At 37.1% G+C, this 72,089-nt stretch overlaps 2 protein-coding genes across 3 annotated transcripts; one reads left to right on the top strand and one right to left on the bottom strand.

Moving 5' to 3' along the window:
- Positions 1-31,335: 31,335 nt before the first annotated feature.
- RCHY1 (ring finger and CHY zinc finger domain containing 1) lies at positions 31,336-52,577 on the bottom strand. Its single transcript, XM_045789641.2, has 9 exons — positions 52,356-52,577; positions 47,441-47,560; positions 47,090-47,205; positions 38,078-38,156; positions 36,050-36,094; positions 35,197-35,255; positions 35,074-35,100; positions 33,691-33,811; positions 31,336-32,012 (listed from the first exon to the last, which is right to left on the bottom strand). The coding sequence occupies exons 1-9, from the start codon at positions 52,443-52,445 to the stop codon at positions 31,884-31,886; spliced, it is 786 nt and encodes a 261-aa protein (XP_045645597.1). The 5' UTR covers positions 52,446-52,577; the 3' UTR covers positions 31,336-31,883.
- Positions 52,547-71,060, top strand: THAP6 (THAP domain containing 6). 2 transcript variants are annotated; one of them, XM_045789661.2, is made up of 5 exons: positions 52,571-52,678; positions 53,570-53,672; positions 54,861-55,068; positions 62,122-62,247; positions 68,308-71,060. In XM_045789661.2, exons 2-5 carry the CDS (start codon positions 53,593-53,595, stop codon positions 68,560-68,562), a joined length of 669 nt encoding a protein of 222 aa, XP_045645617.1. In that variant the 5' UTR covers positions 52,571-52,678; positions 53,570-53,592; the 3' UTR covers positions 68,563-71,060. The 2 variants fall into 2 exon arrangements, with proteins under 2 accessions (XP_087720206.1, XP_045645617.1); XM_087864080.1 differs by lacking the exon at positions 53,570-53,672 and having other exon boundaries at positions 52,547-52,678.
- The last annotated feature ends 1,029 nt before the right edge of the window (positions 71,061-72,089 follow it).

Genomic DNA, 72,089 nt, shown 5'->3' with positions numbered 1-72,089 from the left:
CAAATACACAACCTACCTTACACCTAAAGAAGCTAGAAAAGGAACAGCAAATAAAGCCTAAAGCCAGCAGAAAAGGGGAAATAATAAAGATTAGAGCAGAAATAAATGATATAAAAACAAAAAACAGCAGAACAGATCAACAAAACTAAGAGCTGGTTCTTCAAAAGAATTAATAAAATTGATAAATCCCTAGCCAGACTTACCAAAAAGAAGAGAGAGGCACCTGCGTGGCTCAGTTGGTTGGGCATTCGACTCTTGACTTCAGGTCGGGTCATGATCTCAGCGTTGTGGATGGGGCCCTGCATGGGCCTTGGCACTCAGTGTGGAGTCTGCTTGTCTGTCTTGCTCTCCCTCTGTCCCTCCCCCTGCTCACGTGTGTGCATGTGTGCTTCCTTTCTCTCTCTCTCTCTCTCTCTCTCTCAAATAAATAAATTAAAATTTAAAAAAGGAAAGAGAAAGAACCCAAATAGGTAAAATCACAAATGAAAGAGGAGACATAACAACCAGCACCGCAGAAATACAATTATAAGAGAATGCTATGAAAAATTGTATGCCAATAAACTGGGCAATCTGGAAGAAAAAGACAAATTCTTAGAAACTTACAAACCACCAAAACTGAAAACCGAAACAGGAAGAAATAGAAATATGAACAGACCCATAATCAGCAAAGAAATTGAATCAGTACTCAAAAAACTGAAAAAAACAAAAGTCCTAGGCCAGATGGCTTCCCAGGGGAATTCTACCAGACATTTAAAGGAGAGTTAATAACCTACTCTCCTCAAATGGTTCCACAAAATAGAGATGGAAGGAAAACTTCCAAGCTCATTTTACAAAGCTGACAGTACTTTGATTCTAAAACCGATGAAGACCCCAGTAAAAAGGAGAATTACAGGCCCATACCCCTGATGAACATGGATGCAAAAACCTCAATAAAATGCTAGAAAATCAAATTCAACAGTACATAAAAAGAATTATTCACCATTATCAAGTGGAATTTATTCCTGGCCTGTAGGGGTGTTTCGATATTCACAAATCAATCGACATGATACACCACATTAGTAAAAGAAAAGATAAGAAATATATGATCCTCTTGATAGATGCAGAAAATCATCTGACAAAATACAGCATCCATTTTTTATAAAAACCCTCAACAAAGTAGGGATAGATGGAATATATGTCAACATCATAATGGCTATATATGAAAGATCCACAGCTAATATCATCCTCGATATGGAAAAATTGAGAGCCTTTCCCCTACAGTCAGGAACAAAACAAAGATGTCCACTCTCACCGTTACTATTTAACATAGTACTAGAAGTCCTAGCCTCAGCAATCAGACAACAAAAAGAAAGAAAAGGCATCCGAATCAGCAAGGAAGAAATCAAACTTTCACTATTCACAGACGACATGATACTCTATGTAGAAAACCTGAAAGACTCCGCCAAAAACTTGCTAGAACTCCTACATGAATTCAGCAAAGTTGCAGGATATAAAATCAATGTACAGAAATCTGTTGCATGTCTATACACCAATAATGAAGCAGCAGAAAAAGAAATCAAGGATTTAATCTCATTTGCAACTGCACCAAAAACCATAAAATACCTAGGAATAAGCCTAACGAAAGAGATAAAAGATCTGTATTCTAAAACTACAGAACACTTATGAAAGAAATTGAAAAGGAAACAAAGAAATGGAAAAGCATCCCATGCTCATAGACTGGAAGAGCAAATATTGTTAAGTGTTTATACTAGCCAAAGCAATCTACACATTTAATGCAATCCCTATCAAAATACCACCAGCAGGGCACCTTAACTCAATCCATTAAACATCTGCCTTCAGCTCAGGTCAGATCTCGGGGTCCTGGGATCGAACACCATGTTGGGCTTCCTGATCAGCGGGAAGTCTGTTTCTCCGTCTGCCTCTGTCCCTCCCCCCCAGCTCGTGCTCTTGCTCTCTCTCCCAAATAAATAAAATCTAAAACAACAACAACATTTTTCAAGAGCTAGAACAAACAATCCTAAAATTTTTATGGAACTACAAAAGACTCCAAATAGCCAAAGCAATCTTAAAAAAGAAAAAACTGGAGGCACCACAATTCTAGATTACAAGCTATATTACAAAAATGTAATCATCAGGACAGTATGGTACTGGCATAAAAACAGACACATAGATCAATGGAAGAGAATAGAGAACCCAGAAATGGACCCACAACTACATGGTCAACTAATCTTTGACAAAGCAGGGAAGAGTAACCACTGGAAAAAAAAGACGGACTCTTCAACAAATGGTGTTGGGAAAACTGGACAGCAACATACAGAACAATGAAACTGGACTGATTTCTTACACCATACACAAAAATTAATTCAAAATGGAAGAAAGACCTACTGTGAGACAGGAAATCACTAAAATCCTAGAGGAGAACGCAGGCAGCAACCACTTTGATCTTGGCCATGGCAACCTCTTACTAGACATGTTGCCAGAGGTAAGGGAAACAAAAGCAAAAATGAACTATTGGGACTTCTTCAAGATAAAAAACAGCTGCACAGTGAAGGAAATAATCAACGAAACTAAAAGGCAGCCTATGGAATGGAAGAAAACATTTTCAAATGAAATACCTGATAAAGAGTTAGTGTCCAAAATCTTTAAAGAACTTATCAAACTCAACACCCAAAAAACAAATAATGTAGTTAGACAAATGAGCAGAAGACATGAATAGACATTTTCCAAAGAAGACATCTAGGTGGCCAACAGACACATGAAAAGATGCTCAACATCACTCACCAGGATGAGATATCCCCTCACACCTGTCAGAATGGCTAAAATTAACAACACAAGAAACAACAGGTGTTAGCGAGGATGCGGAGAAAGGGGAACCCTCTTGCACTGTTGGTGGGAAAGCAAACTGGTGTATTCCCCACCATACTGCTGGAGAACAGTAAGGAGATTCCTCAGAAAGTTAAAAACAGAACTACCCTGCAATCCAGCAATCACACTAGTAGGTATTTACCCAAAGGATTAAAAAATACAGATTCAAAGGGGTATATGCACCCCAATGTTTTTTAACAGCATTATTAACAATAGCCAAATACAGAGAGAGCCCAAATGTCCATTGACTGATGAATGGATAAAGATGTGGTGTATATATAAATACAATGGAATATATTACTCAGCCATCAAAAAGAATGAAATCTTGCCATTTGCAATGATGTGGATAGAGCTAGAGTGTATTATGCTAAGCGATATAAGTCAGAGAAAGACAAATACCATATATTACTCATATGTGGAATTTAAGAAAGAAAACAGATGAACATAAGGGAAGGGGGCAGAAAAAGGAGAGAGGGAAACAAACCATAAGAGACTCTTTACTATAGAGAACAAACTAAGGGTTGATGGAGGGAGGTGGATAGGGGATGGGCTACATGGGTGATGGATGTTAAGGAGGGCACTTGTGATGATCACTGGGCGTTGTACGTAAGTGATGAATCACTGAATTCTACTCCAGAAACCAATATTGCACTGCATGTTAACTAATTAAAATTTAAATAAAAAATATATCATTAGACATTAAGAAAATACAAACTGAAACCACAATGAGATATCCTTATGTACTTATCAAAAAGAGTAAAAATAAAAATAGTGAAAACATGAAATAAAATAGCAAGAATAAATTCTAAATAACAGTAATTATAACAGGTAAATTAAACTCTTGGTTTGGATGATCAAAACAAAACAAAACAAAAATCCAATAATTGTTGCTTAGAAGAGCTATCCTTAAAATGATGTGGAATGATTGAAAATAAAGTGATTATATACAACCTTTTTTATGCACACAGATGATTGACAGATAGATATAGATAGACAGATAGATAGACAGATAGATAATAAAGAATAAAATAAAATTCTCTTGTCAAGTTGAGCATTTGCATAGCCTATGCTTTAGCAATTCCCCTCGGAAGCATGTGCCCAGAAGAAACTCTTGCCCATGAGCACTAGGAGATACTCAGGAATGTTCACGGCAGCACTGTGTGTAATAGTAAAAAAGTTAAAATCCTTTGATAGAATGACATATTCGAATCATGAACTACTTTATAGAGGTAAACATGAATGAACTGCAATAACACAGAACGTGGATGAATACAAGAAGCATAATGTTAAGCAATAAAATAAGTCCATAAAGGCTTACACACAGCACAGACACTCTTTAAAAGTTTAAAACCAGCTAATGAAAAACAATATGTTTTTTACATATCATTGATACCTATATGTTTGTATGTGTATATATATGATAAAACAATTTTTTAAAGCAAGGCAATGATAAACACAAAATTTAGGATAGCTCTTACCTTTGAGAAAAACAAGCAAATGGTTCGGGAGGGGTGCTGAACAGAAGCACGTAGATAGATGAATTATTACTGTTTGAGTTCTTGAGTCAGGTGGTGAGTTAAAAAATACTTTTTTTAATCTATCTTTTTAAAGGGATGAAAAAAGACAAACTAATCAGATATTAACCAGAAGAAGTCAGTAACAATCCTAAAACTAGACTAAGAAAGGATATGTAAGATAAAAAAACATCATATGGGATAAAGACGGGTATGATGTTGACATTAGGAACAAGAGATGGAGATATAATGATCATGAACATATATATTTTTTTAATGTAGGCTTTAAAATATATGAATAACTAACAGAACAATGAAATAAATTAATCTTCTACTTGGAAATTTTTAAGTTACCATTTTCAGAAACTGATAACCAAAGTAGAAAAAGAAAGAGCAAAAGGGTAGCACATTTAATTCCCAAACTCAAACTGAAAAACATGTTACTAAAAATACATGCAAAATGTATATAACCCATTCCAAACCGAATTTGGGGCTTTTCAGAGCTGCTCTTTTTCTTTTCATACATTTTAACGTTTAGCCTTGAAAACCTAGAGACTCTTCTAACTCTGGTGAAAAGTCTTTGCAAGATAAGAAGCAAATATCTCCACTTCCCCCTGAAGCTGCCGGAAAAGCACAGAATATTCTGCATCATGAAACTGACCTGACAACTTTAAATCTAACAAAGATTTGTAAGACATCCAGATTTCAGAAACTGTTGTGATATCCTGGGGAAATAGTTCCTCATCACTAAGAGGCTTACAATGCTGACTGGCTGTTTTACAATGTGTTGCCCTGGTGATAATATTTAATATGGCATCTTAAAGATATACTTGTTGACTTTCTTTGTTAAGCCAGAAAGAGATCATTGGCACTTAAAATGCCTAGAGAAAACAAGTAAAATGGCTTTTACATTTCCATTTTAGAGTTTGATTGAAAGTCTTGTCTTATTTAAATAAATGAATAGCACTTGGGTTAAACAGAAAATCATGAGGGAAATTATAAGCTACTTAGAACTGAATGACAAAGAAAGTACTATATATTAAAATCACCTAAATAATAGAGGGAAATTTGCATCTTTGAATATATTGAAAGAAGATTAAAAACAAATTAACTATTTCTCTTTTTCCTCTTCCTTTACCTTCCATTCTTTTTCCTTCTTTCCTTTCCTGAACAATTCAATCCTAAATGTATCAGATGAACCCACTTCTAAGATACGTGGGCATCTACGCCATAGGAACGGGGAGACGGTAAGCCAGAGCAGCCAAGAGCTCAGAGTTGGCATCTGAGAAAGGTAAGAAGGGTGTCCACACATGGTAGTGGCCCCAACTTGGCCAAGCAGGGTAAGAGTTCACCTCCACCCAGATGTCATGGGGAGTCAGAGCCCTAGCAGGGTGAGCAAGTCAGCCCAATGGAAGGGAGAGCTGGCATGGGAGTTTGAAAGAATGGGTACAGTGAGGGCCACACAGGGGAGGGCATGGTGGCAGGGATGAGAAATTGAGTATATGCAGGGAATTAATCAAATAAGTAAATAAAGGGTGTCCCAAAAGTCTTCATACAATTTGAAGCTTTAATAACTTCAGAACCATAAATTCTACAAACATAACAAATTAGTTTGAATATTGAGTATTAAATTTTCTTCTATACTTACTTATATTTGTATACTTTGAGTGATACTTAATTTAAAATTTTGTTTCAATCTCTCCAATTGAATCTGGCAAATGTTGACTGAAACAGGATAAAATTTTAAATGTATTCTTCAAAATTCACAAAGATACACAAGTGTAAAATAAATTTAAATAATTATACTTTCAAATGAAGATAGAAGGGGGAAAAAACTAGGCTATACCTGCTAGGGTATATTGGAAATGAAGATATTGGTGCAAAATCATGGTTTTCAACTTATAAGTTCTGAAATTAATAGATGTGTGTGTATCCGTGAGAGAGAGAGTGTGTGAGAAAGTGAGCAAGAGCAGAAAATACAAATACCCCCTAAAGTGTCCACTAACTGGACAAGAAGCAGTGTTACCCCAAAATCAATAGGCACTCCTGGCACTCAGATAATACCATTCTCCAGTAGAAGGAACCAGATCTTTTTGGAGAAAAGGCCAATTCAGGCTAGGACAGGGTAAATACAAAGTTGACCCTAGATCATATTGTTGAGCCAGAGAGTAAGTAAGGATTCAAAGACTGATGGGAACATGTTGAAAGAGCACATAAGCTATCTCGAGAGAGCTTCCACTGACCAATTGCCACATTTGAGCACTGAAATAACTAATGATCGAGAAAATTATATCTCAATTAATAAATAGGCAGCATGACCCCATACTGATGTAAACAAATAAAATTGAAAGTTTGAGGGGAAATGGACTGTTTGCATAGCTTCAAAATATTTCCCCCAAAATATTTATCAAATAACATGGGAGAAAGAATAACTTCACAGTGAACAAGGGGGGCAGACACCACATAAATTGCACAAAGTTTACAAAATTAGTAACAGGACAGATATCAGGCATGTGCCACCCGGCAGGACCCAAAAGAGAACACAACACCAATTCAGTGGTGTTCCTGCCAAAGGTGCATAACCTGAATGTAATCATGAAGAAACATGAGACAAATTCAAACTGGAGGACGGTCTACAAAAACAAACAAAAAACAAAACACAACACCTGGCCTGTAATCTTCAAAAGTACCAAGAATATGAGCGTCAAGGAAAAACTAAAGAACCATTCAAGACTATAGTTGACCCTTGAACAACACAGATTTAAACTGTGTTGGTCCATTTAGACATGGATTTTTTTTCAATAAATACAGTATAGTACCTTAAATGTATTTTCCTTATGATTTTCTCAGTAACATTTTCTTTTCTCTCGTTTATTGTAAGAATACAGTATATAATACGTATGACATAGAAAATACATGCTAATCAGCTGTTTATGTTATCAGTAAGGCTTCCAGTCAACAGTTCACAACTAGGAGTTAAGTTTGGGGGAGGGGGTCCAAAGCTGTACATGGATTTTCGACTGCACAGGCGTCAGCATACCTAATCCCTGCGTTGTTCAACGGTCAACTCTAAAGAGACACGACCATTGAATGCAGCACACACGGGACCTTTTTATTATAACAGAACATTATTAGGGGGCATCTGGGGGGGCATAGCTGGTTAAGCGGCCGACTCTTGGTTTTAGCTCAGGTCAAGATCTCAGGGTCATGAGAGCAAGCAAGCCCGCTGTCCGGCTCCACATGCAGCGCGGAGTCTGCTTAAGATTCTCCCTCTCCGGGGCGCCTGGGTGGCACAGCGGTTAAGCATCTGCCTTCGGCTCAGGGCGTGATCCCGGCGTTCTGGAATCGAGCCCCGCATCAGGCTCCTCCACTGGGAGCCTGCTTCTTCCTCTCCCACTCCCCCTGCTTGTGTTCCCTCTCTTGCTGGCTGTCTCTATCTCTGTCGAATAAATAAATAAAATCTTTAAAAAAAAAAAAGATTCTCCCTCTCCCTCTGACCCTCCCCATCTCTCTCTCTCTCTCTCAAATAAATAAATAAATCTTTATAAATAAATAAATAAATAAATAAATAAATAAATAAATAAATAAAACATTGGGATCATTTGTGAAACTTGAAAGGAGTCTGAATTGAATGGTAGTAGTATCGCAATGTTGTTTTCATGAATTGGATAGCTGTGTTGTGTGTATGTTGGAGAATTTCCTTATTTCTTGGAAATAAATAGTTTGTAAGACTACTTATTTCCCTGGATCTCTGTCACCAAATAGGTGTTATTGACTTGATTTTTCTTTTTCTTTTTTTTTTTTTTGCAGTATGATAGATACTAAGTGATATTTCACTGTTACTTTAATTTGCATTTCCTGACTGCTTGTGAGTTCAATCGGCTTTTGTAAGATCATTGCCATTTGAGAAAAAAATATACACACACACATATACAATATAATTTTTGGATTTCCAGTCCTACTTGAGATAGATTCCATCCTTAGATTGTAGATTATTTTCCTGCAATTCTCTTGCAGATTTTTCATTGTGGTTTCTTTTCTTCATTTACATTATTAAATAATCTTAAAATTATATTTGTATGTGGTATAATATAGGTACCAAATATTACTTCTAGATTTTTTATAGATTTTGTTTTTGTTAAATAATTCTAACTTCTCCCAACATAGTAAAATACCAGTTTATTGCATTTTAAATGCTTTTATATGCTAAGATCTACTTCTGTACTCCCTTTTGACCCATGTGTCTATTTCTCTATTCCTATGCCAGTGCCATATTGTTTTGACTTGAAGACCTTTGTAGTATGTTCTAATAACTGATAAGAAAGTCCTTCCTTTGCTAGTTTATGTTTTCAAACTTTTTTTGACTATTATTAGGCACCTAGTCTTATCCTTAACCTTTAAAATAATTTTACACAGTCCCAAAGAGATTTTTTTAAAATGCCCTGTTGGTGTTCTAATCTAAATTTCATCAAATTTATATTAATTTAGGGGAAACTAACATTTTTATTATATTGTCTTCTCATTTAAAAACATTTTCTTACCATTTGTTCAAATCCTGTTTTATGTCATACAGTAAGATTTGGTAGTTTTCTTCATATAGTTCTGTGCTTTTATTTTAAAACTTATTTCTGGGACACCTGGATGGCTCACTCAGTTAAGCATCTGCCTTCAGCTCAGGTCATGATCCCAGGGTCCTGGGATTAAGTCCCACATCGCATCAGGCTCCCTGCTCATCGGGGAGTCTGCTTCTCCCTCTCTCTGCCCCACCTCTCATGTTCTCTCACCCCCCCCAAATAAATAAAAATCTTTAAAACAGAAAAGATATAAACCTTTTTTCTAAGTACTATACTTTATAATGCTTGTCACTTATGTAAATGCTATTTTTACTCAGTGCTTATTATTAAAATAGAAGAAATGACTGATTCTTGCACAAGAATCTTGTAGCAGTTGTCTAACCAAATTTTCCTATTAATTCTTATGCATTTTTATTTATTGGTATCTTGGGTTTTCTAACTATGAAATCATATCATCAGCAAAAAGTAATAGTTCTCACTTTTTTTCCAGTATTTATATCAATTACTGTGTTTTATTGCCTCACTATATTACTAATACCACCCAGTCAGTGTTAAATAATAATGGTGATAGTAGACATTCCTGATTAGTTTCCAATTTGAGGATTTTAGGATATTCACTGTCCAGTTTTAGTACCTAGTCTTTATTTTAATTAATTCTGTAGTAGAACTGGAAATAACCAGCCACACTAGTGATTCGTGTATAAACAAAGACAGGCCTCCAGGGGAGAGTCCATCATCAGGTTAAGCTGCATTCATCCCCTTGACCTTGCAGTTTTCTACTGTCAGGTAAGCAACTGAGCTCTCGAAACATCTATCACAGAAATTAGAAAAATGTCATGAGCATTTTGTAACATAAAGGAGTTTGGTGATTAACTTAAGAAAAACTTGTCTGGCTAGCTAGTTCTGGAAATTTATGGGTTAATTGGCCAGTTGTTTGCAGTCGGCTGGTTAGCAAGTTCGGAATATTTCTATATTACCATACAGGTAAGAAAGCTTAATTTTTAAAATAATGGGACAAATAATGGTTGTCACCTAAAATGTACCACCCCAAATAATTCCCTTCTGCTCCTATTTTACTTATAGTGTAATTGGGAATGGATGTGAACTTTTATCAAATATTCTTCCATATCTATTGAAATGATCATATGATTTGCTGATAGAATAAAGTACATTGCTACATTTCTTATTGATTATCCTTAAATTTCTAAAATAAAAAGACTTGATCAAATTTATTACTATTTTGATTCTTTTCCAGATTATTTTTGCTAATACTTTATAATTTTTGCATCTATATTCATAAATGAGATTTGTCTATATTTTCCCCCCTATCCTTCTCAGGTTTCAGTATTAAAGTTATGATAATCTCATAAAATCATTTGGAGACATATCTGTCTTTTTACATGCCTGGACTCATTTGAAAAACAACAGAATTATTCCTTTTTTAAAGATTAGATGATTGTTCTGAACCCATTTGTTCCCAAGTGTTTCGAATAGATCTGCCATCACTTTTCCATTCTCGTCAATAGTAGTTTTCCATGTGTTCTCTGTTCAATCTTGATTATTTATATTTTCCTGGAAAATAAACATTCCCTAGAGCTTTTCAAAATTTTTATAATGAAATCGCATCATCAAGAGTTAAAATGAGAGTAAGCCTCAGAAATGAGAGTCAAATAAAATGAAATGGGAAACTAAATAAAATAAGAGTTAGCCTCAGAAAACCAGCAGCGCCTCTCAGCTGTAAAAGCTGCTTCTCTCCATCATCCATCCGAGTTCCCACGGGCCTCAGTTTGCTGCCCTGGACTGGGAGGAAATGCAGCGGCCGTAAGCGAATTTCCACCAACCAGGTACTGGCCACAGGATCCTCTCAGGATTCCCATTCAAGCCACTCTAATCTCGTCCCTGGACTGTAACAGCCTCTCACTGGTCCCCCTGTGTCTTGCCCTACTGTGGTTTATCCTCCACACAACTATGAGAATATTCTTCAAAAGTATAAATTAGATGAACTCTCTTACTTGGAACTTTCCAAAGTCCCCCACCAAACCAGAAAAAATATCTGCACTTCTGACCACAGCATTCACAGCCCTATGTGAACTGGCCACCCTTGAAACTCTCCGACACATGTCATTCTGTTTGTACCCCCGCCACCATGCTCTGAGCACTCCGCCCTTTCTTTCTCTCTCAGAAGATGCCAGACTTGCTTCTGTCTCTTGCCCTTTCCATCTGCCATTCCTCCTGCTTGCAATGTGCTTCCTCCTTCCTGTTTTTCAGTTCTCACCTCAAATGTTCCCACCTCAGAAAGACCTGATCTGGCCACACAGCTAGAACCCCAGGCACTGTCCTTCCTAACACTGTTTTAGCTTTGTAACACTTATCTCTACCTACTTCTGTGTTTATTATCTATCTTCCCCCATACAATCTAAGCCTCTTAAAAGTAGGGATCGCCTCTGACTGCTATGTTCTTAGTGCCCAGAATAATGCCTGCCCATAGTAAATACCCGATAAATATGTGTGACCAATTACCTGTTACTTTCTAGACAAAATTCTAACCTATGCCAATCGAGTGCTCCATCATCTCACCTGGCTTCGCATCCTCAGGCTCACGCTTCCCTACCTCCTGCCAGGATGCAACTGGGAGCCAGTGTGGAGTAGTGCAGGTCTGATAAACCTTAAATAGTAACCTTAAGGACGTGAATGGTTGGTATCAAATCTTTACCAGAATCCAAATACATGCAGGGAGGGAGGGAGGGAGGGAGGGAGGGAGGGAGGGAGGGAGGGAGGGAAGGGAGGAAGGAAGGGAGGGAAGGGAGGGAAGGGAGGGAGGGAGGGAGGAAAGACAGCAGGCAAGCAGGCATGTGTCAGCGTGGGTGAAGGATAAAAGATCATCAAAGAGTTTGCTTTTTTAGGGGAGGATTCAAGTAAAGAGGATTAGAATAAAGGACAGGAAAGTTTCTATTGCACATGGAAAATTACAACACAAGACAGAAGATATTATAAGTATTAAAGGTACAGGCAAGAAAAGTGTTCTAAGACACTGCTAATTTGCTATGGAAATTTTACATATACATTTTAGTTTTCCAATTAGATAATTGGTTTTCCCCAAAGACAAGAACCACCTGTAATCCTTTCTTCCTTCCTTCCTTATTTTTCTAGAGTCCCCAAAGCCTTGAGTACAGCATTCTGCATGCAGTAGAAAATCAATCAATGCTTACTAAACAACTAAAGGGATAGATGAGTGTCCAGGTTTCATGGGGTTGGAAGTGGGTGAGATGTGCGTAGTGGATGGCAAAGAAACACTGATGCCTCCTTCTGCAAAGTCAAAATATCTCCATGGAACTAGTCCAAGGACCCACCCAAGGCCAGAGTCAGAATCAAGAATCATGCTTTGGCCACAGAGGAAAAGGCAATAGAAAATCTTTCCTGATGAGATCTGTGTGACACCACAAGTGTACCCGTCATTGTAGAGAAAATACCTGGCCCCTCACCGGAGCTACTGCGTGCTTTCAGCGCAGGAAGATAATTTGCAAGCACCAGAGCAGAAACACTTAACATAATGATGAGCTGAGACTCGCAATCATCTCCCTTTCCTGCCACTCCACTGCGAGCAGGAAAATGGCTGACAGGGTCAGCTGTAAGCACAAGGTGGCACTGAACAGCAGCCGGAGGGAACCTGCCTGTTTCAACAGATTCCACGGGAGTGCACTCCCGGAGCATCTGACAGGCGAGGCTAAGTGTCTGGGAACAGCGGGCTGAGGAGGTCGGACCGCCCATCCGTTCCTGATTTGCTTGAGCGTCTGAGCAGCACTTTCCTTGGGGCATGTCAACAGCACTTGTTTCTCCGTACATGAAAGGCAAGCGTGGATGTTTAAAAAGCAAAAGCATATTCTCAATTTAAAAGTGAGAGGAGGAGAGGGAAGATAAAATTCGTGCTTTAAAAACAGGGAGGAAATCATTCTGTGATCAACTATGTGTGTTCAACCAAAAGGGTTTCACCTGAGTGAAATGGTCCTGTCCCCAAACACCTAACACCCTTCACTTTCCTGAGGTCACCCGCCCTCGGGGAAGCGGGAGGATGGAGGTGCAGGTGCTAACTGGTACGGGAAATATGAAGTGAGGTAGATTAAGAGATGGAATCATCTAAGCTCCAAGACAGCAGTGATGTTACCAAGATTGAATTCCTTGTCAAATAATCAACTCAATGGGCAGCAACTAGCAGTTTTTCAAGGCAATAATGAAAAGACTAGAAGACATCTGAGTACAGCTATCATAGTAAGGGTATTGTGTCTTGACAATATTTTTTCAGTCATATATACACACTGGATTGTGATGTCAATTATATTTCTCGCTGAGTGGTTGCAAGTCACAAAACTCGAAATGTTATGGTCAGAAGGACAAAGACGGTGACATCACCACTTGTAGGACAAGTGACTGCAAACTCCTGTTCCAAAAAACACTGGGGTTTCCTCTGAAAGCCTAGAAACTTCCTTTCCACAAAAGTAATTGTCCTTTACACAACAAATAAACATTCACCATGGGGCCTGTCCATAGGGAATAGTTCAGGCCAAAAACATTTAAAGGACTTTTTAAAAACATTAAAAACAAAACACACATTTGAAAGTTTCCCAGTCCATTCCTGGGGCTCCTATCTTTGTCCTGGAGGAAATCAAAGCACGTGCACACTCCCCAGAAGAGCCTCTTTGCTTTGCTGTTGGGATCCGTGGGCTACACGCATATCTCGGTTCGGAAGTATTTATGCAAAAAGCAGAACTTGAGGAAGTGTGAGAAACCGCGTCAACTGCAGTGAGGCCTGAAAAGTGCACTGATCTGCCCTAGCAGTAATGCCAAGGTAATAAAGACCGTGGATTAAAAATATTAAGTGCAAAAACACTGCCTTTATAGCTGAAGATTCGCCTCTCAGCTCACTAATGCAGCAACAGGTTCACTGCTGAAAAAAGACGGCCTTGTCATCTGTGACGACTGAGTCCCCTTCTTGCGTCACCAAAACGAACGGGATGGGAATTACCTCCAAATTGCGCGAGCTCAAAATTGCTTAGACTCAGAAGTCTCCCTCTTGCTAACAGGTACTCTTATTTTTTCGGGTTTCTTGCTCTTTCCTTCCCACCCCGCCTCCTTTTTTAAATGAAAAGGTGAACATACATAATTTACTAAGAATCAGACAGCATTCCAACCACTTTGTGAATATTAATTCATTTAATCCTTACCACATCCCTATGAAGTAGGTGCTCTTTTTATAGATGAGAAAACTGTGGTATGAAGAAGTTAACGTGGCTTGCCCAGTATCACACAGAAAATATGCAGACTGCTTCCAGAGGCCAGGCTATTAACCACACCAGTCTGACGCTCATGGTTATGACTTGCTAATAATTGTGCCAGAACCAAAGGTCTTTCAATAAAAAATGCATTGTTAATGTTTATTATGGAAAATATCAAATACATAGAAAGGAAAATAGTATAATGAACCCCCTTGTACCCATATCTCAGATTACCAAACCATTTCCAATCTTGTTTTGTCTAGAACCTTAGCTCCCAATAATGGATTATTTTGAAGCAAATTCCAGGCATATCATTCCATCTAAGTGGAAAGATTTCTTGAATGAGTGCTAGCAGATCTTTTTTAATACAGTTAATGAGATAGAACTCACATACCATAAAATTTACTCAGTTTAAGTATACAATTCAATGGCTTTTAGTATATTCACAGCATTGCACGGTTATTACCACAACCAGTTCTAGAGCATTTTCATCACTCCAAAAAGAAGCCCCATAGCCATTAACAGTCACTGCTCATCCTCCCTCTCCCCTCCCCCAGCCCCTGGCAGCCATCAAGCTCTATGGATTTGCCTGTTCTGGAAATTTCATATAAATGGAATCACACAACATGTGGTTCTCTGCGACTGGCTTCTTTCACCGAGTATAATGTTTTTAAGGTTCATCCATGTTGTAGCATATATTAGTACTCCATTCCTTTTTATGGTTGTATAATATTCCATTCTAGAGCTATACCATATTTTGTTTATCCATTCATCAGTTGATAGACATTTAAGATGTTTTCACTTTTTGGCTAATGTAAAAGTGATGCTGTGAACATTCATGTTCAAGTTTTTACGTGGATATCGGTTCCCATTTCTCTTGGGTATATCCCTAAGAGTGGAATTGCTGCTTAGTATAGTAACCCTATGCTCAACATTTTCAGGAATTGCCCCATGGTTTTCCAAAGTGACACCATACGTATTCCCACCATCGATGTATGAGTGTTGTAATATCTTCACACGCTTACCAACACTTGTTATTATCTGTCTTTTGATCACAGCCATTCTAGTGGGTGTGAAGTGGTATCACATTGTGGTTTTGATTCCCATGTCCCTGATAGCTGACGTTGTGAGTCTTGTTCATGTGGCTAGCAGATTTAAACCCTCAGATTCTCTCACTTGAGGATTCTCTCTGGAACACCTCTTTTAATTCTAAAATGTTTGTTCTCTCTTCTTTTACCAATGAAATGTTCATCAGTTTTGGTGTTCTACTTTCTGCTTTTTCACCCCTGTTCCCCATACTTCCAACTATTTCAAATATAGTATCTAGCCAGAGATCCCCACAAAGAACTACTTTTTCTAAGTAGCTGCTGCATGTTTTATATTCTTCGTAGTATCTATCACTGCCTGAATAATCTTGCTTACCTGTTTATTGTCTGTCTTCCCATACACACACTAAAATATAAGCCCCATGAGGGAAGAGACCCTGTCTTTTTATCACTGTATCCCCGATGCCTAGAAAAAAGTCATAGCTGAAATTCAATAAATACTTGGTAATTGAATGAATAGTTCTAGGTTGTAGAGTTCTTACTCGATTTTGTTATGCTACATTATGTGTACATTTGTGCACTAACCTTTCATAGCTTTTTAAAATAAGGTGCATTTCCTAAGGCTGATCTCTGAAATACAAAAGAGTAAAATATGTCACTCTTCATCACAGCACATTTACAAATGAAAAGCTATCAGTAACACTCTAAATACTTAACACCTATAATTGACATATTATGCAAGACAGTTAAATGGTGTTTACATAGAGACTGGAGTATTACAGGGATGTGTCTGCCTACCATATGAAAAAGAGCAAGACAAAGATATGTCTGTGTTACACTATGATCACACATGGGGCTTTTTAAATGCTTAAAGAAGAGAGTGTGAGGAAAGAAACTAAAATGTTTACAGGGTTGTCTTTGGGTGGTACAATGAAGAGTCACTGTTTTTCTCCCTTCTTTCTACTTTTCCACACTTTCTGTCATGGACATGTGTTACTCTAATGATAAGAATCAAAACTAATTTATTAAGACAAACTAGCTATAATTTGCATAGTACTCTCATCATAACTTAGAAATAAGTATTTTTGCTGATTTTTATACATTTCTAAAGCAATCATTTACAAAGTAAAAGCATCAGGCCACAATTATTATCCACATTACCAAGTTGATTAGGGGAGTTTTCTCTTTATAGTAATGTTACTGTAATAAACAAAAGATGAATAGAATTAATCTTCAACCCCTAATAAAGTAGTGGCTCTAAGACAATGATCATCAATGGCTACCAGTCATTATGTGTCTCCTAATGGAAGAACACAACATAAGCTACAAGTACTCTCGACAAGAATTTATCTTAAAACTGATCAATCTTATAGATCAAGTTATCTGTTTATAGGAAATACAAGGACTAGAAGAACATGACAAATGATGTTAAAGGGATGCAAGCAGCAAAATCCAGAATGAAAAACTCCACAGGACAAACAACACATTTCTTTAACAAATAAGTTACAAATGAATAAAATGAGGCAACTCTTTCTGCCCACAGGTCCTGTCCCCATGCTTAAAAAAAATCACCTTTTCCCACAAACACACACACACACAGAGGAATAAAATGAATAGGGAGGTAGGGGGAAGGCTCTTGGAGATTAAAAATAACATAAGAGACAAATCAACCAATTGCAGTAAGTAGATCTTCAATTTGATAGTAACTAGCCATTTGTGACTAGTCCAAACTGAGGTGTGTAACTCCCTGATTTCAAACTACATTACAAAGCTATAGTAATCAAAGCAGTATGGTACTGGCAAAAAACAGACACACAGATCAATGGAATAGAAAGCTCAGAAATAACCCCATGCATACAGGAGTAGTTCAATATTCACGAATCAATCAACATGACATAACACATTAAAAAAGAAAGGATAAGAGCCTTATGATCTTGTCAATAGATGTAGAAAAAGCGTTTAACAAAATACAGCACCTATTCTTTTTTTTTAAGATTTATTTATTTATTTTAGAGAGTGAGAAAGGGGGGGGAGGCAGAGAGAAAGGGAGAGAGAGAATCTCAAGCAGACTCCACTGAGCACAGAATAGAGCACCCATTCTTGATTTAAAAAAAAACAAAAACACTCAACAAGGTAGGGGTAGAAGGAATATACCTCAACATCATAAAGGCCATATAAAAAAGTCTCACAGCTAATATCATCCTCAATGGGGAAAAACTGAGAGGCGTTCCCCTATAGTCAGGAACAAGACAGGGATGTCCACCCTCACCGTTACTATTTAACATAGTACTAGAAGTCTTAGCCCTAGCAATCAGACAACAAAAAGAAATAAAAGGCATCCAAGTCGGCATCCAAGTCAGCATCCAAGTCAGGAAGAAGTCAAACTTTCACTATTTGCAGACAACATGATACTCTATGTAGAAAACCAGAAAGACTACCAAAAAATCACTAGAACTCACACATGATTCAGCAAAGTTGCAGGATATAAAATCAATGTGCAGAAATCTGTTGCATTTTTCTAAAGATTTATTTATTTTAGAAAGAGAGCGCACTAGGGAAAGGGGAAAAGGGAGAGTGAAAGAGAGAAAGAGAGTCTCAAACAAACTCCATGCCGAGTGTGAAGCCCAACACAGGGCTTGATCTCACAACCCTGAGGTCATGACCTGAGCTGAACCAAGAGTTGGACACTTAACTGTACCACCCAGGCACCCCAATCTGTTGCATTTCTATACACCAATAACAAAGCAGCAGAAAAATAAACCAAGGAATCAATCCCATTTGCATTTGTATCAAAAACAGTAAGATACCTAGCAATAAATCTAACCAAGTAGTTAAAAGATCTGTACTCTGAAAACTACAGAACACTTATGAAAGAAATTGAAAAGGACATGAAGAAATGGAAAAGCATTCCATGCTCATGGATTGGAAGAACAAACATCGTTAAAATGTCTATACTACACAAAGCAATCTACACATTTAATGCACTCCTTATCAACATTTTTCACAGAGCTAGAACAAACAATCCTAAAATTTGTATGCAACTACAAAAGACCCTGATAGCCAAAGCAATCCTGAAAAAGAAAAACAAAACTGGAGACATCACGATTCTGGATTTCAGGCTATATTACAAAGCTGTAATCATCAAAACAGTATGGTACTGGCACAAAAACAGACACACAGATCAATGGAACAGAACAGAGAACTCATGAATGGATCCACAACTACATGGTCAACTAATCTTCGACAAAGTAGGAAAGAGTAACCAATGGAAAAAAAGACAGTCTCTTCAACAAATGGTGTTGGGAAAACTGGACAGAAACATGCAGAAAAATGAAACTGGACCACTTTCTTACATCATACACAAAAATAAATTCAAAATGTGAGACAGGAAATCACTAAAATCCTAGAGGAGAACATAGGCAGCACCTCTTTGACCTTGGCCATAGCCACTTCTTACTAAACACATCGCTAGAGGCAAGGGAAACAAAAGCAGAAATCAGCTATTAGGACTTCATCAAGGTAAAAAGCATCTGCACAGTGAAGGAAACAATCAACAAAACTAAAAGGTAAACTACGGAATGGGAGAAGATATTTGCAAATGACATATCAGATAAAGGATTAGTACCCAAAGTCTTTAAAGAACTTATCAAACTCAACACCCAAAAAACAAATAATGTAGTTAGACAAATGGGCAGAAGACATGAACAGACATTTTTCCAAAGAAGACATCCAGATGGCTAACAGACACATGAAAAATGCTTGACACCACTCACCAGGATGAAATATCCCCTCACACCTGTCAGAATGGCTAAAATTAACAACACAAGAAACAACAGGTGTTGGTGAGGACGCGGAGAAAAGGGAACACTCTCGCACTGTTGGTGGGAATGCAAACTGGTGCCTTGCCCACCATACTGCTGGGGAACAGTATGGAGGTTCCTCAAAAAGTTAAATATAGAACTATCTACCCTATGGCCCAGCAATTGCACTACTAGGTATTTACCCAAAGGATACAAAAATACAGATTCAAAGGGGTACATGCACCCTGATGTTTATAGCAGCATTACCAACAATAGCCAAACTATGGAGAGAACCCAAATGTCCACCGACTGATGAATGGATAAAGAAGATGTGGTGTATACTTACACACACACACACACACACACACACACACACACTGGAATATTAGCCATCAAAAAGAATGGAATCTTGGGGCACTTTAGTGGTTCAGTCAGTTAAGTGTCTGCCTTCAGCTCAGGTCATGATCCCCGGGTCCTGAGATCAAGTCCCACATCGGGCTCCCTCCTCAGCAGGAAGTCTGCTTCTCCCTCTTCCTCTGCCCTTCCCCCTTACTCGTGCACTCTCTCTCTCAAAATAAATAAATAAAATCTTCAAAAAAAAGAATGAAATCTTGGCACTTGCAGTGACATGGATGGAGCTAGAGTATACGATGTTAAGTGAAATAAGTCAGTCAGAGAAAGACAAATAACATATGCTTTCACTCATATGTGGAATTTAAGAAAGAAAACAGATGAACATATGGGAAGCGGGAGGGGGAAAGAGAGAGGAAAACAAACCATAAGAGACTCCTAATGATAGAGAACAAACTGAGGATTGATGAAGGGAGGTGGGTGGGGGATGGGCTAGATGGGTGATGGGTTTTAAAGAGGGAGGGCGCTTGTGATGAGCACTGGGTGTTGTATGTAAGTGATGAATCACTGAATTCTACTCTAGAAACCGATATTGCACTGTATGTTAACTAAGTAAAATTTAAATTAAAAACTAAAATAAAATAAGAAAAAAAAAATAAAAAGAAATAAGCCCGTGCATATATGGTCAATTAAGTCTATGACAACGGAGGCAAATATACGCAATGGAGAAAAGACAGTCTCTTCAATAAATGATGTTGGGGTAACTAACTAGATTGCTACATGTAAAAGAATGAAACTGGACCACTATTCTACATCATATACAAAAATATATTCATAATGGATTAAAGACATGAATGTAAGACCTGAAACCATAAAACATCTAGAAGAAAACATGAGCAGTAAGCTCTTTGACATCAGTCTTGGCAATATTTTTTTGGACAAGTCTCCTCAAGTAAAAGCAACAAAAACTAAAATAAATAAATGAGATTACATCAAACTAAAAAGGGCTTGCACAGCCATCAACAAGAACAAAGGAAGCCATCAACAAAACAAAAAGGCAACCTACTGAATGGAAGAAGATATTTGGAAACCATATATCCAATAAGAGATGAACGTCCGAAATATTAACTTACATAATTAATATTTTTTAAACCCAATTAAAAAATGGGTGGAAAACTTGAATAGACATTTTTCCAAAGAAAACATACAGATTGGCAATAGACACATGAAAAGATGTTCAACATCAGGAAATGCAAATCAAAACCACAAGGCAATACCACCTCACACTGGTCAGATTGGCTATTATCAAAAAGACCAAAAATAACAAGCGTTGGCAAAGATGTGGAGAAAAGGGAACACTTGTGCACTGTTAGTGAGAATATAAACTGGTGTAGCCACAGTGGAAAACAGTCTGGAGGTTTCTCAAAAACTTTAAAAATAGAACTACCATATAATCCAGCAATTCTACTTCTGGGTGTAAGAAAACGAAAACAGCAATTTGAAGAGATACATGCACCCCTATGTTTATTGCAGCATTAGTCACAATAGCCAAGATACAGAAGCAACCTAAGTGTCCGTCAATAGATGAATGGATAAAGAAAATGTGGTATATATGTATATATGAAATATTGCTCAGTCACAAAAAAGAATGAAATTCTGCCATTTGGGACAACATGGATAGACCCAGAGGGTATTGTGCTAAGTGAAATAAGTCAGAAAGAGAAAGACAAATCCCATATGATTTCATTTATATGTGGAATCTAAAAAACAAAATAAAGAAACAAACAAAACAAAACACACACCAGCTGTTGGTTACCAGAGGGGGGAGGGCTTCAGGAAATGGGCAAAAGAGGTAAAAGGGGATTATGAAATACAAACTTCCAGTTATAAAATAAATAAGTCATGAGGATATAATTTATAGCATATGTAATATAGTCAATAGTATTGTAATTACTCTATGGTGACACATGCTAACTAGATTTATCATGGGGATCATCATATAGCATAGTAATATAAAAATATTAAATCATTATGATGTACACCTGAAGCTAATAGGATATTGTATGTCAATTATACTTCAACAACAAAAACTTGATGTAAATATATACCAGATTTCAAATACTTAATATGAAAAGATTGTATAATATCTGATTAAAATATTTTATACTGATAAATACTGAACTTATAATGGTAATATTTTTGATAGATTAAATAAAACATTAAATTTTACTTTTTAAATTAGCATTAAAATTTATATAATAGATTGCATTATATTTCTATGATAGTCTGGCATTATTGATATTCTTCAGATTCTGATTTAACATAAAAGTTGTTATATGAACATATAATTGTCCATTTGGTCATTGCTTTAGGTGTGATAATAGTATTGTGGTTATAGTTGGTTTTTTTTAATCGTCCTTACCTGTTAGAGCTCTGAAATATGTAGGGACAGTAAGATATTATAACTGGGATTTGCCTCAAAGTAATGTGAAGGAGGACAGTGAGGAAGGGTATAGACATATAAGGCTGGCCATGAATTGATCATGTTGCTACTAGGCAGTGAATATGGAGTTCTGTGCATTAGTCTCACCACTTTTGCATATGTTTGACATTTTCCATGATACAAAAAGTTAGAAGGGGCCAACGTCAGGGTAAAGCTACAACTGTGAGCTTACTTTTAAGAAGAGCAAGATAAGGTGGTGGGGGGATGGGGTAACTTGGTGAAGGGCATTAAGGAGGGCACATGCTGTGATGAGCACTGGCTGTTACACACAACTGATGAATCACTGAACACTACATCTAAAAGTAATGATGTACTATATGTTGGCTAATTGAATTTAAATTAAAAAAATTAATAATTAAACAGAAGCATTAAAAAAAAAAAGAGCAAGATAGTAAGTAGTGTGATATGTCACAGAACCCCAACCACTCATGCTTCGTTAGAGACTCCCTTAGTGGCTACCCCATACTTGATCTCGAGTCCTCCTTCTGTACTCAAACTCCTTTCTGCTATTTAGCTCTTACTTTGGAAACACATCCTTGACTTGATTCTCTTATCCCAGATCCTCTTGCTGATGGACTTTAATTTTGTATTTCAGTTGCTATTGCTGGGTACAAGTCACCCCAAAACTTGGTGGGTTAAAACAACAACAATCATTTTCTCATTCTCTCTCATGGATTAAGCAGGTTGAGCTGGGAACTTCTCAGTCTATCATGTGGTTACAGTCAGGAGGTGATGGAGGCTAGAGCTATCTGAACACTTCTTCACTCTTGAATCTGGCAATCAATGTTGGCTGTTGGTTGGGATGTCAGCTGAGGCTATCAGCCAGCACACCCACGTGCAGGCTCTCCATGTGACCTGGGTTTCCTCATAGCATAGTGGCAAGGTTCCAAGAGCAAGCACCCCAGTAGTATCCCAGGTAGGAAGTCTATACACTTTACAATCAAGTTTAGGAATTGACTTCGACCATAGTCACCAGACACCCACATCCAAGGGGAGAAAAAATAGGTCCCACCTATTGCTGGAAGAAGTGTCAATGTCACATTAGAAGATGCACATGTAAAATGGACATCTTGTTGCAGCCATCTTTGAAAATTCAGTCAGCCATACTTCAGATTCCCCTTGGTATGTACATTTTTTTTCCTCTGGCACTGACCAGTTTCCAATTATCAGGAAGCCAAAGAGCACTTTTCCGCTTAGAACTATCATCCATCTGGTCCTGCTCAGCTTGCAGATTCCCCATGGCAAATCATTCCAGCACAGGTACAGCCTGATCCCAGACTTTCGGCTCTACCCTTTACCCCTCACCATGCCTCCCTCATCTCTAGCCCATTTCAAAATGTATAAGGACATAACATTAGCATATAACACTGCTCACTTGGAACACTGCTCATATACTCTAGAAAATACTCCATCTTTACAAACCTGATCCAAGAAATACAAACAGGCAGATATGAAATATGGTAGTGATAGGCATGCTTAATCAAATTTTAAAATTATTCAATGACATGTTTGTGTCATTATTATATAATGGACAATAAAAGTCCTCACTGTCAGTAATCCTAAAAAGCTTACTTGTAAGTACCAGGTCAAAAAAAAATCATTCTGCACAGAAGATTCCTATTACCAGAAACATTGTGGCACCCTCTGCTGTCAGGAAACAAAGTTTAAAGGTACCCAAGGTTCATTTTCCTTGAAGGACTCTCCAGCATCCTTTAACTATAGGCTGTCAATCATCTTATCCAGATGTAAAAGCATAAATCAGAGGCAGTGGGGAATTACAGGGCTTAATTCAGGCAAGATAGTAAAGAATGAAAACCCAATCAGTGTGTGTAGCTTAATGGTAATATGTAGGAAAGAAGCTAGGTAGAGAATCTCAAGAGATAGCAGATATCAGAGACCACAATATAGCTATCTTTCTCTAAACCTTTTACATAAGTTAATCTTGACAAATTACCCATGAAACACAGAAAGGTTAAACAAGTTGCCCACGGTCACACAGCAAGTGAATGGCAGAGCCAAGATACAAACCCCAGCAATCTGTCTCCAGAGCCTGAGACCTTAACCACTCTTCTCTACTGCCTAATAAACAACGATGATTATTAATGGGGAGGGACTTCTTTGAATGTAACAAGAATTATTATTAGGTATTACTGCTCTTACCTAAAAGAAAATTGATTACCAGGAAAATTACTTGCCCCATACTAAGCAGAGAAATTAGGAAGTAAAATCTCCCATTCACAATTAAGCCATTCTGAAGTTCGGAAGGTTCTTTTCCCTTCTTAAGTGCAGGAACAAATTTGTTCTTTTGAGAAACCAAAATGTATTACCATGACCCCCAAGGTAATATCCCTCATCACGATCTCACGCAAGTTTGTCAGCTGCTTTTACAAAGAGAATGGATTCCTCCTACAACAAGCTCAAGGCTTACACAACTGGACTCATTCATCCACCACCCAACAAGTCAGCTGAGCAGATAGTCACTCAGATCCAAAGACTGGTTCACTTGCCAAGTGAAACCTATACAGAGGCAGGAGAGGGAAAAAAAGGCTTTCTTCATAAAGGACAGAACAATGGGTTCCTATCCTATCCTCCTTCAGGAAAAAGTGAGTCAAAAACAGATCTGGGGGGCGCCTGGGTGGCGCAGTCATTAAGCGTCTACCTTCGGCTCAGGGCGTGATCCCGGCGTTCTGGGATGGAGCCCCACATCAGGCTCCTCCACTGGGAGCCTGCTTGTACCTCTCCCACTCCCCCTGCCTGCTTGTGTTCCCTCTCTTGCTGGCTGTCTCTCTCTGTCAAATAAATAAACAAAAACAGATCTGGGCCAGGACGAAAATTATGTCCAGGGATTTGGGGAGCTCTGGGCTTCACGCTGAATAAAACCAGACCAAATTCCTGGTTTGGTGCTGGAAGAACCTCATGGTCCAAGGCCCTCTAGGCAGAGCAAGGAGCAAGACCTAATCTGCTTGAGGCCATTTGTCCCTGGGCCGACTCCCAGGCCCCCTTCAGTCAGCACCCAGACAATAATGGTAGAGCCCAGACCCTGTTCCAGTCTTGGAGACTTGAGGACACTGGTACCATTCGCTGGGAGCACATGCTGCAGATCACCTAAACGCTGCAAACAGGAAGATTATGAGCCTAATGTCTACTGAGCACTCAGTGTGCACCAGGCACTATTTAGTGCTTTACCTTATTCAAACTTCACAACACAAACCCTATGTGATTGTTACTACTATCCTTATTTTACAGAGTAAAATGTCTGGGTAGTTAAGAACTGACCCAAAGTCATATGCCAGCATGTGTTAGACTGAAAGAATCTGAACTTCTGTCTCTCTGCTTCCAAAGTCCCAAGCTATTTCTATTACCTCAAGCAGTTCATGCAACAACAATTCATATATAACATTGCGTAACTCTGAGCAGCCTTCCCCTGACATTTTAGACTAGACTAGAAGCCCAAATGTTTGGGTCTACAAATACATCCAGATTGCAATGCCCAGCTATGACACTGGGAAGTACAGTTTGGAGGAGGTACCTCTTCTATTTATTCCTCCAGGTTTTTCCTTTTTCCCCGATAGTCCTCAGGTCTCCCTTCCTCCATCCCAGGTCATCTCTCTGGATCTTTAAATCTTGGGTATTTGTCAAAAGGGACAACCCTATTTATTTCAGCCTCCAACATACATTTACTGAGCCTCAGGGGAGATAATGGTGCAGAAAATCAAGAGAAATTCTTCCTTTGCAGGACTGCATAGAAAACCCGGGCAAGGAAATTTAAGTTTTCTGGGCTTCAGTTGCACAAGCAAAACCAGAGTGGGTTGGACTATATGGTCTTCCAGCTTCAGTCTATAATTCCATTATTTTAAACAAATCCGTTAATCTTCACAATGAAATGGCCCTAAACAAATACATCAACTTAGAAAGAAAAAGGTCAAAAGCAAGAGATAGATTAATTCTAACAAACACTGCACTTTGCCTAGGACAACATGATTTGATTTAAAAAAAAAAAAAAAGTATACAGATGTACACTAGCCAGCACTGCTTCCCTCTCAAAATGACGAAGTGGAAGGTACGTCTTACAGGTGCCACAGCTCACACCATCCCTGAAGGTCAGGCCAATTTTAGAGTTTGTACCAGAAAGAAGTTATTCATCTATCCTCTGCAAATTACATTCAGCCCACAGGGGTTAACCAGATTCAGATTATCCTTCCAATGCCAGGATCTAGGGCTGCCTCAGGGTCTCTAAAGGAGAATTTCTCTATATTCTTGCCTCAAACAATTCTGCCCCCTTTGGAAGTACTGGAAAGAAAGCCTCCATCCCTCCCTCCACAGCTTCTCCATTCACCCCACCCCACCAGAGGAGAGTTAGTGAGAGTGATGAGATTTGAGAAAAAGCCATTACACCCATGTGGTCTAAATCCTTTCTAAGGCTCCAGCCTTGCCCCAGGCAGCTGCAATATTTAGAACTCACTGCTCATCTCCCTAGGACAGAGCCTCCCCTGTAGAGGGACACCTGTAGCCTGTGACCTTATGGGTAAACTCAACTGAGAACAAGGAGGAGCAAGCTCCTGGTTCCAAGCCACAATCCCCTTCCCAGCTTTAGCAGCAATATCTGACTCCCATATTTACTTCTCAATTGATTTAAAACTTGATTCAGAACTCCAGAGTAATATAACCCTTTAAAACTTTAATAAGAGAAAGCACAGATCATATTAAGTTCAATGTAAGACACTGTATGAGATGCTCTAAAAGAAATTAGAATTCAACAAGGAACATTAACATGTAAATAATCTAAGCAAGGCAGACTGGAACAAATGCCAACCAGAGATCTCAAGCAAATGTTGCTGTGATGCCAAGTGGGAGGTGGGGAGAAAGGGGTGGTGACAACAGCCAGGGACATCAGGGCTGGGTTTCCAAAAATCCTTTGACAGATGTGGTAACCAGGCCCTGGGAGAAGACCCAGAACCATCCCTGCCTTTCAGGGTTCTCCATGCATCAGCAGGCAGGCTCAGCTCCTCAGGGTCCCCACATACTTGAGGATGAGGAGCCAATGGCCAAGCCCCACCCTAATCCACTCTAGTGGCAAAGGCTGCAGTTCCAGGAGCCTCTAGACAGGCTAAAGAGCCGTTCACCATAATTGGCTCATTCTGAATTCTGACTCCAGAAAAACAGAACACGTGCACGTGAGACGAGGAAAAGGACAAAGCGTGAAAATGAGACAGAAGTTGGAAGCAGGTTGGTGATTAAGACAAGTTTTGACTCCAGTTTGAATATATGTTTGTGTCTGGAGGGAAAAAAAAGTGCAACCAGCCTGAAGCTTTGATCTTGATCAGAGGTTTACAAGAGTAGACGCTTGGCATGCCTAAGCAACATAATCTGGGCAAGGGCAATCCTTAATGAACTGAGGAATGGCAGGTGTTCCACCAGGGACCCAGTGTATCACATATCATGGACTGAGCCTCTGTTAATTGACATCCATAGGAATCTAAGTTTAAATGCCTATTCTAAAATAGAAGGCATACAAGTCACAGGCTTACGTGGTCCCTGCGTGGCAGAACCAAGGCAAAAAGTTGTCCTGAAAAGTCTAGTTCTCAGGACTCCCTCTTTACTGAGCCACTTAACATTAAGGTTAGAATTCAGCCAAGGCACTCCTGCAGCATGTTCTGTCAGTCACACATCCTTCTCTCCCAGGCCAGGAACAGTTTGAGGTCATTTACTGTCTTACTCATTTTCTTTTTTTTTATAATCTAGCTCTACATACTGTGTCTGGCATATAATCAGCGCAAAATAATCATTTGTTAAATGAGACAAATGAACCTAACAAGCAGCTTCCAGCATGACTTGATTTCTGTCTTCTAGTCTGAGAAAGGTATGATATCATCACACTTCAATCAATATGTTCAAGTGTTAAACACTTGGGGGCTGGGGAAGTCTCGACCAATTTTTATATGTATGCGTACACACACTTCTATCAGATTCTTAAGTATGATGAAAACTTAGGAATAAGATTTTAACCTCACTAGAAATACAACAAATTCTTATGAGCAAGATATGATATGAAAACTCCCATCACTGTCCTCAGAATGTAATACTCATTCACCCTAACCCTGATCAGTTAGTTGCTTCCTGTTTTGTCTTGCATGAGTCAACTGCTAGAAAGCTTTCAGTAGCTTTAGTTGTACCCCCACCCCAACCCAGCTTTATCTATAAGAAGCTTTATAAACTGTTTCATAAACAATGTTGAAATGAGGGGAAAAGCAAAAATTGAACTATAATAAAAGAAATGCTAAGTACTTTAAAACTGGTAAAAAGTGCTTATTGTAGAAGAGAGAGAGATTACAAAAGAATGTGGGGTATTAATTAGCATTCACGGAACAGGTAAACTTTGAGCTGGACTATGAAGAAGCAGCAGGCCTTTGACAACAATTTTTCTAAGAATAACTGTTCCATGAAGGAACCGTATGCACAAAGGAGCAAAAATTCAGAGGCCGTGTATTTTAAAAATATATGTAAATGAATAATGAAAAATAAAACTGAAAAGATAAAACTGGAACAATATTTTAACGACTTCAAAGTAAAGAATCTGGGCTTAATCAAATGAACATTAGGAAGCTTGTACATTATTTTGACCAAAACTGTAATGAGTCTAAGTGCAGGAAAAGTAATCTGGCAGGATGGATAAATAAGGTGTGAAATCAGACATAAGATAACCAGGTAGGTGTAAAACTATTATGGGAATGAAAAGGAGTGTTTTAGAACAAACAAAAAAAGCAGACCTGCCCAAAGGTGGCATATAATCCAAAGGATTAATTGGACAAACACAAGGAAAAAAATCCACATGAAAATGACAATAAGAAACAAGTCTACTTAGTAAGAAATAAATTCAGTAAATATAAGGCAAACAGCAAAAAGTTTTAAGAGAATTTAAGCAGAGACGATTAAAGAAATGGAATAAAGAATGAACGTCCATCATTTCAAATTAGTTAACTGATTTCAAATTAATTTATTCACCACTGGCCACCTATTAAGTGCCAAGCACTTATAAAATAGGATCTTGACTTCACAGTACTCACATTCATTTTGATTCATGACCAAAACTTGAAAAAAATTAAAAGAAAATTAAACATGTATACATTATAAAAATGTTTTAGTGGAAAAAAGCTTGGTTTTAAAATCTCTGATGTCATAAACATACCTCAAACATGAGTTCAAGTTAGTACCATACAAAGCTCCCTGTACTAGTTAAGAAGACTCTAAAAGCTACAAGAGATAAAAATAAACAACTTCATACACTCTTGAATGATAAAAGGGACCAAATGAGTTTCTGCATACCAAGAAGCTCATAAACATATTGAATTACGGGCTTTTAAAATAAGTACACACTAGATACAAATTCTGTAACAGGGCAACCTGACTTATTTCAGACACAAGAGTCTTCTCTACCTTATTTCATGGACAATTCTACCATACTTAAAATCAGACTAAGGGTTTAATAGTTCTTTAAGATTTTTAAAGTCTCTAAATAGAGAAAGAAAAAACAATGAGGTTATCTGTTAAAATGTTAATAATATTTACCTCTGGAAGATGAGATTGTGAGTTTTTCACCTTTTCTTACACATTTCCTACAACAGATATTTTTGAAATCAGAAAAAGCCAAAAACATTTAAGATTATCCATATTAAGTATTACATACTGAATGCTAAGGAACTTCTAATTGTGAATGAGAATTGTAGGATTTTAAACACGAATTAACGTGCCAACGACAAATCTTTGAAGAAATCCTGAGTACTACAGCCTAGAGACTTCAAGGGCATCTGAAAACTGCTTCAAGCACATGACTGGATGTAAACAAATGATTGCATTTAATCCTGCATTATTTTGGACAAATTTGGATCCTGAGTTGAAGATGTAAGTAATCAGATTTTGAATTAAAGCATCTAAAAATGGACAGTCTATCAAATCATGAGCTCCTCCATGTAGAGGACTTAGCTATTACACAGGTAGTTGAACAAAATCGAAGTTTGAGTGAAAGGCCGGGTGGTACAGGGTGTTTGGGGTCACAGACACCTAATCTGATTCCCAGCTCCCAACACTTAATAACTATCATTTACTCAGGCTGGTCATTTAACCTCTGAACCTCAGCTTTCTCATCTATAAATTGAAGACAACACTTACCCTACAGAATTATCATGACGATCAATACTAATGCATAAGCCTGGCACACAGTAGATGCTCAAAACACGAAGCTTTGTTACTATTATACGCTCACTCCTACTCAAGATCCAGTGATTCTGTGATTAAAAGCAATAGGATTTAAATTAGTTTAACATGGTGAGATAACAGAAATAAAAAGTAATACAACTGGAAAATGAGTCTTTCCTTATTTGTATACTGATTGGTTAACACCTGGCAAGATAACACATTCCTTCCCCAAATCAAGATCAGCCCTGCTCCTCTGCCTAGGCCAAGGAAACTGACACAGGGAGAACACAAGAGGAGTAGAAGAGAGAAGACAGGAAGGCAGAAGAGAATAAAGATCTGGGCCCAAAACAAAATCAATACCATTGCCTTTATCCGGGTAAAGAGACTTCAACAGAAGAAATAAATTTACCAGAAATGTTAGGATTTCTAGTTCTAAGACAAACTTTCTTATTTGCAAGGGATTCAACTAGCTCAAAGTTACAAAAATGGTGTTCAATAAATACCCATCAACTGATATGTACACATTTTACTTCCTAACCTAAAGCTCTTTATAAAACAGGCTAAGGTGGATACTGGAACTCTACTCTAAAAGCTGTAGGATCATCAAAGCATTTTTGTGTATTTTGTTCTTGAATTAAGAGGTGTATTTAATTCCATTACATGAGCCCAAAAAAGTATTATAAAATTGAGATCTTACCAGGAATATTCCATGCCCCTTCTACTTACCTACTCTCAAGCACTTGGGGAAGAAAAGACATTTACACCAAAGACAACCACTTCATAAATAAAAAAGGCAAGGAAAAGGCTAGTCATGAGGCATATGAAGAACGAGGCACCACCATGAGGGCAGGGACTTCTGTCTATATCGTTCACTGTTGTCTCCACAGCCATCTAGAACCTTACCCTGCACATAGTAGTTGGTCACTGAAAACTTGCTGACCGAATGAATTAATCCTTGAAGAATAACTTTGGGAAACCAAAATAAAATTATTTCAATGTCGATGGTTTTTCTTAAGGCTTGGAAGAGTTCTATTATATTTTTCTTGACTACTCTAATGGAAGAATACTTCAAAAGGAAAAAAAAAAGAGGTTTTCTATAGAAATATATATACAAACATATATGTGTATGCATATTTGTATTTATAGAGAGAAATACATATGACTATATTGCTGAAGTTGAGCCAAAAACAGATAACCTTGGAAAAAACTTTCCATAAAACACCGTTTCGATATAATTTTATTAGCAGTTATTACATCAAAATTCACATTTACAGGATCCAAAGGACTGTCTTAGAAAATTCTAAAGTATGTGTAATAAGATTTCAACAGTAAGACAGAACATATTCTCATTATAGCACAGCCCTTAAAAAGTCAAGAATAATACTGAGAAATAAGTGCAGTTCTATCAAGAACTAGAAATGAACTCTTTGTGCATAGTGTCACTTAATGCAAAGTTCCATGGAAGTATAATATACTTCTCTAGATGTGAATTTCAGTGGCAAACATCATTGGCTTCCAAACAATTGACACTAAAGGAATTCCCAATCAAAAACAAGCACAGTGGCTTTCATCCAATATAAAGCTATGATAATTCTATAAAGAGACCCTGAATCCTTAAGTACATGTAATATGATTTTATGCTGTGACACTAGTACAAAACACATCAACTCTAATGCATAGATTCTGACACATTATGACAAGAAAATACTAAAGATAGCCTTTTTCTAGATCAGAAAATGCTGAGTTTTCCAGTGTAGTATACCCTGGTCATTGCTGATCTAGTGAAATTCTACAACCTCCAGCTTGAGCAGTATTGTAGGATTCACAAATATTACATTTCATGCCTAAAATATGGAACTGGACTGTAGATCTCCCATTGCAATCATTGCAGAGAATCTGAAAAGTGAAAAGATGAATTCAAATTAAGTATATTAAACCTTATAGATAGAAAATGGCATTGTCTGCTCAAAACAATTCCTCAAAAATCATACCGAAGAACTGAAACACATATAGCTAAGTCTAAATATTTCCCTAAACAGAAATGTCTTTTGTGATGAAAATGTCTTTTGATGAAAACTCTAAGAGGCTATTAAGGTAGCTTTGAATTTAGAAGATGAAAGCGTAGATTTGAGTCAAGAAGTCTTATTTTAAAACTGTTCCCAAATAGTATAAATAGTACTGAGCATAAAATCTAACAGGTATAATCTGATTGACACCTATACTCAGAATTCAAAATAACATACATGATTTATTTTTCCTTGACACCTGCGAAATTCTTATTAGTTAATAAAACAAATCTTTACACAATTTCAATATTTTTGCTTATTCTTTAGGTTTAATATACTAAGTTCTTAATGCCTCAGGAATGAATTAAAGTCCAAAAAAGTAGTTCCTACTTTAATAAAAAGAAGCTTTTGGCACATCCCTAAAATGACAATAAAATGTCACTTGGGAATTAATCTCTTCTAGTACTGAATCCTGAAAAATAAAAAGGTGTTAACCTGAAAATAGATCAATGCATTATTATGTGAGAAAACCATTAGCTTTAGAATACCATACCATAATAAATAGAAAACTTCCAAATTTGCTCAAATTATAATCTGGAAAATAAGAATACAATCTGAATGTAGAAAGATTAGTGATTGCCTAGAGCTAGGGGATTGGGGAATGGCTGCTAACGGGCATGGGGGCAATAAAAATATCCTAAAACTGATGATGGTGATGTTTGCACAACTCCAAGAATATACTAAATAGCACTGAACTGCACATTTCGAATGGACGAGTTACATGGCATATAAATTATATCTCAATAAAGCTGTTATTTGAAAAAATGATTTACATGGAACATAGCATACTGAAGCCTGTAGTAAAACATCACATAATTATCAATTATTCTAAAAGTGATCCTTCATTGACCTTACTAGCAAGTCAATTATCCACATGAATAAAAAGGGTAATGAACATTAAAAAACAAAAGTAATCTTCTTCAAAAATCAACAAAGACATATGCCTGAAATAAAATTAAAAATAATTACAAATAAATCATCATTAAAATAAAACATGAGAGCAGTAATTCACCTCCACTCAGTTACATTACTGACTGGCTCTGACAAGTAAGATGTAAATAATTCAGAATGAAGTTTTTGCCTGCCATCTAGTGTCAGGAAGAATTGCATTAAGGTATTCTCAGGAGTTTTTTGGTCTGGTCTTTTGAATTCAAAGTAACTAAAATCTATTATTTGGTCCTTCCCATTAATCATCACATTGGTGTCTATGCCAAAGCAGTATTTTTTTTTTTTTAAGATTTTATTTATTTATTTGACAGAGAAAGACAGCCAGCGAGAGAGGGAACACACGCAGGGGGAGTGGGAGAGGAAGAAGCAGGATCCTAGTGGAGGAGCCTGATGTGGGACTCAATCCCAGAATGCCGGGATCATGCCCTGAGCCGAAGGCAGACGCTTAACGACTGCGCCACCCAGGCGCCCCCCCAAAGCAGTATTTTTTAGACAGATTTCAGCAAAAAGGCAAAAATAAACAAGAACATCCACCAGGAACCTAAAATGATTATACTCACATCCACAGTCATGTTCTGATATTCTGACGGCATAGGAGTCTGTGCTACCTCATCATCCAGCTGTCTCCAGTACCGCGTCATGTCTAAAGCAGAGTGCATGCACAGTGGGCATCTGTAGCCTCTAGAAGAGATAGAAAGGTTATTTTCCAAACATTAAACAAGGAGTATATCAACTCAGGTATACAAGATGCATGCTAACTGGCACATAAACCATCCAAAACAGAGCATTATTCTGTATTTCAGGATGACCTGTTACAAACCTGGGAACTTTTACACTATAGTTATTAATTAAATCCTGTAACCCACGAGGCGCCTGGGCAGCTCAGTTGTTAAGCGTCTGCCTTTGGCTCAGGTTCTGATCCCAGGGTCCTGGGATCGAGCCCCGCATCGGGCTCCCTGCTCCACTGGGAGCCTGCTTCTTCCTCTCCCACTCCCCCTGCTTGTGTTCCCTCTCTCGCTGGCTGTCTCTCTCTCTGTCAAATAAATAAATAAAATCTTTAAAAAAAAAAAATCCTGTAACCTATGGTATTTTTTAGACCTCTTCTTTTTCCTCAGTTCTCTAAAGGAATTAGTCCCTATTCTTTGTAGAATACATTTAATACATTTTTTATATAAAGTTCTTTATTTAAGTAATCTCTACGCCCAACATGGGGCTCAAACTCCCAACCCAAGACCAAGAGTCACATGCTCTTCCAACTGAGTGAGCCAGGCACCCCTATATTTAATATATTTTAAAAACCTGTTCAGCTGCTTTTTTTTAGCTAAATAACCTCAATTTCTTAATATAGTCAGGCAATTCAGATTGTATCATTTTCTTTCTAAAAATTCTGAAGGATTCCCTTCTACCTGGCTCTAAAATTAAAAGTTTTGCTTATGAATTTGCAGGACCAAAATACATTTACACAGTCTCTTCTCTCCTAACTACTCTCATTTCATTTTAACATCCTTCCCCCACAATAAAGTCTCTGCTTTAGATAATCTTGTTACCAGCTTTCTTTGCAGATGATTATCCTGGGCCAATATAAAGACTTAACAGAATTTTGAGCAACATGCCTCAGCATTTTTACAGTGCTATGGATTACCTTTGGCAGAGTCTGTGCCCCCTGGTAAGCACAGCCAGAGAAGAAGAGGTAGGTCTTGCAAGTTGTGGGATGAGATAAAGCATAATACAAGCATGGAGACAAAGATGCAGTCCTGTATCTGCAAAATGCTTTGCCCAATTTAACACTATTCATTTACCCTACCCATCTCAAGATAAGTATCTGCCATGCCAATAAGATTTAAGTATCAGCAATGTTTGCCAACCGCCATATCCCCCGTGCCAAAAAAAAAAAATCAGACATCTTACAGTTATAACTTTTAAAAATCCCATCAAACACTCACTCTTTCAACATTTCTTCATAACACGTTCTGAAAAAAAATATATAACACTATTTTAGTAAAGCAAAAAAGCACCTCCACTATTTTCAAACATTTCTGAGAAAAAAAAAAAAAGAATTACTTTACCTATGTAAAAGATGTCCACATGGCAAGACATGAGCAACAACACGGGATGTGTGAATGTCCTATAAAGGAAATAAATGTTAGTGTTTGCATGAAGACAATATAAACATCCAAGTACTTTAAATTCCAGAGGGAATATTTCCAAAAAAAATGAAATCTTGCCATTTGCAATGACGTGGATGGAACTAGAGGGTATTATCCTAAGCAAAATAAGTCAATCAGAGAAAGACAATTATCATATGATCTCACTGATATGTGGAATTTAAGAAACAAGGCAGAGGATCATAGGGGAAGAGAGGAAAAAATGAAACAAGACAAAACCAGAGAGGGAGACAAACCATAAGAGACTCAATCATAGCAAACAAACTGAGGGTTGCTAGAGGGGAGAGAGGTGGAGGGATGGGGAAACTGGGTGACAGACACTGGGGAGGGTATGTGATGTAATGAGCACTGGGTATTATATAAGACTGATGAATCAGAGACCTGCACCTTCCCCTGAAACAAATACATTATATGTTAATTAACTGAATTTAAATTTTAAAAAATTTAATCTTAAAAAATGGAATGTTTTTTAAAGTTATTAACACCTCACAAATTTGCTACTCCCAAATTTGTTGTAATTTTTTTAAGTAGGCTCCACATCCAACATGGGGCTTAAACTCACAACCCTGATATCAAGACTTGCATCTCCACAGACTGAGAGAGCCAGGCACCCCTTTATTGCAATTTCAACATGACTTTTGCTAAGAAAATATTATTTCTCACTCTTTAGATGTCCTCAGGTTTTCTAGAGAATAAACTGAATTTAAAAAAAAAAAGGGGCATATTTCCAAAGCAAGTAATATTTTAAGCTTACCTCCAAACATATTGGACAATTCTGCCTGGAAACATTTTCAATACACTGTTTAAGAGAGAAACTCAAATTACTAAAAGCTTAACTGGATGGAAATGACAGATACATACATATTAACAAAAACTAATGATAAAGAAAACAATGATACTAACTTACTAAAGACAATAATTAACACTAATACATGTCTCTTATATGTCAGACAAGAACTGCACAGTTAACTCACACCAACTATTTCAGGCTTTGCACATTACCTGAAACAATGAAATTATTCAATACATCTTAATTGTTCAAATTATCTTCATTTTACAAATAAAGAAAATCAGTGAATCAAGATTTACCAAAGATGCAGAAATAATAATGTTTGGAATCTCTCTATTTTATATGTATTTTGTTCCAAAGCTACTTAAGGATATTGACAATGATAACGGTTCATAGTACTGAAATTTACTACATGCCATATATTAAGTACATTACCTGCATTAGCTCAATCAAGTCCCACAATTCTAAACGCAGGTACAATTATTACCCCATTTTACTGATGAGGTATTTGAGGCCTAGAGAAGCTCAATAACTTCCAAAGTCACATGCTAATAAGAGGTGGAACTGTATTTGAGCTCCAATAGGCTGCCTCCAGTGCCAGATTTCTTAACTTGGTAAAACAGGCTGATTAAACACGGGAAGGTAATGGGAAACACCAAGCCATGGATGATGCCCAGGTTTTTTAAGTGAGCACCTGAGTATATGATAGAACCATTTACTAAAATACAGACCATAAAAAAACAACCGACAAACAAAACAAAGATACCATAAAAGAAAATGTGTATACAGTTTTTGAAAGACCACACAGCTATCATCGCCCAACCCAAGTCTATAAAACCAAACTCAAATCTTTTAATTCCAACAAATTCACAGTCTATCAATCAAGTACCTTAAAGCAAGGGCTAAAAAGCTTAGGAGTCATCTTTATTCAGCCCCATTCTTTTTCCCTTCTCCCTTGTCACCATATCCCAAATGCTCATTATGCAATTCAATTTCTTGTAACACTTGACTATTTTAGGCCAGCATCTATTTAAAAATCCTCATTAATGTTAACCGTATCAAATTAAAATAAAAAACTTAAAAAAATCCTCATTAGCCTCTCCAATCTCTGATTTTTTTTAGATTTTTTTCTAAATAATGAAAAATAATTTTAAAGGGCCTGGTATCATGACATAATTATTATATCCAAAATTAAAAATATTTCTAACTATGAAAGGAAATATAAAAATATTTTCTGAATTTTCTTGAAATGCTGTTACATTGCTATTGTTTTTTACTATGCAATTTTACTTTTTTTTTTTTTTTTTAATTTCTTACGGATTTATTTGACAGAGAGCGAGAGAGCACAAGTAGGGGGAAGGGAGAAGGAGAGGGAGAAGCAGGCATGCACTTGAGCAAGGAGCCTGATGATGCAGGGCTCGACCCCAGGACCCTGGGATCGTGACCTGAGCCGAAGACAGATGCTTAACTGATTATGCTACCCAGGCGCCCCTCCTTTTTAGTTATTTTTAAAACGAGTATCAATGAGATGAATCCATAAACTTACTTAGAAGTTGTCAACATTATGCTAATAACTGATATAAGTATTCTTACACATTATGGGGCACCTAGATGGCTCAGTCAGTTAAGTGGCCAATTCTTGATTTCGGCTCAGGTCATGATCTCAGGGTCCTGGGATCAAGCCCTGTGCTCAGCACAGAGTCTACTCGAGATTCTCCCCTTCCCTCTGCCCCTCCCCGTGCTTGTGTGCTCTCTAAATAAATAATTCTTTAAAAAAAAAGGTATTCACTATACAGAAGAAAAAGAATTGTAGATCAGATACTCTGAGGCATCAGTCTTAGAACACCTACTTATTAATGCTCAAAAATAAAAAGCAACATAGTTGTACTTGGTAGTATCTGAAAATTAGCATGCTTCCAAACATATAACGATTTAAGCCGGTTTTCAAACACAATATAATACTTTTTAAATTATGCAAACTTAATTATATACCTTGTGCTTTCCTTGGAGATTCATAGCTAGGCATAAGTTACATTTCAGACAGTGGAAAAAGTCTTCCTTTGGACCAATCCTAAAAATACACGAGAAAGCCAAAAAATTAGCTTCATTTTCACTACAATGGTAATTTACTCATTTTTATGTAAGTTTAGTTTCATTGTAAAGTTAGTTCAAATCACAATGACGAACATGGGGTAAACCCCCACCTCCCCAATGTTACTCCCCAAACATAAGCACTATAAACAGAATGGTATCTATCCACGTTTCTTCTATAAAAGTGTATACGCAATACATACACGCACACAACCTTTGGGCTTTATTTTTTACATAAACGGATTCTTTCTATATATCCTGTTCTGTGATTTTTTTTTCACTGAAAACATATCCTGAAGATTATTCTGTCTATATAGAACCACTTCACTTCTCTTCATAATTACACAGTATTACACAGTATAGATAGATCATAATTCTTAAAAGTATTCCCGTATATAATTTACTATCTTTAGTCAATACAATGATATAAAATAAATATGCTTATACAGGGACACCTGGGTGGCTCAGTCAGTTAAGCGTCTGCTTTCAGCTCAGGTCATGATCCCAGGGTCCTGGGATCAAGTCCCCCATCGGGCTCCTGCTTCTCCCTCTCCCTCTGCTTGTGCTCTGACAAATAAAAATAAAATCTTCAAATAAATAAATAAATATGCTTATACAGACACCACTCAGCCCATCTGTTGATAATTTTTATAAGATTCCTAAAAGTGAAACTACGGGATCAGAGGGTATTGCATCATTGGTTTTGATACTAACAAACTGACCTCCAAAAAGACAATACTAAATTATGCTCCCATTAACAATGTGTGACAGCACCCGTGTCCCCCACACCCCAGTGAACACTGGTTACCTAGATGATAGACAAATAAAAGATGTCATTTTAATTTGCATTTCTCAGGTAATGAGACAGGAAATATATTTTAATGTTTATGAACCACACGGATTTCTACTGTGGATTGTCTGTTCATGTATGCTCTGTTCATTCTACGGTATCTGCCTTTTACCATTTTAAAACATCTGTTTATATATCCTGACTATTCATCTTTTTCATTCGTATATTTACAATTTCCTGGTATGTCATCTATCTTGATTTATATATTTTGTCATACAGCCATTTTAACTCCTACGTACTAAAAAACCACTGATATTTTCCTTTACAGCTTATGCTTCTGCCTCTTGTTTAGGAAAGACTTTTGAAATCTACAGGTTATAAATATATGTATACCTCTAATACTTAGGAATTTTTATATTTTTCTTTTATCCATTTGAAATGTATTTCGCATGATAAAGATGACTGCCAGTTGTCCCCAAATTCTTATTATCCCCTTCTTTCACAATAAGAAAACACTTAGCTAGGCACAGGGGTGTCCTGAATAAAGACCGTTTGCAACTTCTCTGGAAGTTGTGAATAAAAGAGATAAATGAAAATTCTATGTTGTGCCCTTACAAAAAAGGAAAGCTCAACAAACCCTAAACACAAGCAATATGAAAAAAATCTCTATCACGGAACATCACAAACTGCTCAAAACCAAAGATAAAATCTTAAAAGCAGCCAGAAAAAAAAAAGGCCTGTACAGAGGAACAAAGATAAGGATGACACCAGACCTCTCACTGCAAACAATGCATCAGGTATTATATAGAATACAGTAGAGGAGCACCTTTAAAGTACTGGAAGAAAAAACTGTCAACTTAGAATTCTATATCCAACAAAATATCTTTCAAAAGTGAAAGCAAAATAAAGATATTTCTAACATACAAAAACCAAAATGATTTATTACCAGGAGACTCTGTTTAAACAAAAACAGCCAATTTGGCATCACTACTTGAAATCCCAGTTAGAGGTGATCTGGGAGGCTCTGCAGCAGTGTCTCTCAAACTTCACCCCAACACACAGTAAATACTTTTACATCCTGACCCAGTTCTCCCTCCCTGCCCCCACTCGTGGGTGTGCTCTCTCTCTCTCTCAAAATCCTTAAAAAAAGAAAAAAAAAGTGTAAAACCCAGAAGAACATGAAGCAACAATTATACCAACAAATACCAAACATCAATCATGATCCCACCACTCATGGGTAATTACTGCTAATATTTTGGTATGTACGATATCCTGACAGACATTTTGTACCAATCATTCTCCCAATCCCTAAATATTATTCAAGAAATTACTTTTAATATGTGTTTGCAAATTTAACAATCCTCCAACATACATGTTGGTTCTCATTTTTCATTATATTTTTGTTATATATTTATCGGTACAAGACATACTCTACACATTATTTTTGGTACATACCTCTATTTCCTTGGAATAATCTAAAAATGGAATTATACAGTCAAAGGGCTGAAACATTTTTTAAGATCAAAAATCAGAACCCAAAACCACATCTGCCATATCATACTCTCATGGTAAATATCCGGTGCTTACTTAATAACAGTAAGAAATTATACTTCCCCATTTAAAAAAAAGAGAAAAAGCTCATTCTAGTACATTTCAGTAAGGATATATGCACCCATTGCCAAAAAAATTCAGTGTTGGATGTCTGCCTCTGAAGAAAAACTGAAACCCTATCTTTAGGGCACGTCACTCTTTGAGATTGAGAGAATTAACTGTGATGGTCAAAAGATTATCTAAATATCATGGAGCTATTTTAAAATATAAAATCAGGAATAATATATTAATAAACTCTAGAAGAACCACTGATTTCCTTATAATGATTACTGCCTGAAGACAATTTTCAAGCCCAGAGACCAGAGTCAAGCTTAGAGGTGTTATAAGTACCAAGCACCAGTAGGAGAAATCTGATCACCTTTACCTTGCAGATTTGTTTAATGGACTAAAAGCAATAACTAAATTTCATAATATACTTAAGACAAAAAAGTTGTCTTTAACATCCAAAAGAGGACTCACTGTAAAAGAGTATCAAAGAAGGTTCAACTACAAAATAAAGACATATATTTAAGTAAAAATAGAATAATTCATACATTCAAATGACATGATTTTTTAAAATCATGGGTAAAGGGTTTCCAACAACACTGCTATTGGAAAAACGTTTTTTAACTTGTCTTTTGATATTTTTATTGTTTAAAAAATTGTCATTATCTGATGGCCATGTCATTTCTGACTAAACACAGTATTTGCCAATCTTATTTAATAGATTTTGCTCCCAATATCTTTTTCTTTTTTAGAGAGGGAGGGGGAGTGTGGGAGTGGCAGAGGGAGAGAGAGAATCTTAGGCAGGCTCCACACCCAGCATGGAGCCCGATGCAGGGCTTGATCTCACAGCCCTGAGATCATTACCTAAGCTGAAATCAAGAGGTGGATGCTTAACCAACTGAGCCACCCCTACTCCCAATATCTTTAAGCAAGGTTTAAAAAAATAAAAATGAATACCTCTGAAAATCCCCAAGAGGAGTGTATTTTCAGTGTGCTATAGGCACTCTGAAAGAACTGTACAAACACGTTCCAAAGATTTTTTTAACAATGACAATAGACATAATACCACCTAAAATACCTACCTGAAGTGATCATAATCATCTGTCTAAAACACATACCCTAGATAAATGGCCTCACAAGAAAATGAACAATATATTTTTTTTAAGGGGCGCCTGGGTGGCACAGCGGTTAAGCGTCTGCCTTCGGCTCAGGGCGTGATCCCGGCGTTACAGGATCGAGCCCCACATCAGGCTCCTCCGCTATGAGCCTGCTTCTTCCTCTCCCACTCCCCCTGCTTGTGTTCCCTCTCTCACTGGCTGTCTCTATCTCTGTCAAATAAATAAATAAAATCTTTAAAAAATATATATACATATATATATTTTTTAAGATTTACTTATTTTTATTTTAGATAGGGAGAGCGAGAGAGCGAGTGAGTGTGGGGGGAGGGGCAAAGGGAGAGGGAGAGAATCTCCAGCAGACTCCTGCTGAGCATGGAGCCTGACACAGGACTCCATCTTATGACCCAGAGATCATGACCTGAGCCAAAATCAAGAGTTGGATGTTCAACCAACTGAGCCACCCAGGTGCTCCTACACAATGTATTTCTAAGGGGAAAAAAAAAATGGATTCCTCACCTACTCAGTCATTCAACAGGAGGGACTTCAATTCACAGTATTTTGTTACATGAAGCTAGACCATCCCATTTTGCTAAAAGGATGTAACAGCATTCTTCCATCTTTTATGACCTTTATACACCAAATTTACTTGGTATGGCTCCTAAATAGAGAAATGTTGAAAGGAAGTATGTGTATAAAGTATTTGGAAGAGGGGCACCTGGGTAGCTCAGTCGTCAAGCACCAGCCTTCAGCTCAGGTCATGGTCCCCGGGTCCTTAGATCAAGCCCCTCACCAGGCTCCCTGCTCAGTGAGGAATCTGCTTCTCCCTCTCCCTTTGCCCCGCCCCCCACTTGTGCTCTCTCTCTTGCTCACTCTCCCTCTCAAATAAATAAAAATCTTTAAAAAAAAAAAAAGTATCTCGAAGAAAACAGATGATGTAAAAATCGAAAAAATTTACAGGATTGATCATCCTAAATAAGGTGTTTATAAATCTAAAAATAAAAAATATTTTGTTATATTGAAACTAAAAAGATAGTCACCTTTAAATACAATTATGAGCTCTCAGGGTTTCAAAAACATTCAATTTGACAATGCATTGACAGAAGTAATGGTAAGCCAGAATCTATTAGTGATGTATTTGAGATCTGGAATGAATATTATATTTTGATGGTATGAGTGCAGGAACTGAAAAATTTACAGGACTATAAGTTAAAGTAATTACAAGCTAGAACCTACTAGAATTGTATCTAAAACCTGGAATCAGTTATTAACAAGATAGACATGTCCCAGATTCATGAATGACAAATGACCATTAAATAGCTACATTCAAAGGACACTGTCAAATTTAGTACATATCCCTTCAGAACTAGAAAAATATGGTATCAAAATTTAGATCCGCAACATTTAAATTCTTATTAAAATTTCCAATGAAGTTGTCTTTTACTGCCTTTATTCTTGTCATTCATAATAAATATATAAGCAATATGTAATAAAAATATTCTCTTATTTGTAAAAGGATTTAAAAATATACTTAGATGCTAAATGTTGATGACAAATTTTCCTCATATGCAGACAGAAATCATAACACCAAAAACATTTTGCTAAAGATACACAACCTACAAATTACTAAGCACCTACTGTATACATGACACTTCCAGGTATACAAATTTAAACTTTGATAATACCTTGCTCTCATGAAGCTTAATATTTACCAGGTGTAGGAATTTAAAATTTGAGAACATCTTAATTTCATGAAGCTTAATACATATAGAGTAAGATGAGATGTCTATCTATTCTGCACACTCAACAACTTGATAGTCAATAAATTAACTATAAAATGTATTGATTCCTTTGTTATAATAGTGGTAATTAAAAACTGTGTGCAGATCTGACATACAAAATAACTCAATACAAGACTGAAAATGAACTGGAGCTCATGAATCAAATAGGATGAACCCTAGAAACAAGGTTCTGTTAAAAAAAAAAAAAAAGCCACAGAAAAAATATAGAGAGTATGATTTTAAAAATAAGCAAACCTAAACATGTATTGTAAACTTCCACTCCACAAAAGTAAAGTAGCCTGTATGGGACCAAAGCTCCCACTGATAACTACAAAGGCTAGATTCAAAGAAAACAAACAAACTATTTAATAGCAGTAAAGAACAACTAAGGGCTTAAAGGATCAATATCCCAGAGAGAAGGGAAATACCCTGAGGCAAAGCCAACATTCCCTTCTTCTTCCTCCTTGGGGAACTTGCAGTCCCTACGCTATTCTGTTAGAAGCTAAGGAGCTAAGCACCAAGCAGTAGGTAAGGGATAGGAAACCAAGTAAACCCTCTGGCAATTTCTCTGCTAGGGAGACAAAAAACTGGAGGCCAGGTCACACCACAAGAGATGAACTGGTAAACACCTTGGCTTTAAGTCAAGCCCCCTAAGGATCCATGTCCTAGGAGCCTGAGTGTTAGGGAAAACGAAATAGAACAGGACTTATAAATGAAACTTGGCCTCAAATGATCTCAATCTTTAACTGGATCAATGGGTTCTATCTCTAATTAAGTGCTTGCCAAAAGAAAATTCTCTTTGGACAAAATTAGCATCCAGAGCTTATACAATTTTGTCCAACAACCAACTAAAACAAAGTATCAAACATGCCAAAAGGCAGGACTAAAGAACCAAACACCAGAGGAGGAAAAACAGAAATCAGAACTGACCCACAGATAATCAAGATCGTGGATTTCTCAGATATTGCCTTTAAATTACCAGTGATTAATATGTCGAAGGAAAAAAAAAAGGTGAAGAATTTCACCTAAAAAATGGAAGGTACAGAGGGTGGGGGAGGACTAAATGTAAATTCCATAATTTTAAGGGGAAAAAAAAAACCTAAAATGAAAAACTCACTAGATTAAATAGACTATTCAACACAGTACGGAAGAGACCTGGAAGATAAATCAGTAGGAAGTATGCAATTTAAGCATGAAGGGGGGAAAAAAAGATAAATACAGAAAAAAAAAATTTAAGAGACATATGGGACACAGTGAAAAGTCTCAGGAGAGGCAAAAGCAGGGGGCAGAAACATTATCTGAAGAGATACCGGCCAAGAATATTTCAAAACTGAGAGAAGACATCAAGCTACAGATTCAAGAAATTCTACAAATTGCAAGCCGGATAAATACCTCACAAACCTGGACACATCACGGAAAAACTGCTAAAAACCAATGACTTGAAAACATCGAGAGAGGGATAAAAGACAGATTATCTTCAAAGAAGCAATAATAATCCTGTTCGGTGACTCAAAAACAGAAACCATGGCACCAGAGTATCTTTAAAATGCTGAAGGAAAGTAATTCTATACCCAAAACAGATAAAATCTTAAAAATGAAGGCAAAATAAAGACATTTTCAAAGAGACAAAAAAAGTGACAGAATTTGTCACCAGCAGAGCCTCACTAAAAGTAATAATGAAAAGAATTCTTGAACCTGAAGGAAAATAATCCTTAAGACAAAGGAGATGCAGAAAGGCAAGAAGAGCAACAGAAATGGTAAATATGTAGGTAAATCTAAGAATATATTGGCTGTTCAAAACAATGTCTATAGAGTTTATACACATTAAAAAACATGACAATTGCATGTAAATCCTTTTAGTTAAGGTTCTTGCATTGCCCAGAAACAATAAACACATTTACTCTAGTAAACCAAGGATGTATGTTATAATTTCTAAGATAACTACTAAGAGAATAATAGAATAGAAAATGCATCTCTAACAAGTTTATAGAAAATAATAACAAAATAGAAAAATTGCTGATTAATCCAAAAGAAGGCAAGCAAGGAGGAAAAAAAGACAAATAGACAAATACTAAGGGAATAGAAAATACTAAAATTGTAGACTTAACTGGAAAATTGTATATTTATATATATATACTTATACAATTATAAGTAGACTAAATATGCTAACTAAAAACAGTTTTCATCGAACTCCATAAAAAATAAAATTCAACTACGTTCTGCTTACAAGATACATGTCTTAAATACAGACGTTTGGAACAAAAAAAAAGGGATGGATACACATGCAAAAACTCATCAAATGAAAGCTGATCTAGATATAGTAGCTCTTAAGGCAGGAAATATTGCTAACAATAAAAAGAGACATTATATAGTGATAAATGGGTCAATCATAAAGGAAAATAGAGCAATTCTATGAAAACACCTAATGATATTGCCTTAAATATATAATAACACAAAAGAGCATATACTATATGATCCCATTTACAAAAGTTCAGGAGAGTGGTCGGTCACCTTTGGAAGAGTGTATTGACTTGAAGGGGGCATAAGAGAGGCTACTATATTGCTATGAACATTCCACTTTTTGATCTGGGTGGTGATTAAAAAAATGTTTTCCTAAGTAAACTCATAAGGTGTTTGTCTATGATTTCTGCATCTTTTGGTATGTTTGTTATCCTTCCTGAAAAACAAACTACATAAAAGCTAGAAAGTGATTTAAAATATTCAAGAGGGTGGTTATCTCCAATGGGAAAGAGAAGATTAGTGGAATACTTGGAGCTCCAACAGTATTGGTAACATTCTATTTCTTTTTCCTTCTTTTTTTTTTTTTAAAGATTTTATTTATTTATTTGACAGAGAGAGACAGCCAGCAAGAGAGGGAATACAAGCAGGGGGAGTGGGAGAGGAAGAAGCAGGCTCCCAGTGGAGCATGGAGCCCAATGCAGGGCTCGATCCCAGGACCCTGGGATCATGCCCTGAGCCAAAGGCAGACACTTAAAGACTGAGCCACCCAGGCACCCCAGTAACATTCTATTTCTTAAACTGAGTGACTTATTTATTGTATTAGTATGCTTTATAACACATTGTACATATGTGCTTTTGTATATATCTAATACAGAATTTTTAGAAAGAAAAAATTCTTATATATGGCATGTTGATGGTAACTTATCAGTAAGAGACTGGACTATAGGTTATTTTTATTCTTTCTACACTTTCATATTTTCCAATTTTTATAAAATCAGCTTATATCTTGAGAATTTTTTTTAAAACTGATTTTTAAAAAAGAAAAGTCCACCCTAATTTTCTACTTCAGTTGCCTACAAAACACTTCATATAAAAGCGTATTTTATATCCAAAAGTATTTAAAATTTTAAATAGCCACACAATAACTGATGGGCTAATTAAATTACCACTACAAAAGAGGCATGAAAAATTTTTTTAGAATAATGGAAATGTTTTTTATCTTCATCGTGTTGGTAGTAACACAGTTATATATATTTGTCATACTTACTAGACACTTAAAATGAATGCATTTTATTAGATGCAAATTATATCCCAACAAAGTTGATTTTAAAAACTATTATTGCCCAGGTCCATTAAAAGTAATTAGAAAAGAACATTTTACATACAGTACCTACAAATTCCACAGTTTTCACAATGATACTGCTTCTTGTCTTTGTCAAAGAGATGGCATATACTGCAATAATATTCCCCAAACAATGTGCTACATTCTTCGCAAGTCTGTTGGGCCTAAAACAGATACGTGTAATTAAAAATTAAATATACCAAAACATTTTGTATTATTATTTGAATATCCACAATTTATGTTACAATACATGCAGATTTTTATAAGGTTTTAAATATTTAAAGCAAAGATATTGCTTAGAGTTAAGGAAGTCTTATTTGCAATACTGTTGATTAAATTTTGTAAACCACCTTAACAAACATTTTTTAAAAAGAAAATAGAAATGTGATAAAATCTTACGTGTTGAATTTTTTCACAGTTTATGCACTGCACTTCCTTTACTTTAAAGCGATCTAGCTGATGATCTTCATTGTTGTCATGACACAACCGACAAGTATAAAGTTTGTCACAGCAAGGTGCCTAACACCCAGGGGGAAAAAAGAGTTATAAGAAGAGAAAAACAAGTTTACAATGCAAAAAAAAATTTTCTTCCTCCTCCTCCTGGAACAAAGTCAAAGAATACAACCAATGGATCAGTTTGTAAACTGATCCTAAACATAACTTTTCACTGTTTCTTAGCATGTTTTAACTATTCCCCCTCAACATCTATGTCTGTATCAAGTTGAACATAATCTGGTCCTTAAAGACAAAGAATTATGAAGAATGGACATTCACAGAAAGAACTACTAATCCCACAACACCCTAAACTCATCCTCAGCCTAAATGGCAGGCAGGCAACTTCTTCTGAGACATTTCCAGATAAATTCATTTATCTACTTCAACCCTTAAACATTAACTATAATAAAGATTATATTTTAATTCACTTGTGTTTATTAACCATCAACTATACCCTTGATATTTTAGAGGATACAATAAATATAAGAGATAGCCCTTGTTTTCAAAAGTGGCAGACTACCAAAATTTTTTTCTCTCCTTCTTCCTGGACACATGATTGCCCAGCTATACTACAGTTCCCAGCCTTCTTTTTATTTCAGCTGTGGCCAAATGACTAAGTTCTTACCAAAAGAATATGAGCAGAAGAAATCAGTGCCACTCCTGGGCCTGAGTATTAAGAAACTGGGCATGCCTCCTCCTCCACGCTCCCTTTCCCCTTTCCATCAGATGAAACCTGGACATGGCAGCAACCCAGCTGATGACTGTATGCCCTAAAACATGGCAAAATAATACAGTGGGAAGAACTTGTCCCTGGAGTGATCATGTGGATCAGTCTCATCACCAAACTGGATAATTCACCTTGAAATTGTTAGGTGGGAAAAAATAAATTCTTAACTCTTTAACCCACGTTACTGTTGGGTTTTTTGCTACCCTTAGTAACTTACCCTTGTCCTAACTGGTACATCAAGAAGTTTCCAAGCCAGTAAGTTAACCCAGTGCTTTCCAGTATACTGTGACCTTCCAGAGCCACTCATTACTAAAGATTTCTTATGCTGATTTACCACAACACCGTTCATTCAGTAAAGATTTTAACACTCAACTGGTACCCTTTCTCTCCCAATACTACTCTTGTCCTAAATCTTAGTGATCTGCACATCCACCATGATAAGATACTCTGAACTTTTAACTCTCAATTCCTTGACTTTCTCACTTCCAATGGCCTTGTCCTCCAAGCCTCCTCAGTCACATATTCTCACAGTCATACCACAGAACAGTGGTTCTCAAATGTTTTGGTCTCAGCACCCCTTTACAGTCTTAAAAATTACTGAGGATCTCGAAGAGCTTTTGATTATGTGAATTATCTCTATTGACACCATACTATAAAATAAAACTGAAAGGTTTTTAAAACATTACTTCTTTTAAAAACAACAGTAATAAACCCATTACATGTTAACATAAATGACATATTTTAATGAAAATAACTAGGTTCCCCCAAAATAGCTGGTTTCTCATTTCTGCTTCAACTTCTGTATTCAATCAGGTTAGGTGAAGTATATGAAGAAACTTTGGACCCACAAATATATAACTGAGAAAGGGAGGAGCATTTTAATAGACTTTACAGAGAATCCTTCTCTGATACTACACCAAAACTTAACAACTCTTATAAATGATCAGTTGTAACATAGACTCTGAAAATTGTATTGGTGAACTTTTCTCCCTCTGTTACATTAAAATCCATTGATCTATCCTGCACTTTGAATCAAGCTTTTACCCACACATTAGTCATTTGGAAAGTATCAGTTCACTGAGTTCTACAGCTCTTCCAAATGTTCACACATTTTCCATGCAATATAAAAAAATCATATTTGTTAACATCACTACCTATCTCATCAGCAAAGTCTCTAGGTATTGGGACACTTTGAAGCTTACAGAGGCTTATACAAGTGTTTCAAAATTCTAATTTTTATGTGAACACTTGAATTCTACCACTGTCAATTGTTTTCCTTGGAATGACAGTTTCTTTTCAACATTTCACTTTTCAAGAAAGTGCCCACCAAATACTCAAGTCTGAATAACCAGATTTCAAGTAAAAACTGTTACACGAGAAACTAGTTCAGTTCACAATCCAATTGCATAAGAACTTTCCTCACGACAGTCTAATTTTAGTTTGCAGAAGTGCTTGATGAAAACATCCCATTCCATCAAACATGTAAAAAAACATGTATTCAAGAGTTGAGATTTTATAAAATTAGTAATCTTATTGCTTTAATTTTATCAATGACATTCTTAAGTAAAACTTTTTTTTTTAACTACAGGCATAGTACAAGTCAGATGCCAGCAGTTTTAGTAATTGCTTTTGCACACACTGAAAAACACAACATCTTAGTATTAGAAAGTAGTTTTGACTACAAGGATCCCCTGAAAGGGCCTCAGGAATCACCAAGGGGTCCATTCACCACACTTTGAGAACCACTGCTCTAAAACAAGAACTGAATCCTGTTTATATCATAATTTCAAGCATGAAATTCTCTAACCCCTACCTCTCTTTCCAACTCACTTCAATGCTTCCCTTACACATACTCTAGTTCCTTCCTTCTCTCTTCCTCTACATACTCTCCTATCCAAAACCCTAAGTCTGGTTAAACCCAATTCTCTCCTGTATAGGAATAGCCAGATAAAGCTAAAGAAAAACACACTGGTCTCACTTTTAAGTCATGATCACTAATAAAAAGTGGGTTTTTACTACCACGTTTCTCTAGTCAATTCCCTCATTCTTCTACAGTCCTAGCACCTAAAATCTAGATGATTGTTTCACATCTTCTCTCTTTAAACCTTTTCCTCCACCCTTACACTCCACTCATAATCTTGATTATTAAAAAAGAAATAATCAAAGAAAACATTCTCTCACAGACTCTATCAACCTACTTGCAAATGTACCTAATACTCAGTCTTCCCTTGTTACATGTTTTTCTGTAAGGCCAACTCCTCCACTTGTGCACTGGATCCCATCTTTTCTTTGATTACTCAAGAGCAGTAAATAATCCTACAGTTTTTCCTTTCCTTCCTGCATTATAAAATGTTCTCACTTCATGGGATGCCTGGGTGGCTCAGTCGGTTAAGCATCTGCCTTGAGCTCAGGTCATGATCCCAGGGTCCTGGGAAGTCCCACATCCGGCTCCTTGCTCAGCGGGGAGCCTGCTTCTCCCTCTGCCTGCAGCTCCCCCTGCTTGTGTGCGCGCGCTCTCTCTCTCTCTTTCTCTGACAAATAAATAAATAAATAAAATATTTAAAAAAAAAACATTCTCACTTCACTGGGCCATTTCCAAGAATATGCAAACACACTGCAATACCTCCCATTTTAAAGCGGGGAAAAAATCTCATGATGCCACATCTCTCAGCAACCACACTTTCTCTCTCTCTCTCTCTCTCTCTCTCTCTTTCACAGCAAAACTCCAAGAATTGTCTATCAAGGCTATTTCCAGTTTCACTGCTCTCATTCTCTCTCAATTCCACTCCAGTCCAGCTTTGTCCCAATCTCTCCACTGAAACTTCTCTTGTCAAGATCACCAGTGACCTCCCCACCAAATTTAAAGGTCAATTTTGAGTTCTTATCTTACTCAAATGGCAGCATTTGATTCAGTTGATTACTTCCTCCTTAAAACTCTTCACTTGGCTTCTGGTATTTAAGGAAGAAGGAGGGGGAAGGCAAAAAAGTATTTGATACTCAGGGTCAAGTATCTCAGCGCTATGAAACACAGACATATTTATGTGGTTTCTTGGGGGAAAGGGCCAACATGTCAACTACAGTTCTAGTCATCAAGTTTCAAAGAGTTACAGAACATGTCAGTGGAAATGAAATCGTAAGGATAGCATTCAATTTGCTTACACAACACTCGGTGAACGACTAACTTTCCAAGAGCTTCACCTAGTGCAGTGGAGAATGTTCACCAAGCCTGGCCTACAAAGCCGGCTGGAAGTTGTCCTTACAGGCCTCATACTTTTTTTTTTTAATGAAACAGGAACTTTTATCACCCCTATCTTACAAACGGAGCACTCGTTCAAAAGCACTGAGCTATCAAGGGTCTGAGCTAGATTTGGGGGTAGGGCTGTGGGACTCCAAACCTCAAACTTTCTAAGTAAAATATTTAAACTGCTTCTTGCAGCAACAACAAAAAAATCAGGAAACTGAATGGGTGTCAACTTAAAAAGTTTTAGATTTACTAGCAATTTTCCTCAAAGAGCAAAAATAACAATACATGCATACTGGGCACTTTCCTACACATAATCTCCTATTCAGTGGCAATTACACGGCTGTCTTCCTATTTCACAAAAACATTTTCTTGGCAGGCTTAGGCATACTCATTGACTCCAAAATGAAGCTGGCAAGCTGCAAAACTTATTCACTACAGAAGCTGAAATCGTATTCCGATTCTCCACTTATTTATCCCTCTTCCATTATTTCATCACACACCTGATAAGTCACCCTGGCAAAAAGCCAGCCCAGGCCCGGGGCTGCCTCAGTCTACTTATAGTAGCAAAAGACTAAATAAACCCATTGATAAGGTGACTGATGTGCAAGCTCAAGCTCTTTCTTTCCAAGCTGAGAGCTTTGCTTACGAAGTGTGAAGCAGGAGAAAAGGTGGGGCCTGTGGTCGCCTTGCCAAAACGTTCTCCACAGCCGAAACCCAATTCGAGGTGGAGAAGGTAACCTGACAAACAGTTTAGCCTCTAACTTAAGCCCAAGCCTAACTGCCTTGCCCACTCCGCCCCCGCCCGGCCCGGCGGAAGCTTGTAGCGAAGAGCCCATTGAAGTCGTCACCTTCAGGAGACATCCTCTGTCATAGTGCTCGCAGCCCCGCCGCCCTTGCTTTTGGCTGCGGGCGCCATCTTCCAGCGCCGAGGCCGCCATCTCCTCCACCTCCCCTCAAACTCCACGGACCCTTTCCCCAGGATGAAAACCACGCCCAGAGAAGCAGCGTCAATAGCGCACCCCCTCCCAGCCGCAGAAGCCAGCCGAGCTGGTATGGCGGCTGAGCACGTGACCCGGGGCAGCCGGATTTCCGGTTCCCGGGGCAATGGGGCGGAAGTGAAGGGAAACGCAATCTCTGTCGTCGACGTTAGTCGCTGACTTCGCTGCTAACGGTAATAACTCTTAGGTTGCTTCTTCTCCCCCCCCCCACCCCCATCGCTACTTGCCCAAACTCTGGGCGTGGTTCGGGGCGAGGTGGACCATAGCGGCTCGGAGACGCCCGGTGGCCCCCAGAGGAAGGGACGCTCTCCGGCGGCATCCGCACCTGCGATAGGGCGGCCCCTCCCTTTCTCCCTGCGGGGGCCGGGAGCCTCGAGAAAGGGGCGGAGCTCCGCGGGCCCCGGACTCAGAACGGGTACCTGCGCGCGCCGCTTCTCCAGCACTAGGCATTCCCCGGCCCTTCGAGCTGCTGCTGCTTTTCCTCGTTATTCATACCTTCAGAATAGGCATTGACGTTTACTATGTGCCAGTCACCAGTTAAGCATGGGGACAAAAAGTGAGAAAAAACACAAGCCCCACCATGCCCTCTTGTAACTCACAGACTGGCAAGGGAGAAAGACATTAATCAGAGAATCACTGAAATAAGATGACAACTTTGAGAAGTGCTAGGAAGAAGTGTGTGTTCTGTGAGAGCTAATGCTAGATGGGATCTGATTTCATCTGAGTGTCAAGGAAGGTTTCCCTGGGGAAGCAACACGTAGTTAAAAGATGAGTAGGAGTTAGTGTGCAAAGGCCTTGTGTTCTGGTGCCTGTAAGAAGCCGCGGAAGAGAAATGTACAAGCCTGCAAGATTGAGTCAGACACCTCAGAGTGCATAGTGAAATGCATTTGCCTTGTAAAGAGCCAAGCCCCTGGAAAATTTTTAAAGCTGACGGTGTTGAAGAAAATATTTTGCCTTTGGCTTTCTTGCATGATTTCACAGTACCTAAAACATGCTGGGGAAAAGTAAATATGTTGCCCTTAGCTTTAAAGTTACTAACTCTTACCGTTTTAATTTTCTTTCAGTTCTGTTATGAGTTGCTAAAATCATGGTGAAATGTTGCTCGGCCATTGGATGTGCTTCGCGCTGTTTGCCAAATTCCAAGTTAAAAGGACTGACATTTCACGTGTAAGATTTTGCTGTAGTTAAGCCAAGTACTTCTGACTGTTATAAAAAGCCAAAGAGAGTTCCACTTAAATCTTCAGTTTTGAACTTTAGTTCCCAAATCTGTTAATAGCTTTTTTAGCTAAATTTGAAGTGACAGTGATATGTTTACATTTTTGTAATTTAGTTTAAAAGTTTAAGATACCTGCCAAGGTATCAGAGGCTAGTAAACAAAAATATCAAACTCATTTTTGCTAATATTATTACTTTGCATTTTAACATACCTTCAAAGAAATTCAGTTTTGTTTACAATCTGAAGGAAGAAAGGATCTTTGCCCAAATAAGTCCTGTCCTTTCTATTTAGAAATAGGTCAGACTTGTGTTGTAGAGAAAAAATAGAAATTACAAGCTCAGACCAAGGGTTCTTTAGCAGTATTACAGATAAGTCAATCCAATTTTTCTATTTTAGCCATTCTTCTGACAGCAAAGGAAAGGAATAATAAGATTTAATCATTACTCATTTGCTAAAGGTTTATTTTGCTGCTTTTGTGCCAGGCACTGTGCTACATGCTAGAGAAAGATCTGTTAACTACTTTGCTAGGTATGAGGAAACAAAAAATAAGTATGTATACCCTACCTTTTCCAAAAAAGATTTGAATCAGCTTGGAAAATTGAAAAGATATTGATATTGGTTTCCAGATCTCTCAAAATAGTTCTTATCTCTAGAACCCCATACTCTGCAGCAGTTCTTTGCCTCATTCACTAAGCATTTATAGACGTGTTATGTATTAAATGCTATACTAAACAACTTTCTGATGCTGACAGAAGAATGAAGGTACAAGGTACTCTATTCATCTGGGATAAATTCTGGATATTGCTTCATGCAGGAAAAGGCCCAAGTGATATTATCATGTATAGATGAAGAAAAACCTCCAGTTGTGGATCTTCCTATAAGGTTGAAATATCCATTGAAGCTTTTCTTCTTTATAATATCAGGAAAATTGAAATGAGCGCCCTATGTCTGCAGCATGATTGGTACAAAAATCTATTAAAACTCAAAGTTCTGAAAGCATGATTCATGATGGCTTCTGAATATTCCATTTCCCAAGAGTAATAACAAACTCATCAATGAACCAACTTAGTCACAGCCTTAGTTCAAGTATCTATCAGTGGTGTTTAATTTTAAAATACTTTTTTGTATTTTTTTTCTAGATTCCCCACAGATGAAAACGTCAAAAGAAAATGGGTATTAGCAATGAAAAGACTTGATGTGAATGCGGCAGGCATTTGGGAGCCTAAAAAAGGAGACGTGTTGTGTTCAAGGCACTTTAAGAAGACAGATTTTGACAGAAGTGCTCCAAATATTAAACTGAAACCTGGAGTTATACCTTCTATCTTTGATTCCCCATCTCACTTACAGGTTTGTTTATGAGACACTACTTACCATCATTACTCATTTTTTATGGTACTATTGAAGAACCTTTACCACTCAGGCTAACATTTTTATTGTTTGCTTATTCCTCTGAAGTCTATTTTTTGAGTTTTCACATTGTAAGCTACTGCTTCAGCTTCTGTAATATGTAGTAGGAGTATTTTACTAGTAGCCACTCAGAAGTATTTGTATGTTACTAAGATTGGTGAAGGAGACTGACTTTAGGAGTTAACATAACTCAGGATTTGTATCTAAACAATGGAGGGTTGAACTGAAGTTCCAAGTTACCAGTCCTCCTCACACTGAAGCAAAAGTCAAGAGCAGAGCCACTAATAAGACCAAAGTATACTTTTAGAGCTACATATATTCAAGCTTAAAGCCTAGGTAGAACTAAAAGGAAGAAAAGCAAAAGAGATGAGAACAGAAGAATGAAAGGAGAAAAAGGGTAAGAAAAAGAAAATAAAAGGATTGTATAAGTAAAATCTAGTTGAATTTTGTGTTTTTTCTCAGTGATATTAGTGTTCTAGATTGACTGCCTTGCCTTCAGTATCTCTCTTAATATACGGAAATGTGTTTCTGGAAACTATAGAGTAACTGATTCCGGTGTAGAAAATTCAGGGAGAGCCTGTGGGTTCCCAGAACAATAGTAATGAACCTCCGTTGAAAGGTACCTCCTTCCCAACAGCTGGAAACAAGGGAAGTCCTTGATTTATGATTTTTCAACTTTATGACGATGCAAAAGCAATGCTCATTCAATAGAAACCATACTTTGAATTTTTAATTTTCATCTTTTTCTGGGCTAGTGAAATGCAGTGTACAATACCATCCTCCCATGATGCTGGGCAGTGAGAGTGAGCTACAGCCACGTGGTCACGAGGATAAACAACCAATACACTAATTATTTTGTATCCATACAACCAGTCTGTTTTTCAGTTTCAGTACAATATTCAATAAATTACATGAGATATCAACACTTCATTATAAAACAGGTTCGGGGCGCCTAGGAGCTCAGTTGGTTAAGCATCCAACTCTTGATTTCTGCTCAGGTCATGATCTCAGGGTTGTGAGATGGAGCTGTGTATTGGGCTCCATGCTGGGCATGGAGCCTGCTTAAGATTCTCCCCCTTCCTCTCCCCCTGCCCCTCTCCTCCTTGCTCTCACTCTTGCTCTCTCTCACTCTCTCTCTCTAAAAAAATGAAAACAAAAAATAAAAGAGGCTTTGTGTTAGATAACTTTGCTCAACTATAGGCTAATGTAAGTGTTCTGAGCATGTTTACGGTAGGCTAGGCTAACTACCAGGTTCAGTAGATTAGGTGTATCAAATGCCTTTTCAACTTACAAGATTTTAAATTTACATAACCCCATCATAAATCAAGGAAGATCTGTAATCCGCGGGTGTACCTGCTCCTCTATGGTCTTGGCCACTGTGCCACTGTCTTTCCTTGGTCATATTCCAGTACCTGAGTGATAAGTAGAGACTGCCTCACTCTCTCCCATGTTAATAAATGTACAATATCTTGTGTAATTTGTTGTGAAGGGTTTTCTTCCCTTATAGCAAACATCATCTAGCTTTAATGTTGAGAACTTAAGAAATGTGGGCATAATCAAATAAACCATAAGTTACTAACTTTCAAAAACTATTTCTATCCTTATTTTTTTTTTTTTAAAGATTTTATTTATTTATTCGACAGAGATAGAGACAGCCAGCGAGAGAGGGAACACAAGCAGGGGGAGTGGGAGAGGAAGAAGCAGGCTCATAGCAGAGGAGCCTGATGTGGGGCTCGATCCCATAACGCCGGGATCACGCCCTGAGCCGAAGTCAGAGGCTTAACCGCTGTGCCACCCAGGTGCCCCCTATTTCTATCCTTAAAAGAAGTTTTTCATTATAGGAAATTAGATGATGCAAGCAAAAAAAAAAAAAATTACCGATCATCAGGGGCACCTGGCTGGCTTAGTTGGTACAGCATTTGACTCTTAATCTTGGGGTCCTGAGTTCAAGCCCCATGTTGGGCATGGACCCTACTTTAGGGTTCAAGCCCCATGTTGGGCATGGATCCTATACTTTAAAAAAAAAAGTATAAAAAAATTTAACAGTAATCACACCCAGAGATAATACTTTTAACATTTCGATATGTATCTTTCCAGTCATTTGTTTGTGTATGTTTGTATATAAATTCATCTATATATATTCTTACAAAAATATCATTACACTACATTTGAACCTTGAACAACAGAGTTTGAATGCATGGGTCCCCTTATACACAGATACTTTTCAATAAATACAGTACAGTACTATAAATGTATTTTTTTCTTCCTTAGGATTTAATAACATTTTCTCTAGTTTACTTTATTGTAAGAATACAGTATAGAATACGTATACAAAATATGTGTTAATCAACTATTTGTGTTGTCAGTAAGGCTTCTGTCTACAAACAGTAGGTAGTTAAGTTTTGGGAGAGTCAAAAGTTATACATGGATTTTCAACTGTGCAGAGGAGTTGGTGCCCTTAACCCTGCATTGTTCAAGGACCAACTGTATATCCTTTTCTTAATTTGCTTCCATTTCTCTCTCTCTCTCTCTCATCTCAACATTTATATAGTGTTTACTATGTGCCAGGCACTATTCTAAGCACCTGACATGTAAACTCATTTAGTCCTCTTACAACCAGGTGAAATAAATACTATTATTACTCTCATTTTACTACGTGAGGAAGCTTAGTCCCAGAGAGCTGATACCTTCCCCAGAGTCACACAGCTATTAAATGGCAGAGGCTGGATTTGAACCCAGACATTTTGGCTCCAGAATCCACTGTTAACTACAACTATCCATGATGTTAAATATTTTTCAATAACAATGGCTTTCAAACTTTAGTCTACATAAGAATTATCCAAGGAGCTTGTTTATTTTTTTTTTTTAAGATTTTATTTATTTATTTATTTATTTATTTATTAGAGCACAAGCAGGGGGAACAGCAGGCAGAGGGAGAAGCAGGCTCCCCGCTAAACAGGGAGCCCGATGCAGGACTCAATCCCAGGACCCCAGGATCATGACTTGAGCCAAAGGCACACGCTTAACTGAGCCACCCAGGTGCCCCAAGAAGCTTGTTTAAAATGGAGACTCCAGGGCACCTGGGTGGCTCAATCAGTTGAGTGACCTACTCCTAGTTTCAGCTCAGGTCACCATCTCTGGGTCACGGGATCGAGCCCTGCATAGGGCTCCATGCTCAGCAGGCAGTATACCTGATGATTCTCTCCCTGTACCCCTCCCCCTGCACGTGGCACTCTCTCTCTCAAATAAATATATCTTTTTTAAAAATAAAATAAGGGACGCCTGGGTGGCTTAGTTGATTAAGCATCTGCCTTTGGCTCAGGTCATGATCCCATGGTGCTGGAATGGAGCCCCACATCAGGCTCCTTGCTCAGCGGGGAGCCTGCTTCTCCCTCTGCCTGCTGCTCACCCTGCTTGTGCGCTCGCTCGCTCTCTCTGACAAATAAATAAAATAAATTTTTTAAAAAGTTTTAATAAAATAAAATAGAGAATCCTGTGCGCCAGACATTTTGATTCACTAAGTTTGGGCTAGAGTCCAGAAAGCTACACATTTTAACAAGCATCCCACACAATTGTGTTGCAGATCTACAGATGATATTTTTAATAGAAACCTATATAGAACATCAATTTTTTTAACTATATACCAAAATATACATATGGGAAAGTACATACATCATAAGTGTACCTAGCAATAAATTGTCATAAAGTGGATACACTCATGTTACTCCCTTTAAACCAAGATATAAAATATTACCAGCACCCCAGAGGCCTCCTTCATACTCTTTTCCAGTCACTACACCCCCAAAGGTAAATACTATCCTGGCTTTTATCACTGTCTGTTATATAAATGGAGTCAGTATGTCCTCTGACTTCTTTAGCTCAACATTTTGTACATGTGATTCATCTATGTTGTAGTATGTGACAGTAGTCCATTTATTTTCTTTGCAGTATAGTGTTCTATTGTCTAAATAAACTATAATTTCACCTTTCTACTGTTGATAAACATTTGGGTGGTTTTCACTTTAGGTCTATTACGCATGGTGAAACTATGCATGTTTTTGTCCGTGCCTTTTGGTGCACTTAGGTTCACGTTTCTACAGTATATGTACAGTTCTCTTAGAAGTGGAACTGCTTGGTCCTAGGGATGTGTATGTTCAGCTCGAGCAGATAATGCCATTGTTTTCCAAAGTGGTTTTGCCAATTTGTGGTCTCACCATCTGCATATAAATGTTCCTCTGGTTCTATATCCTTGTCAGTACCTGGTGGTACCAGTTTTATGAAACATTTTTAATGACCAAGTAGCAATTGATGTAATGTATGAACAATAGTTTATCTAACCAATTACTATTGTATATAGGTTATCATCACCTACTATTTTAAACAGTGCTGTGATGAACATTATTCTAGCCGAATCTTTGTACATATCCTTGCTTGTCTCAAACTAAATTCCTGGAAATAAAATTGTTGCATCAAAGATTACACACATTTTTTAAGACTCTGCTTTTGATACAGATCCCCAAAGGCCCACCAGAAAGCTTGTACCAATCTACTCCCCTATTACCTTTGCATGCAAGTGTCCATCCACCGTAGTCGTCAGAGTAAGTTGTTTTTAACCTTCATTAAAATTGGTAGACGAAAATGGCATTCTATTGTTTTAATGTATTTTTGAATATTGGCCTCTACATTTTTTATGCATTTATTAGACATTTGTATTTTTTTCTTTTGTGAATTACTTACTGAGGTCCTTTTCTGTTTTCATCTTTTTCCTCAACTACCTTTAAAAACACTACGTATTGAAGATAGGGATCATTTAACTGACATCAGTGTTGCAATTACTTTTTGTTGTTTTTAGTACTAATTATCAGGTTGGTTTCAGTTTTTAGTTTTGTTTTGTTTGAAATTCAGATGTTGGGGGCGCCTGGGTGGCTCAGTTGTTAAGCGTCTGCCTTCAGCTCAGGGCCTGATACTGGAGTCCTGGGATCGAGCCCCACATAGGCTCCTCCACTGGGAGCCTGCTTCTTCCTCTCCCACTCCCCCTGCCTGTGTTCCCTCTCTCACTGGCTGTCTCTCTCTCTCTGTCAAATAAATAGGTGAAATCTTTAAGAAGAAAAAAAAAAAGAAAGAAAAAAATTCAGATGTCTCTTGTAAATAGTCAGTTCTATATTTTCTATTGAATTATCTGACTTTAGCCTTCCCCACCTTAAAATAATATAAAATATTCCCTATTTTTCCCTACTTCCTAAGGATTTTCATTTTTACAAAAATTTTCAGTGCTAGAATTTCAACATGATTTATTGTATATAAAGGATATGACTTTTTCTTAATTAGTTCATTTTTACATGATTTATAGCTTTTCTTAAAGTATTTTTTAAATATTTTATTTATGGGGCGCCTGGGTGGCACAGCGGTTAAGCGTCTGCCTTTGGCTCAGGGTGTGATCCCGGCATTATGGGATCGAGCCCCACATCAGGCTCCTCCGTTATGAGCCTGCTTCTTCCTCTCCCACTCCCCCTGCTTGTGTTCCGTCTCTCGCTGGCTGTCTCTATCTCTGTCGAATAAATAAATAAAATCTTTAAAAATAAATAAATAAATAAATAAATAAATAAATAAATAAATAAATATTTATTTATTTATTTGAGAGAGAGTGGGAGAGCACAGAGAGAGTGAGAGGGAGAAGCAGACTCCCTGCCAAGCAGAGAGCCCGACCTGGGGCTCTGTCCCAGGACCCTGAGATCATGACCTGAGCCAAAGGCAGATGCTTAACCGACTAAGCCACCCAGGCACTCCTATGGCCTTTCTTCTCTTTTTTTTTTTAAGATTTTATTTGAGAGAGAGAGTAGGTGCACATGCACATGCAAGGTGGGGGGAGGGGCAGAGAGAGAGGCAGACTCCTTGCTGAGCACAGAGCCAGAGGCAGGGCTCAATCTCACAGCTCTGACATCATGACCTGAGCTGAAACCAAAGTCAGATGCTTAAACAACTGAGCCACCCAGGTACCCCAGCCGTTCTCCACTAATTTAGACTGCCATTTTTTATTCTAAAGCCTTTTATCCACCCGATCTATTTCTAGATTTTTCTGCTTATCTTTAAGAGAGTAGCACACTATATTAACTATTGTTAATGAGTAATATATCTTTAATAAGTGGTAGGACATATTCTTTCTTAATAGCACTCTTATTTTTTTAGGAAAATTTGTGTTTCTAGATGAACTTTAGAGTTACTTTCAGGAAGTTCCTTTAAACTAATCTCGGAGATTAGACTTGTACTTTTGTTATGTTATATGTGGACCAATATTACCTGTAAAAAGATTTTATATATAAAAAAAGGCAATATTGGTCTATACACTACAGAATACCATATAACACATACTAGCTCATATGCTAGAGCGTCAGCTCTAGTCTCCTAGCGGCCAGTAAAAAGAATAGAATACGTTAGGTTACCTGGATTGCACTGTCAGTATGTTTTCTTAAAACTCATGTTCTCTGTTAAGGAGAAGCAAAACACTTTTCAGCAATAGCTATGAAAAGAATGTTTCTCTTGAGGCCTCTTAAAGGAGACATTGCCTGGCGTAGTGGACGAGACCTCAGTGACATCCTTAAAGCAAACAGCGCAGCAAATTTCGTAGTAAAAATGCTGTTTCTCTTACAAGCTGAGTGCATACCACCAGAAAACAATTTTAAAATAAAATTTGAGAGTGGATTTAAGCAGTTCAGATCAAATCTGCCTCTCTATGGTGGCCTCTCTTGACCTGGGGCTGGGGATGGGGAGAGGGGATATCTAGGTTATTTGGAGGATTCCATGAATCCCAAATTATTTTTTAATAAATATTAGTTTGTATTTAAAAAAAAAACTAATTTCAGAGGAATTTAAAATTTACTGCGTTTTTCAAGCAGTTTCCATGAAAAACGTTGTATTCCACTACACAAAGAAGGAACAAAAATTTTAAAAAGGACAGAAGTGTCTACAATAATTTTTATTAACTCTTCTTAACAGGGGAAAAGAGAAAAACTTCATTGTAGAAAAAACTTCACCCTCAAAACCCTTCCAGTCACAAACCACAATCACCAACTTGTTGGTTCTTCCTCGTGTACTGAAGAATTTCAAACCCAGTTCTTTTTTGTAAGTAAAATTACTTACTGACCTAATGTTGATATTTTTAAGATAATATGTCTTCTTCATTAATTTTAGACTAGAGGTTTAGGTGTTTGAGATTTATATATACATACATATAATGTCCAAAAATAATGTTACTTCCCAGGGCCATTTTAATTTTTTATATGCAGTAATAATATAGAGGTAGTTAATCCTTTGGTTACATATTTGGTTGAAAGAGTGCTTTCACACAGATATTTTTACCAAGAAAAATGCAATAATTAATTCCTCCCTTTAGGTACTGTATCTTCTACATGGAAATACCTAATAAAAAATATAGTTACCTCTTTAGGTTTTCTTAAAGAACAGTGATACACATACAGAGTTTTCAAGCTTGCATTATTATTCATCTCATTGCATATTCACATTAGAGCCAGACCTAGAATCCAGATCTGTTTTACTTTCTTGATTACTATAGCTTTGTAATAAATCTTAAAATCAGACAGTGTTTGTCTTCCAACTTTGTTATTTTTCAAAGTTGTTTTGAATATTCTAGATCTTTTGCATTTTCATGTGAATTTTAGAATCACTTTGTATCAATTTCTACAAAAATACCTGCTGGAATTTTAACTGGGATTGTGTTGAATCTACAGCTTCCATTTGGGAAGAATTGACATCTCAGTGAAACTATTTTAAGTCTTTGAACCTGTGAACTCATTATATCTCTACATTTATTTAGGTCTTTAACTCTTCTCAGCAAGAGTTTTATAGTTTTCAACGTACCGATCTTTCACTTTGTCAGATTTATCTCTAAGTATTGTATGCAGTTGGATGCTATTATAAGTGGTGGTGTTTTGTTTTTACTGATAGTATATGGAAGTTGATTTTTGTATGCTGATCTTGTATTTTGCAAACTTGCTAAACACACATATTAATTATAAAAGCTTTGTTATAGAGGCTCTTAGGTTTTTTACATAATCATGTTTGTCTGTCATTAAAGACAGTTTTAAATCTTCCTTTCCAATATGGAAGCCTCTGATTTCTTTTTCTTGCTTTATTGCACTGCTTTGAACCTCCAGGGCTATGCTGATTGAGAGCTGATTTCCAAGCTTTGCTCCTGATTTTAGGAGGCAAGCATTCAGTCTTTCATCACTAAATATGTTAACTGTAGGTTTTTCATAAATACCTTTTATCAGGTTGAGGAAGTGCTTTTCTGTTCCTAGTTTGGTGAGAGTTTTTATCAGAAGCGAATGTTAGTTTTGTCAAATGCCTTTTCTGTATCTATTGAGATCATGTGGTTTTTCTTTCGTAGTTTGTTAATATGATTAGTTGTATCAATTGACGTTTGAATATTAAACAAGTCTTAGAATAAACTCTACCTCATGGTGTGTTATCACTTTTATATATTGTTGGATTAGATTTGTTAAAATTTTGTTTAGAATCTTTCCTTGTGTGTTCAGTAGGGATATTGGCCTGTAGTTTTCTTTCCTTGTAATGTCTTTGTCTGGTTTTAGAATCAGAATAATGCTGAATAAGTTGGAAAATATTGCCTCTTTTTTTGATTTTCTGGAAGAATTTGTATAGAGGTATTATTTATTACATATTATTTCTTCCATTATTATTTCTTCAGTATTATTTCTTCCATAAGTATTTGCTAGAATACCCCAATAAAACTATCAGGGCCTATGGTAGGAAAAGTTTTTTTGGTAGCTTGTGTCTTCCAAGGGATTTGTCCATTTTATCTCAGTTGTCAAGTTTATTTAAGATTGTTCATAATATTTGCTTATTACCCTTTTAATATATGTAGAATCTGTAGTGATATTATCTCTCCCATTTCTGATATTGACAATTTGTTTCTGTTCTCTTTTATTGCTGATCAGTCTGCCTAGAGATTTTACTGATCTTGTCAAAGAACTAGTTTTCATTGATTTTCTTGCTTTTTTTATTTTGTTTTATACTTCACTGATTTCCATTCATCTTTATTATTTTCTTTTTCCTACTTCAGTAAAATTTGCTCATCTTTTTCTAGTTTCTTAAAATGAAAGCTAAGGTCATTGACTTGAGGCTTCTTCCTTTGTGATGTAGGCGTTTAGTGATATTGCTTTAGCAACCCTCCATAAATGTTTTCATTTTCATTTAGTTCAGAATACTTCCAGATTCCATTTTGATTTGTTCTTTGACCCATGAGTTATTTAGAAATGTATGCCATAGAGTTTCCAAATATTGGGGAATTTTCCAGATATCTTTCTATGAATTTCTAATTTAATTCCTTTGTAGTCAGAGAATACATGTTGTATGGCTTGAAATTGCTTGAGATATTTTTAAATTAATATAGTCTAGAATATGGTCTACCTTGGCAAATGTTCCATTTGCATTTGCAAAGAATGTACATTCTGCTAATGTTGGCTAGAATGTTTTAGAAATGTCCATTAGATCAAATTGTTTATAGTGTTGTTCAAGTTTTCATCCTTACTAAACTTCTGTCTACTTGTTCTATTATTGAGAGAGGAGTTTAATCTTTTTTTTTTTTTCAGATTAATCTTCTGATAATCTTCTAATTCTCCTTGAAGTTGTCAGTTTTTACTTGTTATGTTTTACAGCACTGTTATTGGGTACCAAATATATAGGATTGTTATGTCTTGATAATTTCACCCTTTTATTATTAAGAAATGACCTTCTTTATCCCTGGCAATGTTCTTTTGCTCTGAAATATTTTTTGTCTGATAGCAGTATACCCACTTTAGTTTTCTTTTTTTAGTGTTATATAATTGGTATACAGATGGTTCCCAACTTATGATGATTCAACTCTTGATTTTTCAACTTTACAATGGTGCAAAATCAATAGACATTCAGTAGAAACCATATTTCAAGTTTTTAATTTTCATCTTTCCCTGGGCCAGTGATATGTGGTACTATACTCTTTTGTGATGCTGGACAGTGGCAGCAAGCTACAGCTCCCAGTCAACCACACGATCACAAGGGTGAACAATCAATACACTTAGAACCATTCTGTGCCCATACAGCCATTGTGTTTTTCACTTCCAATAACAGTATTCAGTTACATGAGATATTCAACACTTTATTATAAAATAGGGCTTGTGAAACCCATCATAAATGGAGGAAGATCTGTATCTTTTTCTGCTCTTTTGCTTTCAATCTATTTTTTTTGTTTGAAGTGCATTTTTTTTTAGGTAGGTTATACTTTTGGGTCTTGATTTTTTTATTCTAATCTGATCATTTCAACCTTTTGCTTGGGTTATTTAGACCATTTACACTTAATGTGTTTATTGATATTATTTGGTTTAATTAAATCTGTCATCTTGTCTCCTACTCGTTCCATTTGTTCTTTGTTCCCATTTTCTTCTTTTTCTGCCTTTTTTTGGATTAATTGAATTTTTTTGGTTCCATTTTATATCCTTTTTTGACTCATTAGCCGTAACTTTTTGTTTTATTTTAGTAATTGCTTTTGAGTCGATAGCGTTCATCTTTAAATTATCAAAGGCTATATCCAAGTGATATCATTCCACTTAACATATAGTGTAAGAATATTAAAATAGTCTGCTTTAATTTCCCTTTTCCCAATATTTGTGTAATTGCTATCATACATTTCACTTTTATATACGCTATAAACCACACACTACATTGTTATAATTTTTGTTTTAACAGTAAATTATCTTTTAAAGAGATATAAATAATAAGAAAAAAAAATCTTATACCCTACCCATGTAGTGGCCATTGCCAGGGCTTTTCATTCCTTGTTGTAAGTCCATATTTCCCTCTGGTTTCATTCTGTCTGAAGGACTTTAACATTTCTTACAGTGCAGCTATGCTGGTGATGAATTCTTTAAGCTTTTATATTTCTGAAAAAAATCATTATTTAGTCTCAGTTTTTGAAAGATTTTTTCATTAGGTATCAAATCCTAGGTTGCTAGTTTTGGAAATTCTTTTGTTTGTTTTTAGTTCTTGAAAGATGTTGTTCCACTGTATCCTCACAGGCATTGTTTCTAATGAAAAATCTGTCATCTTTATCCTCTATATACCTAATGTTTCTCTCTTGCTTTGCTTTTAATAATTTTTCTTTTCCAGTGGTTTGAATAATTTGATTATGATGTACCTTAGCTTAGTTTTCATCATATTTCTCGTGCTTGGGATTTTTGAGCTTCTTTATCTGTGGGTTTCTAGTTTTCATCAAACTTAAACAAATTTTGGCCATGGTTTCTTCCGATATTTCATTCTACCTCAACTTTTCTTTCCATTTCTTCAGGGATTCTGATTGTATGTATATTAAACTATCTGAGTCACACTACCACTCACTGATGCTCTGCTAATTTTTTGGTTTTTTCTGGTTTTGTTTTTCACTATTCTCCTTTCTCTTTGTAATCTATTCTGGATAGTTCATACTGCTGATTCTTCACCTTCACTAATCTGCCATTAATTCCCTCCAATGTATTTTTCACCTTACCCATTGTAGATTTTATCTTTAGATGTTCTATTTAATTCTTTTTTTATATCTTTCATGTCTCTACCTAACTTTTTGAACATATAGAATACAATTTAGTAACTTTCTTAATTCCTTTATCTGCTATTTCCAACATTTGTGGCAATTCTGGGTTAGTTTCTGTTGACTGGTTTATTTCTTATTATGGCTCATCTTGTCCTATTTCTTTGCATACCTGATAAATGTTTGTGCTGCATATTGTGGATTTTACTTTGCTGGATGCTGGATATTTTTGTATCCTGTATTCTTGAGCTTTGTTCTGGGATACCACAAAATTATTTGGAAACAGTTTGATCCTTTCAGGTTTTGTTTGTTAGGCAGGACTAGAAGAGTGTTCCATCTAGGGCTATTTGTTCACCACTACTGCGGCGAGACCCTTTTGTATACTCTATTCAGTGTCCCAGGAATCCTGAAATTTTGTTATCTGTCAGGGGTGGGAATAGCAGCCATGCCCTCTGAACACAGGGCACTGCTGGTCATTTCTGGTCATTCTTTCCTCAGCCTTGAACAATTTCCTACCTGTGTGTACTGAACACTAGAAGGGGAGCCTGTAAAGATCTTCAGTGTTCCCTCTCCTCTCTGGTACTTTCTCCTGTGAACTGTAGCCACCTTGGTCTTCCTGGACTCTTTGCACAATCTTCTCAGTCTACCGAGCTCTGCAGCATACACACTCTCCCAAGGCAGTAAGCTGGGGCAGTCGGCCATAGGGCTCACCTCTTAGTTTCCCATCCCTCCAGGATTGCTGCCTTCCTTGCCTGATGTCCATTATCTTCATAATGTTTTTTTATGTCTCTTAGCCATGGGTTGAGTTTTTTAGATAGGAATCAATCCAGTCTCTGTTATTTCATCTTGGCTAGAAGCCATGGGTTGGGTTTTTTAGATAGGAATCAATCCAGTCTCTGTTATTTCATCTTGGCTAGAAGCAAAAGTCCTCTTTACTAATTTTAATATTAAATAACAGCTTTTCAAAATTATTTTATAGTGCCTTTTTAAGATATGTTGGTGTTACTTTCCCTGTTTTCAAATAAAAAAAAAGTATACCCAGCAAAGTTAAGCATAGCCATAATAAATATCGAGAGAGCTTTAATTCTCTCTCTAAAAACCCCAAACCATAGTCCTCTCTAAATATATAACATTCAGCCTGAGGACCTGCTCCAGTGCCCCTTTTCTGTCATCTCCTTTAACATGAATATTCATCAGTATAAAATAAAATAGTTAAAAGTGTAACAATTGAAGATTTGTTGGTACGTAAAACTTAAACTTAGCAGCCCCACACCTAGGGAACGAAAGCTGGATAGTCATTACAACTGTCATGTTCATAGCAGATACTTACGCAAAATGAGTAGTGCTTCCCTTCCATAGATTCTGTACCCCTCATGTTACGCCTAGCCTTAGATAAAGGAGGGTGGCTCTGGGTACCCAAAATACTGCTGCTACCCCATCTTCTTCCTGTGTTCTTTAAACCTCTAAGTATCACCAACTTAAAGATATCTAAGCATTATAAATGGAGAAACAGGTGAGGCCTAGCTATAAGCTTTTATGTAACTACTTGTCTCTCTGGTTTAATAACTTGGTGTTTATGTTTTTAGGAACATAGCTACAGTGTAATGGACAGTCCAAAGAAACTTAAGCATAAATTAGATCATGTGATCAGCGAGCTAGAGGATACCAAGAAAAGTCTGCGGAATGTTTTAGACCGAGAAAAACGCTTCCAAAAATCATTGAGGAAGACAATCAGGGAATTAAAAGATGAATGTCTCATCAGCCAAGAAACAGCAAATAGACTGGAAGCTTTCTGTTGGGAGTGTTGTCAGGAGAGCATAGAAAGAGACTATATTTCATGAAATAATTCTGTGTTATGTTCTACCTAAAACTAACATCGGTACAGCTTTTTAGAAAATAGTTCTCATTTACCATCATTAAATATTATCCATCACTTAGAGTGCTTCTTTGGATCTCCTGTGGCATTATGCATTTAGTTGTTATCCAAAGATTTTATTTTTTGAAGATGTACAGAAATGTGTGCTAGTTATCATGTTTTTGTGTGATTTGTGACAATTATGTTTTTATAGACCTAAACTAGTACCAGGTCACTATCGTAAGATGTTAAAAGATCAAGAAGATGCCACAGGACTTAGGAAATGATACCAAGTTAGCCACATTCAGCAATGGTAGTAGGAACTGGACTCTGCTTCAGCAGCATCAGATTTTTGGCTTCAAAGGAGTACCTTTACTTATGTATGCTTTATGGTAAGTATGTTGAATTATACTTTAAATGTATTTTACTATAAAGCAGAATTCATTTATAACACATGTCTATCTTGGATCCAATCCAAGGTGCTTTTGTTCTTAGTAATAGCAGAAGATTTTTTTTACATAGCATTCCATAGTCCTGACCCTGAGAATAGCATATGGTACAGATCTGTTGGCTTTTAGAGTTGTTCAGAGCCGGGTTGAGAAGACCTCTGACAAGGTCTCAGTTTTTCAGTATGGTACAGGTTTCCTCCCCTCTAGGAGCACTTTAAATAAACCCACATAGGTTTAAAAATCAAAAAAAGAGTCATAAATGTGATCTTTAAAGGTTGGTTGCAGACAGTTGTTCTGAACATTTTGTTTCGTTATAAAGGAATGTCTTTAAAACCTAGACGCTAGTACTAGCTGAATATTTTTAGTGCTACTTTGTATTTTATGGAAAGTAATATTGCTGACATTTCTAAAATACTAAATATAGGTGAAATCATTAAAAAATAATGATTGTGGCTCTTCCAGTTGCGATAGGACTTGGAGAAAGGGTTAGAATATTTTCCTGTAATTAGGAGAGTTTACTGTCCAAAGACTTCTATTTAAAGAAAGTAAAGCAGCAGCTTTAGAATAGCTTCTTACTGAATATACAAAAGAAGAACCCTTAGCTATTTTTTGATCCAAGTGTCAGAAATTTAGCTTTTCTCCTAATTTCTTAATAACAACTGAAATTAAGAGTCATAAATACTGTGGATTAGAATAAAAATTACCAGCCCAAAGCCAAACACATGTACATATTCAAGCCTCGTTCAGACGTCTATGCTATAGTAGTTAGAATTTGAGTATCAGTTGTTTCATTGTGTTAACTAGAAATGAATTGCATTTTGTGCTAAAATGTTCATGGAAATTATATTTGTGTTATATTAATATCAGTAAGGATATGGTCACTTGAATTTTTTTTGTATTCAAGAATCTTCTATGTGTTAATGCATGTTATATTTTTATGTAGGATTCCAAACCTCCCCTCTAAAAGGGAACCTTCCCGCATTTCAGAGGTCAGCATTATGCTAAGAAGAAACAGTGAGGTCGTAACTTTTTACTATCTAGAAAAAAATCTCATTAGCTACCCACTATTTATTTTAGTTATTTAATTTTGAATTCATAATGGACATTCTAAGGGGAAGTTGGGGTAGATACTGTGATAGAAATGGAAACTATTTTTGAGTATAAAAATTAAAGTCAGTGGGCAATGGAGAAAAGTAGGATAGATCCAAACACAGTATGTCCAAATTCCAGCTCTCCACTGGCTGCTTAGAAGGACTCCAGCCTGGGAGACCTTTCCAAGAGTCAAAGTCCAGTTTGTGCCTCGATCACAGTTGCCACAGTCACTTTTACCACTTGTATTCACAGTGAACTCAGCCCTTGTCTTTGTCATCGGGCTTAGTATCACTGAGAAATAGGTAACTGAGAACAAAATGTCGGTATCATCAAGGACCCAGAGCTAACCCATGTGCTCTTTATTCTTATGGAGATATGATTACCAGTAGAAATCTGACAGAAGAAATAGGGTTCTCCTCACCTGCCATCCCAGACAAATGCCTAGACACAGTAAATACCTCAGTCCTCTGTTCCAGATATTCCAGCCTAGCCCCGGGATAAACTATCCTGTGCAGAGCAAACCAGTCACCCCCATCCAGAGGTTCCTCAAGCAGCCAAGGCCAGCCTAAGAATTTCACTTTGCTTTAAAGCTTGGAGTAGCCTCTGGATCCTGGAGCAAACCAATACACCAGTTCAACCTCAGCACCAAATCAGGTACAAAGGACTTGACATGGCATTTTTCTCCATATCAAGTTTAAATCGCTGGAAATAGACTTTGGTTGCTAAAGATAATCACAATTATACCACAGTCTTTGAGAAAAGATGAAATGTATTAAAATATATATTTAGTTTTAATAAAAAGGTAAATTACAGAAATAATTGAGGAGTGAAGAATCCATTATTCATTTGGAAAATAAAATATTTTCTCCGGTAATGTATTGTATGTGGTTTTTATACAGTTACTCAATAAAATGAGCAGAGAATAAAGAGTATATATGCTGTGGTTTTGCTTTCATTTCTTCTGCATTTTTCCCCCTCCACCAATAACTCTAACATCATAGGTTCTGCTAGGTTAGATGACCCAAGTGGCACCCCTGCTTTTACCACAATATGGATGTGTCATAGAGCCCTTTCCCGCTTGGGCCTCACTCCAAACAGGCAGCCTTTCGTGTCACCCAGTGTAATAGCTGAGAGCAGTATTTTTAGGTGTGAAATGTGCTTCCTTCTTCAGAGTGGGAGATGCAGTTTGTAATAATTTGTCTTTTACTTCAGAGGGGCCGTTCTAGCATGCCCCTGCTCCCTGGACACTCCTCCCCCCAAATTTTACTGATACAGTAGCTCTGAAGTGCATGGGTTTTATCTCACCCTCTAGAGCACATGTACTTTATCCAGGTCTCAGATTTATGACTCACGCCATTGGATTACATAATCCAATCTTGCTCACGCCATTGGATTACATAATCCATCAGTATGCCGACCTAGGTGATTTTCTGTTGAATGTCTACCTGGTCTGGGTCTCTTTCTATTATGTTAATAGAAGCAAGAGAGTTACATGGCCTGTTGTTCATTCCATGTGAGTGTGAACTGTTTGTGATCCTGTTTTACCGGGATGGAAAAACATGTGCCCACCAGATAGGTAGTCACCTACCATGTACCCGCAGCCATGTTAACCTGCTCTAGCAGAGATGTCACATCGGGCACAGCATCTGTAGTCAGGGCTCCTTCGTTGAATTTGCCTTAGTCCCTTGTCCTCCTGCAGGCTCTGTGTGAATTCTGTGGCATGAATAGAGCTACGATGAAGACTAGCACTCCTGCATCCTGTACGGAGGGCTGGAAAGGCAGCATCTTAGCCAGCTCCACAGGAAATCTGAAGCTGAGCTTGTGTGGAGAAGGAGTTAACAGAGCAGGCCTGAGACTGCTGTCCTTGGCAAGGCCTGCCTACAAGGTTGGCTCTTGGCCGCCATCTGCTGACTTCAATTTTGAGAGGATTCCCACCCTTCCAAACTGAGAAGACGGTCACTGTACCTAAACC

This window comes from Ursus americanus, chromosome 8, assembly GCF_024610735.1.
Source record: "Ursus americanus isolate L20-20 chromosome 8, mUrsAme1.1.p, whole genome shotgun sequence".
In the NCBI taxonomy this organism is placed as follows: domain Eukaryota; kingdom Metazoa; phylum Chordata; class Mammalia; order Carnivora; family Ursidae; genus Ursus; species Ursus americanus.
This window is presented reverse-complemented; position numbering and strand designations above follow the sequence as displayed.

Excerpts from the sequence above, each read along its gene's own strand:
- THAP6 (XM_045789661.2), top strand. The coding sequence starts at position 53,593 with ATGGTGAAATGTTGCTCGGCCATTGGATGTGCTTCGCGCTGTTTGCCA. Across the intron at positions 53,673-54,860 it reads AAAGGACTGACATTTCACGT|ATTCCCCACAGATGAAAACG; the intron begins GTAAGATTTTGC and ends TTTTTTTTCTAG. Across the intron at positions 55,069-62,121 it reads ATTCCCCATCTCACTTACAG|GGGAAAAGAGAAAAACTTCA; the intron begins GTTTGTTTATGA and ends TCTTCTTAACAG.
- RCHY1 (XM_045789641.2), bottom strand. The coding sequence starts at position 52,445 with ATGGCGGCCTCGGCGCTGGAAGATGGCGCCCGCAGCCAAAAGCAAGGG. Across the intron at positions 35,256-36,049 it reads ATTGTCCAATATGTTTGGAG|GACATTCACACATCCCGTGT; the intron begins GTAAGCTTAAAA and ends TTTCCTTTATAG. Across the intron at positions 35,101-35,196 it reads TGTGGACATCTTTTACATAG|AACGTGTTATGAAGAAATGT; the intron begins GTAAAGTAATTC and ends ATTTTTTTTCAG.